Raw genomic sequence first — 70,046 nt, 5'->3', positions numbered from 1 at the left:
ATCTTCCAGTATCCTTCAAACAAAGGTGTCTTGCACCCTTCATGCTCATGTGTTTCTATGAGGCAAATTATGTCTCTATTTTCCGCAATAGGCCGTAACCCAAGTCCTCGTCTCCATGGGTAACCTACGCAGTTCCAACAAACTAATCTTAAGGAAACCTAGGTATGACTTGATTGCTATTTATTTTCACATGCAAGACTCACATTTGAGTCTTTGTCCCTGTTTTCCCATACCGACCTTGCTTTCTAATTTCCTGTTGAAGAGTTTGTTGCCTCTTCTTTGTTACCATCTTGCTGCTATGTTATGGAAGGAGGTCCAAATCACGTTATCATAGCTTTTCCTTTATAAATCCATGCTCTCTTTCCTTCATCTCTTACTGCCCTAACCTTTAAAATTTCCTCCCTTCTTTCCTCTTGTTGTTTTACAGATAAATCTTCTTTTAGGAAAAAACGAGAACCCCTCAAGAGATGTTTCTTGCTTAGAATGATATATTTATCACGCAAACTAGGCATAATGACTTTTATGGGCCTGACTCTCTCCCCGTTAAACTTACCCACCCTCCATGCTTGGCATATTTGTCCTTGCCATAGCACCTTGTCTTTCAAGAAGTCTCTAGCAAGGTTAAGAATACATTCATTTTTCCCATAGTCTTTCACCCCTTTAATAATTATGTTTGCTGCCCTATTTTGTCTTTCCTTGCCTTCACTATCTTGCATGTTGTCAACCTGAATATTTGTTTCTCCTTCCTTATTAGCAAAAATGCTAATAACTTGAGCCCAAGTTTTGGAAACTTTGCTAGAATCTCCTTTCGTTTCTTCTCTTGCGTTCTCTTCATGGTTGTTTATTTGGACAATCATTTTCCCTTTATCCTGGGATGATTTCACATTCACCACCTCTGTACTTTCCACTACATATTTCTTTATGTTTTGCACATCTGCCTTCATGCATTGTCATTTTGTCTTCCTTATCAGGAGAGCTTCTTGTAGCAATGCCACTTGTTCTTTTAAAATTTTATTGCTTTTTCTAACGCCTTGTTCTTAGTCGTTATTATATAAGTTTTATGATCTCTTTCCTGCCCTTTAGTTTCTAAAACCTCCAACCTTTGTTTTGCATTTAACAATTCTTTCACATAAAGATCAAATGACCAGGTGAGAGGTGTGGATGTGGGACTATATAAGGCAGAATCATCAATGACTTTTCCTTTGGAGTTGCCACGTGCTTGTGGAGGAGACTTGTTTGAGTGCTTTTTGCGAAGGGATCGATTACTTTTCTTTTTAGACCGTTTCTTCCTTGTTTGCTCCCATTTTAGACGGGCTATGAATCAAAAGTGAGTTCTTGTGTAAGATCAATGATTTTCATTTTCTTCTTAACTGTGTCTCGAACTCAGGATATCTAGTCCTATTTATAGTATTGTTTATAATAACTATTTCTCGGAGGTCGCACATTGTGCCTAGATTGTATTTATTTATTTTTTACTTGTGTAGGAGTGCAGAGCTCCGCACTTCCACACAAGATGAATTTCTTGGTGAATTAGTTCGTTCTGCACAATGTTTTAATTGGCAGATGCTGGTAGACGGGAAATTTAATATATTAGAGCTGATATATACGACGATATCCTTTATCACTGGAGACTTTATCATTTTAACATCACACATCACATATTATCCTTAGTTAGGTTGGTAAAACACTTCTTTCAATGCAAATGACTAATACTTCGATTTTGTGTCATACTGGGAACCCACCACTTGATTCCATAGTGGATGACTAATGCTTAGTTAGAGTTAATAATCAGAGTAATCATGAGTTAGGATAAGTTAGACACTCACTCTTTATTAGTCTTTAGTGTGGCAGAAGTTGATTGTGCGGAAGTTCATTGTGCAAAGGAACTTCCACACAAATACTTTTGCACGTTGTTTTTAATATCAACTTCCGCACAACTCATAACTCTTTGCTTTTCGAACCAAAAAATACCACTAATTAATAAATTCAATTAATTTAAGGGACCTCTGCCATTAATTTATGTCTTTACCGTAATGACATATCCACATACATGTATTTGTTAACATGGCTAAAAAATGGCGAGAACTTGTGCCATTAATTTATGCCTCTACCACGACCTCAAAATTCTTCATATATGTATTTGTTAACAAGGCTCAAATATGGAAAGGCTTGGTGTTTTTGGTATCTCGTTCGTTGTTACTATCGTTGCTTTGTATGTTTTGGTTTTTAGTGGATATTGTGTTGAAGGTGAAGCACGAACAATGAATAATATGCTTAAAACGAAGAACAACATTTGGAGAGTTCATCTAATACGAAGAGACTCCTCTATATCACCACTACTCGATGCCCAAAATCTTTCAAAAATTGAACAACTACACTGAACTATTCAATGAAGCTACAACAAAGGGTGTAGGTTGCAACATTATACATCACAGAGTCTTAGCCTCTAGTCCAAGAGCTACTATAGTCCTATAAGCCCTTCAGGAGACAATGAATATTTGATGCAGATGGAGATAAGATCTCTAGTTTCATTAAAGTTGCATTTCATCCTTGACACGAGAAGCGACCTAATTTGGACAAGGTGTAAACATTGTGGTGATGGTGGATGCAGATGGAGATAAGATCTCTAGTTTCATTAAAGTTGCATTTCATCCTTGACACGAGATGGTTTTTTATGTCCATTATAGAAGGATCTAATGTATAATCCCTTGCAATCTTTGTCTTACACCAATGTTTCTTATGGTAACATTTTTTGTTCATACTTAGACATTGTAGGTTTTAACCCTATAAAGAAATTACCTGCAGACAAATTATAAAAAGAGAAAATAAACAATGACGAGAATATAAAAGAAATACACAGATATTTCTCCTCCTCGATCCCAAAACCGGGACTACCATATTGATTTTTCATTATATTCCTTTCAATGTTGCAATACATATATATACATGCTGAAGCATTCATAAACCCCAGTCCATTAACCTTGGATTAGAACATAACTGTAGTTCCTTTGATCGGATCTACAAAATACCATGGGCAGAAAACCATCCTGCCCAAAACCATGTGCAAAACCCACCCAAAAAACCATAGGTAGGCTCGCCCACCTGATATAGGGTCCAATTTCTTTTTCCCAGGGCACTGCCCCGGACCCCATGCCCTTGTGACCCCCTTTGTGACCCCCTTGTTGCGCACGACACAACAAAAAGGGGGAGCTATAACACCCCATGCTTGCAGCGAATAATGGAAAGAGTATAACACACACCCAACAAACAATCCACTAACTTTTTGTAATTTATACTTAGACAATCCAATATTTTTTTGTTCATATTTAGACTCTTTTAGTTAGTAATTTCCACGATGTAGTATTATCCCAACACCTTTTCAGTTCATTCTCAGTGCTTTCGACGTGGCCTGTAAAATGCCAATTAACAAATGAAGAAACCCTAATAGCTAATGAAAAAATTATCCTCAAATTATTTACATATAAATAAAGAAACCCTAACCGCTAATGAAAAAATTATCCTCAAATTATTTATATATATACATATATAGTTGTGGAGGAGATAAAGCGTTATCCACGACATGAGAAATGAGCCCTGAAATGTTTATATTTGGTCACAGGGAATGGTGGCAAAGAACTATCTGGGATGTTATGTAAACAATGATTCGAGTGCGAGCATCTCCTGAAAATTCAACCTTCACATCAAACTTCAAATATATTGATAATATTTTATGGCCTTCTTTTACCTGGTTTAAAAGTATGACTAGATTGATAATTCTAGGAATATTTCATTGTGTATGTGAGATAACTTTAAAGGGGCTCTGTCCACCCATTTCTCTGTAGTCTTTAAATCTCTCTATCATGCGTCCTTCATTTAAGAGAAATGTAGGAGGGGAAGAACAATATCCGATTCATAACATATATGGAGTCGTAGCATATAAAGCGTTTTGTTGTTATCATCTTGGTTGCAGTTGCTGTAATGCTTTGTTGCCAAGTGTTTTGGCCTGTAAATTTATAATTGCCCCATCGGTTCTTTCAGTGTTTCAGACACGCTCTTCATGTTCTTCTTATGCAATATTATCATAATTGCAGTTACTCTCATCACTGGTGTGCCAAGAAATTCTAACATATGTCCTAGAAGGATAGAAAGCCAACGGTAAGTAACATTCGACGAATCTCACCAAATATTAATACACATAACAAGAGTTGAATCTAATATTTAAATCACATAATGATGGATCTAGTCATTACACGCTATGACTGCTTTCCAAGAAACAAACAAGCAAACAATTTGCTTTTATTACAACCCCGCGATCCCATTGAAAGCAGAATTAGGGTCGTGCAAGTATTCTATGACATTGTAGCTTGCTATCCATTAATATAATGGAGTTTGAATCAGATTAGCTTACGCCAATTTCCCAACGATGCTCCAGAAATGTCTCATGAAACCAGGAAGTCAACGAAGCAAACAAAGGCTTCCAGAAATGTCTCATGAAACCAGGAAGTCAACGAAGCAAACAAAGGCTTCCAGAAATGTCTCATGAAACCAGGAAGTCAACGAAGCAAACAAAGGCTTACTTTACTAATAGGGGAACATGATCTTTGCTACCTCTAACAACATATTCGATGCAACCATCCTACATACCAGGATAAATTCTTTTTTTTTAACCACACGGGAAAGGGGAATCCGCCTTTTTAGCTGCCACCACAGCATGTCATTGTACTCAATGAGATTTGAACTTCGGTCTGCCTAGGCTTCACCCATGTGACTTACCGTCAAACCACACATCACTGTACATACCAATGTAAATTTTTATCAGTTAAAAACGAGTGGTGACAATGCCAAAAGCCACCAACTACCCAATAAATCGACCTTTCAATCCGAATGAAACACTACAAATTGTGAGTTTCGAACTTAACGTGCTCGAGAATCGTAAGCTCTGATTCCATGCTTGGTAGACACCCCACCCCATCAAGGGTTCCCCATCTCATGTCCACAACCCCAGATGCAACAAACATATGCATTCAAGTTTCATCAATCATAATAAATAGCTACACTCCCAGTGCCACTACTAATTTGTCTCGCCAAGGATTAATCTTGGAAAATCCCAACGGTAATGAAATACGAAGGTGTGAGAAAACTATTGCTTCATTACATTACAGAATCAACGCTTTTGCAGTATGGTTTTGTGTAACGTTTTTCTGGATGGGCCTACATTTTAGGAGTGAAAATATGGCATCCCTCTTATATTTTCAAGAACTTGGATGAAGCAATAGTTGCAGGAATTAACAAGACGACACACAACATTGCTCGCAATAGATGGAGAGATAGTAGTTCTTCACGATGATTATGATAGTTCAAACTGACAGCTAATATGATAGTACATAACTCACACATTGAACAAGTCGTTGGTGGCAATGTGGTTGGTTGTGCAGAGGAAACGTGTGCAAAAGTGAATGATGTGTGGAAGAACAAACTGGGACTATATTTTGGAAAAAAAGTAAATCAACAATACATAATAAAAAAAAATTACATTCATATAAATATATATAAATTAAAAAATAATAAATATATGGTTTAAAAAAATATTAATTAAATTAAAAAATAATAAATATATTTTTCATATATGTATAAATATTTATTAAATTAATAAATAAAATAAATTAGAAATAAAAGATCCAATAACTTAATAGTAATTATTAACCAATAATTAAGTATTTGTTGGATTGTTAATATGTTTATGGTTTGTTTAAGACTAACTTATGGTTTAAGAAACAATTACTGAGAGATATCTAAGTCATTAAAATTATTTCACACCAAATCTTAAACATTGTTACATTTAGTGTCTCTTCTTAACTGCCACTAATTTTTTGTTAGCTTGATTCACCATTCCCTTTAAAAGATATGGGGTGGGCTTTGATCCAATTATGTTTGTAGTTATGAGATCATTAATATAATATTTTTGGGTGCAACCATACACTTATCCATGGAAAACTACTTACTGTTCAACATGAAATCTAATTATTTTGAATAACAAATAATTAACAGGTAGGTTAACAAATAGACGAAATAATCCTTTCAGGTCAAAATTTCCCAAAATTTGATATTGAATTTGGAAAATCATAAGTTTAAGTTGTTTAATATGTAAAGATAAAGTGCTTCAAGAGTTTTTCAGGGTGCTAAATCTATCTATGCATTCAAAATTGCATTTTAAATAACAATAAAACACAATCTCATTAGAAATTGTATTACCCAATTTCCGTAAAAAAGAAAACCATTTATTATATGACTTAGACTATGCTAATAATAAACAACTATAAAAATATTATTATATTATTATTAACAAATAAATAAATATATTTTTCAAGATATTATTTTTAACATTTAATTTAAATTTTTTATTTACTTGATTTTTTTTGTTGTTTTAAAGACATTTTAAAAGCATGAATGAATTCAAGCCCTTAAATTTTTTGGAACACTCAATTAACAAATTATACAACTTAAACTCCAAGTTTTAAAAATCTCAATTAAATTTTAATTATAATTAACCAAAAAATATAATACCAAATTATATCTTAAAAATATATTTATTTAAATTTTTATAAAAGTAATTCACAATGCTATTTTCCAACTAGATCTTTGATTAATCCAGAATAAACAAAATTCTGACCAGAAAACTAAAGTGACTCCACCAAATCTTCAGCATAAATCAAAACACTCTTTACCCATTTATAAAAATAATTCACAATATTTTCCATCCAAATTTTTCAAAACTTTGATTGTTCGAGAGTAAACAAAATTCCCCATTCCAAATAAAGAAATAAATACTGGGCACAATAAACATTAGAGTTGGCCCGAAAACTAAAGTGACTCCACCGAATCTTCAACAAACCAAGACACCCCTTACCAATCGGGATTCATATTGTTATTCTAAATTTACGAAAAAACTTGGAATTTCAAAAATATTTCGTCACTTTCAGTGTATTGAAAAATGCATTTAACGATTTTTATTATCTTTATCGATGAAGACTTAAATATTCAATATTCTTATGATATTTAACGGTCAATATAACGACCAGCATTTTCCTCATTAAATTAGTCGTAAATCCCAATCATTGGTTATAGTAAGCGAGTAACGTAAAGAGTTTTGAATATCAGTAAGATTATTATATTATTAGGAAATGAAAAAAATTGATGAGATTATTAGTTTTTTGTTTTATTTTTATTGGTTTATTTATTTTTTTCCCATTGATGATGAGTTAGTCTAATTTTTTCAAAAAATTTTAGCTAAAAGAACAATGCCAAGACATTGATGTTAACATGTTCTCATAATTTTCACTGATGTTTTTGAATGCATCACATTCCAAAATGAAATGCTTTTCCATTCACAGTCCCACATGTACAAAATGTACACACCCAATCTTCCCAAACTTCTTTAGGCTTTTTCCACCTTCTCTCTTTCTAAAATTAAAATAATATTAATAATGAATTAATATATCATTTTATTTTGTTAAGTCTTGAAATGTAATGGGTAGTGAAGAATATTGTTTATTTTGAATTTGGAGTTGTTTTTAAATGAGATTTTTTGGAGTTTAATTATTAATTCGTTATTATGCAATTTAATTGTTTAATATTTTATATATTTGACTATATTTTTTTTATAGATTTTGTATAATATCTTGTAAAGATTTTTTGGAATGGTAAATTTGAGCTATGCAATTGGCACAATCAAAGTTTTGAATTCATTTAAGTGAGACTTTTTGGAGTTTAAGTATTATTTCGTTATCATGCAATTTAATTGTTTAATGTTTTTTATTTTTATTTTTTATTTTTATATTTTCTCATAGATTTTGTCTAATATTTTGTAGGGATTTTTTGGAATGATGAATTTGAGCTATATAATTGGTACAATTAAGGTTTTGAATCCATTTATGCATGCAAAAATACATTTTAAATAATTGAAATTCACCATCTCATTAAATTTTTTATTATCAAAACAATAAAATAAAAATAAAAACATCAAATAATTACACTATGCCATTCATCATTATTATTGAAAAAAAAACTATATCACCAAAAATAACTAGCTAGTGTTATAAAAGGGAGTGTATTTTCATTTATATTAAATACCTTTGAATCTTAAATTAAATTATTATAGAGTTTAAAAAGGAGTTGTCTTTAGTTTGACTTTTTGGACTTTTCGGTATTGAATCATGCCAAAAATTTGAGGTGAAATCTTGATTTGCGTTATTTAAACTGTATTTTGGTCAGTCCCAGAAAAAAACCCAGGGCACTTCAATTGTGCATGGGTTACTCATCAAGCTTATGATTTCAATAAATTCCTACCAGATTTTTAGAGAAATTAAATAGGAAACACTGCCAAAAAAATCTCACTAAAAATAACTAAGTTTAAAATCTATCATATTACTATTCAATTTAACAATAAAAACAACTAACTATATCAATATCATTTATTTTAATTATTATATAAATATATATATATTTTTTGTAAACTTGGTAGGACCTTCTCATTTTTGAGTTTTTACATGTCCGTCATTCACCCTATTTCCGAGGAGGGTAGCACAAGAATCGAACACAAGATCGCGGTTCCGTGAGACTTCATTTCCACAGCCTTGCCACTTGAACTACCCCCATGCAGAGATAAACATTTTTTATTTTAAAAATAAATAAAAAATACTAAAATTAACCTTGAAAATACATCAAGTCCCCTTTTCCATACTCACCATTAATTTTAAAAATAAATAAAAAATACTAAATTCAACCTTGAAAATACATCCAATTAGTGTGCCCCTTTTCAATACTCACCATTATGCTGCTCACTTTAACATAACACATGATGCTTGCTAGATGATTAGCTTTAAGATAATAATTACTGATATGTATTAAAACATATTTAATCAATAATTAATATTTTCTAACCATTACTAATATTAAAATGGACGTGTTAATTATTTTAATTAATAAATAAAATATATTAATTACTTTATTAATAAAAAAAACGCTGCTCACTTTAACATAACACATGATGGTTGCTAGTTGATTAGCCTTAAGATAATAATTACTAATATGTATTAAAACATATTTAATCACTAATTAATATTTTCTAACCATTACTAATATTAATATGGACGTGTTAATTATTTTAATTAATAAATAAACTATAATTAATTACTTTAATAATAAAAAAAACAATTAATGTAAATTCAACTCAATTCCGCGTAGTTTAACACCTAATTTTATTTATATACATACATGGATAATTAATAGATCCACCCCCCACTATTAATAACCCCAAAAAAAATTAATGGAGGAAAGTTCAACAGGCAAGTGATCAGTTGCGTACATCGGAGTACCGATGAGAAAGCGAAAGACATGGAAGGACTGAAAAAGACATCGAAAGACACTGAATCTAGGGAAGCCTGGGAGCCTACGCTCGAGTCCCTGTTCTACAGCTATTGCTTCCCCATATATTTAGATTCTGTACCACTCATTAACTGGTTCCATTCACTGCCAACGGATCCCAAAGTTCAAAGTAAACAGCACTAGTGTGCGTTGCTGATTCAGCTAACAGTGAATAAGAATGAATTTGATGAGGCGAAGAGCTGTTGATTTCAGACGCCCAGTGCACAGGGGAATTTCCAGGGGAATTCTGGTTCTTCTGGGCATTTTTCTTGTGATCCTGATGCTCATGCTCTTCACCCATCAGCAACATCCAACTCCTCAACTTGAAGAATCCCAGGTATGAGCAACATTAGCCTTGCTGTTTTATGCACAGTGTTATACACAGTTTATTTTTGAGATCTTTTCTTATGAGTACAGCTAATAAGTAGCCTTCTGGGAATGATTGTTTTTGAGATGAGTACAGCTTAATAAGTAGCCTTCTGGAATGCTAGTTTTTGAGATCTTTTCTTACGAGTACATCTTAATAAGTAGCCTTCTGGGTTCTATCGTATGGGATCTCAGTTAACCACTAGACTTCAATGAATTTCCTCTCAACAGAGAACCATGCTTCTTCTATGATTGTGGAACTAAAGCCTACACGAGGACAGCATCTTAGGCTAAAGAAAAGAGGCCATTTGCTATTTTTTGGATATTCTTGAAAAGTCCACAGTTTTGAGGCCCAATAGACAACCAGATTGGGCCGAGTTCATCTAGATAAATAGGATGCAACAGTGATCAGTCAAGAATGCGATGCAATGTATTGCAACTCCTTTTGCAGCAAATCGTGCTAAAAGTTGCGGCAGGTTTAAGACATGGCTCCATTGCTAACAAGTTTTTGAAATGTCCAGCCAAGTTTCTGCTTGTATTAGCTACTCACAGTCCGTCGTTTGTCATCTTCACGAACTATTTTAATCTGGGTGATCCAAATTAATAAGTCCCCAGGGAAAGGGATAGGTTTCTGCAAAGCTTAGTTTAGTACATACAGGCCTAATATTTTAACTCTTATTTATGCTGTACTGGGAAGAGAGCAGTGAGTAAGTAGGCTAATATCTGTCTTAAAAGTCTAAACTTCAAGGCTTCAGCTATTTTTGTATGGTTTTTACTGGTTAATACAATTCAACTTCGCAAAAGAAAAAAGAACAAAAGGACTTCTCTTGGTTACCGAAACAAACCCACTCTATTGGAGAGTTTATGGAGCCTCGTGGTTGGGCATATACTAACGTTTTAATTTAAAATCAACAACTGGGGTCAAAATCAATTTGATCTAGCATTTTGGTTGCAGGCTTTGGCCGTTCATACTTAATTCTCAAAGTTTCCCTACGTTAAGATTTGTTTGATCGGATTTCATTTTGGCAAGCAAAGTTGCATTGCCAATACGATGAAAATGTCACTATTTGAACTTCAGCCATGCAATAATGGATGAAGATGTTTGGGCTTCATTGTCGTAAGACAAGTTGGATTACCAATAATTCTTCTATCTCATATAAAAAACTGAAATAGTTCCTGGAGAAGATTTTTGGACTTTTATGGGCAAGAAAAGTTGCGTTGCCATTGAGATACAAATTTCACAGAAACTGACAACAATGGGGAATGGCTTTTATATATCTAGCAACATAATCAGTTATTCGGACTGGCCTTTCTAATAATGATTTTACACGAGGATAATGGAGATGACCTGAATAATGTTCGACCGTCTGCTCTTTTTAACCAAGATTTTGAACATGAACCTACAAATTCCACCTTTGCAATAAAGGATAAGGCATTTTGTGTATGGTTTAAACTTTAAACTTTAATGTCTTAAATGCTGTAATTTGGATCCGATTCTCAGAATTTTTCTCCATCTTTGTTAAGGACCTAGGTCTGGTCCACTGTTTTAATGATTATAGCCATTTTCATCTAGTGCTAGATGCAAATGCATCTCAGATCTTAAAAAAATTAACTTTATAACACAGTGCTCATTGCCAAATACTACTATACAACAAACCAAACTTGTCTGTAGGCCTCCTTGTAGAACTACTAGGGCCACACATCTTAGAGTTTCTGCTAGATGCTGCATCACTCTCTTTTTACTCCCCTGGGCATATTATATAGTATAAACATGGGGTGATAGGAGAGGCATCTACATTTTTTTTTTGGGGAAATGCATCAGATATTTTAGCATCATTTATGTATTTTTCAATATTTGTGAGTCACTTTTACCTGTGTTGATCATAGTAAATATTGTAAAGACTGTGTGTTGAATAAGGCTGTCATGATAATTCCTATATGCTGTGAATAATGTCGCGGCTGTTCCCTTTTTCTTATTTATTGTAGTTGTATGCACACATAATGTATCTTGATTAATCCTATCTCATGGTCATTCCAAACATGCAACTTTGAATTGTACTCTCAACACTAATCCCCAAAAGGGACACGTTATGTGAAATACTTACATTTATCTCTTTAAACTCACATGAAATCCTCCCAAATGAGATGGATGTTTCTCAAGCATAAACGTTGGGATCTATCCTTGCAGGGAAGAAACCTTATGGCATCCTCTCCAACAAAAGAGCAAGCACTTCAACACTAGCAACATCCTCATGCTGAGGAAACTATCCAACATATTTATCACCAACCTCTATAGTTCTTGAATCCCCTATTTAAAATTCGAGAGAATTTCCCTCTTCATAAGTGATAAGCAACCTGTATTGTTTCCCTCCTCCTTTTCAAACATTATATGCATCGAACCTTCATACTTCCTCTTTCGGAGGACAAGGAGTTATGAAGACTCTACATCTCCATATGGGTTGACCCTTCCAGAAGATCAAAAACAATTGGGTTACAAACCATCCACAAAACACAATCCATGTGGTTCTCACCATCCAATTCAGGACAACAGTTTCCTCATATACCAATCATATTAAAGATATTTTCTCATGAGTAAGGGGGAGTGATAAGCGCTTTAGTCTAAGACTTGGAATTTATTTGTGCTCATCATATGTCATAAATATTAATTCTTTGTGTGTGGTTTGACATTGTAATGCCATCTCTTCGTTTGTAGCATGCTTAACCTTTGTGTCATGTTTGTTCTTTAGTATTTGACTAAATACCACTTAGGAGTTTGAATGGATTTGTAACTCCAATCGACAAATTAAAATAACATCTTTCTAGAGAATGTGTAGTTAAGGTTTCCAGTACATGCGAGGGCCTTTGATTTATTTAAAATTCATCACTCATCATGTTTTGTAGGCTAGTTTTTTGTATTTGAGTTGAGTTTCTAATAGAGTCCTATGTTGCTTGAGAAAGTCTTTCATTTACCTATTTTGTGGTTGTACACTTTGATCATTATTCCCATCTCACTCTATTTCGACACATATCAATTCTCTCTTGTAGCCAGTTTCACTCTCCAACAAATGAAGTGATATAGCTTCTCTTCTAGCTCTCAAAACTCATATTAGATTTGCATTCTCTAAAAAGGTCTTGTTTTTCCATTGTTGAAGTGATTTAGATTGCATCTTCTTACTATTGATATTAGCACAATTAAGGGTGTGGGCTTGATTATTCAATTTTCTGAACTCTGTAGGCCAAACAGAGAGTTCTACAACTTACAAATTAGAATAGCAATGCAATTTACAGATTAAATGCTCAAGAAACTCATGAACATAATATGTAACTAGATTTATGGTCATAGAAGAATAGGTCTCCTCATTCTCACTAGCAAAATTTGGAATACATTTGCAGAGATACAATCACACTTCAATGCTCTATTTTGGCTCTCGAGTGATTCTCTACAACTTTGAACTTCTATCTCTTGGGAATAGCTACTAATCCAACTCAAATGACCATAATTCTATTTATTCATTTTGCTCCTTCACTACCCCATTTATTCCGACTCTTCATCTTCCTTTGGCAACTATTTGTGTCTAGTTTGCCTCTTTAGCTTTCCTTTGAAACTTGTTAGATTTGTTCTCACTGCTTTAACTTTCTCTATGACCTTTTAGCTTCCTTTGAACTCTTCCTTTGTCATGCATGCTCATTGGTTTGTGTGCTCATTTTCATGCACTTTCCATGCATGCTCATTGTCATTCGCTTGCCATGCATGCTTTCCTCACTTGCACTTGAAGTTTAAACCACACTTGGTACGCCTCAATATTGCCGCATGCTTTTCATTGGTGTGCATTCCTTCTATGCATAGTCACCATGCACGCTTCCCATCTTGTTGTTATTCATGTTTCATTGATATATGATCCCAATGATGTTAACATCTCATGCTTCTTTTGTTCACCTATCATGGCCTTCCCTTTCTTATCATACTCATCTTCATTGTGATTATTTTTGTCACACTTGCTTGGTGATTGTAGACTCTGCTATTTCAAGGATGTCCTTGCATCAACTTCCCCTTGTGAATAAAATGAAGTGCATTGTCACATTGCTCCTTCATCTTGTACCTCGTCTACAACTACCCCTTGTGAAATTTCTAGTGCTTTGCTTTAGAAATCAAAGTATTGTCTACATCTAGTTATTCTTCCAATTGATCAAATATTGCTAATACTTTGCACTTTGTGGCTTTGTTACTTTTTCGTTTATCACTCACTCAATCTTACTACTTTGTCCTTGGTAATTGTTTGTGCCAATTTGCTTTCCAACATCCTTCTTCAATTTATTCATACTCTTTTGTGACAATGACACCTTCTCCATTACTCGTTCAAATATGCAACAAACTGGGTGATATGTCACACTCTACTGGCAACTCCACCTCATATGCATTGTTGTCAAACTTCCTCTTGATCCTACATGATTCAATTTTTTCACATTCAATTCATTGTAAGTACCCTTTGCATAAAGCTTTTTCCTAAAATGTATTATGACCAAATTACCATCTATAAATGAATTATATCTTCTATGCACATCCTTGTATTCCACACTCTTCTCCTTTAATTGTTCTCAAACGTGAGCGTATTTATTCTCCATATGTTCCACAAATTCCTTCACGTCAGCACTCCTATGCGTTTTGATTGGCATGCGAATGAAGACTACTACTCCTCTCACTGTTGTACTTGCACCTTATTTTATATCTTCTATCAGCTAGACACTTAGATTTAAACTAGCCTCTTAGTTCTTTATTGTTAATTTTAGGCAACAATGGTATGTTCTATGCTTTAGAGCAATTTTACTTCAATTTCTTTATTAGCCCAACATCAATATCCAGATTAGCAATCACATCAACATGATAGTAAAATGCAGATAGAACATAAACATAAACAGTAGAAGACAAGCCAAGACAAGAGGACACAAGATGTGGCACTAGCCAGAAACCCCAATGTTGATCAATTCTTCTTATCATCTTCAATAGTTCAATAGAGAGAGAGAGAGATAGTACAATTTACAAATCTGATAATTTATAACAGTAGAAAAAGAGCCCTAACCAGAAAAGTCAACATTGGTCAACGTGGCAAATTTGACCCTCAGCAAATCGGTCAACTTTAGTCAACTTCAACCTCCAAACAGCAAGATAAAACAACCCTCAAAACAGTCAAATTCAGCCTAGTCAAAGTCTAGTCAAACAGCCCACCTGCGGTCAGCCCTAGCTGTAGTCAATGTTGGTCAACAATCAACGTTTAGCCTTGATTTCTGTGCCCAGAAATGTGGCCTGCCCAAACAGAGATAGCCCTCACAAAAGCGCAGTCAAAGGAGGTCAACGCATGCTAGTCAATGCTTGGTCAAACTGTTCAGAAATTCGGTCTCTTGAAATTTCGCTCCTGAAATTTCGGTCTCTTGAAATTTCGAACGTGTGGAGAGAGAGAGGCCCAGAAATTTGTACCCAATCAATGAAGAGAGAGAGAACTGTGAAGATGAGTGTGTCCAAATGAGGCTAAGTCACCTTCTATTTATATGCAACGTTGAGGATGAATAGACGTGATTGTTGGGCTTTTGAGCCTACATAAGTTTGCTGGCCGACCTTGACAATTTGTCCATAATCAAAATAAATTCATAACTTCATTTGTACATGTTGGAATCGGATGATCTTTAGATCAATCCTACACCTCTCGGAGAGAGGAATTCAAGAAAAATATTAGTGGTCATAAATAAGATGATCCATGTGGAGTTTGGCCCTAGTTGCCAATTTTAACATTTATCTTTCCTACTTTTGGTATTTTCTAGGCATTGCTTTTGGAATCCCACTTTGTACCTACACTAGATGTAGTCTTCTCGCCAATTTTTGGCATTGACAAAATTAACTCATCTTCTCTTACTCCATACACAATATTGAAAGTACAAATATTGTCGACCTATTTACATAATTGTTAAATGTGAATTGAGCTTGCACCAAAACTTGATTCCATCGTTTTGGCTAATCTCTAGCTAAGTGTGTTAGAATATTTCCAAGACTTCGGATTGTCCATCTATATGAGCGCGTCAAGACGAATTGTATTGTAGCTTTATTACTATATTCTTTCACAACATCTTCCAAAAGTGACTAAGAAACCTTGCATCTTTGGATGTGGTCATCTTTGACAATCCATGCAATTACACCACCTCCTTGAACAATATCTCCACTCGATATATTGCATCATTGATCTTCTTGTATGGTAAGAAATGTGCTATCCTAGAGAACCTATCAGCCATAACAAATATTGCATCAAATTTGTGTTATGTTCTCAATACTCCAAGAATGAACTCCGTTGATATGTCCTCTCAAGACACATTTGGAATTGACAATGGTGTATACAATCTTGTATTTTGACTAACTCCCTTCACCATTTGAGAGATTTTGCACCATACCACTAATTTTCCAACCGCCTTCATATTAGATCAATAATATATTTCTTCTAGTCAAATTTGTGTTTTATCGTGCTCAAGGTGTTCTAGTTTATAAAATTATCTATCATTGTGCAACTCTCTCATTAGATTTTCACATATCAAACTTTTTGGTATGCATAGTTTCTTCTTCTTGAGCAAACACCTCCCTTGGATGAGCCAATCCAAATGCACATGTTTGCAACCTCTCCAAAGTCTTTGTCACACTTGAACAAGTCCTTATTTTCTTGAAGCCAATTGTCTCATTCTTCATTGTTGCCAACATCAACACTATCTTACGAAACACATCTATGGCTTTGTTCTTCTCGGATTTGTGCTTCATCACAAATATGTAATTTCAAAAATTTGATCTATTTCCAATATCTTTACAACACATGTTGTTTGATAAGCTTCAATTCCTAATGGTCTATGTATAGTACGAACTCTCACAGCAATAAATATTGCCTATAATTCTTTAGTTCTTGCAAATTAGGGTAAAATTCAATATCATAAGTTGAATAGTTGTGTTGCATTTCATTCAGGTTCATTCAACAATGCTATTGGTTGCCCTTCTTGCCTTAATACCGTGCCAACAACTATTGTGCTTGCATCATAATCCTCCTACCAAAATCTTGCTGAAATGGGGTAATGCTTACACAAATTCCTTGTAATATTTTGCTTAACCTATCAAAGCTTTGTTGTGCCTATGAGCTCGATTGGAATCCTTGCGCCTTCATACATTTTGTCATTGTCATTGAACTTCCTATAAACATTTGCTATAATGTAAACTCTTAGCCTCTATAATGCTGCCAGGTGTAGGTCATTCTGATATTGCCTTCACTTTCTTTGGATCCATGCACAATCGATCCTTGGGCACCATGAAACCAAGGTAAACTAACTCCTTAAAGCACTGACACTTCAAGTTGATGCACAACTTATCCTTTCTTTGCTCTTCATACACCAATGTCAAATGCTGTTCCACTGTGTAGTTGTTGAAAATCAAATTATCATCTAAATAAAGAACTACAAACTTACTAGTGCCTAATCACATGACAGTGTGGTGTTGGTCAATTCAAACGACAAAACTAGTCACTTGTACAAATTGCCTTTGGTCTAGAATGCATAGTTCCACTCGTTGCCCTCGTTGATCTTGATTTGGTGATATTCACTCTTCAAGTCTCTTTGCAAAGTATCTCATACCACTCAAATTATCCATTAGATTGTCCATTCTCGTTGGAAACTTATACTTGATTATTGTTTTATTCAATGCTTTAGAGTTTGTACACATCTTACATTGCCCATCTTTCTTCGATGTCATCAGACCTGATAACGTGCTCAGGCTCACAATCTCTCCATTAAAGCCCTTTGACAACAACTCACCAACTTGCTGATATAATTCCATGCTTTTCAATGTACTTATCTTGTGCAGTGCTTGATTTGGCAATGTCACACCTAGAATCCAGTCCATCTCATGTGCAGTCTTCCTCTTTGGTGGCAATCCATTTGGAAAGTCATTGCATGCTGTCTCTATACTCGTCGAACAACCTTTCACTTTTGCAGGGATATTCTCCTTGGCCCACTCTATATCTCATAGAGCTCTACAACTTTCTTTGGTACAACAAGTAGCATTCTTTGGTCTCCTCATGCATAAAACTTCTTCACTAACAATAGTGAGACCTCTTCGGGTTCTTCTTCCTTCATCAACAACAATTGGAATCTTCCTCCTCATGCATAAAACTTCTTCACTAACAATAGTAAGACCTCTTTGGGTTCTTCTTCCTTCATCAACAACAATTGGAATCTTCGCCCATCCATGGTGAGGATGTAGGTATTCTTCCCACCTTACGGCCATGGTCTTCCCAATAACAAACGATGAGCATCCATGGAGATGACATCACATAAGATCTCATCTTTATACTTTCCATGGTTGAAGTACACCTTACATTGGTCAATCACCAACACTTCATATCTGCGTTGAAAACAAAATACTTTGAAGTTTGTATGGATGTGGGTGCTTTTTCCATGCTAACTTTAATTGTTGTACCATCTTTACTGAGACTATATTTTTGTGCTACAAGAATCAATCATGGCTTTTCAACATTTGCCTTCAAATTTGCATTTGGTTACAAGATGCTCTTTTTCATTGATCTATCATTTTCTGGTGCTTGTCACTGCTTCTGTGCTGTGATCATTCCTCTGCATCATTAGGTTTTCTACTTGTTTTGTTGCTGTGACTATTTTTCTTTCTTCATACACCTCTTTTGGCACTAATTGTGTTCTTTGTTCACGTCTGCTCCTCTTTATTGGCACTCAAATGACTTTTGCTCTTCATCTCCACCTTTATAACATATATCATAGTTGAAAATTTTGGTATTGGCAAAATATCAGGAAGGGTCCTGAAAATATCTTATCGGCAATATCAGCGAAAATATCGGCAAATATCAACGAACATAAAAAATCAAAATTTTCAGTTTTTTAAACATTAGCCGATATTTTCAAAATATGACGATATTTAGCCGAGATTTTCAAAATATCACGATATTTCCTGCTGAAATATCGTTTGCCTGAAAATATCGCGATATTTGCGATATTTTGCGAAATATCACCGATATTATCAACACTGCAATATATCACGTGCTTAACCTTCTCTTTATTGGCACTCAAATGACTTTTGCTCTTCATTATAACAATATATCATGTGCCTGTAACCACCAAAGACTCTTCCTCACCCTTTAAATCCTTCATGACCTACTTGATGCCTTGTTTCTTCTCTGACTCACTGTTGAGTGCATTTTCCAACATTCATGTGGTATTACAACCTTTGCCACTTCTTCCTTTATCAGAATTTGTCCTTGTGTGCTAACTTTTCTTGCCACTGTCAGTGATAGTTGTAGTTTCTTCAACATAATGCATATGATGTAGATTACTTCCATCATGAATAACAAGCTTACACACTTTAATGAGATTTTTTGGCATTGTCTATTGAGGCGACAATTTTGCCAAGACAGCCATTTTTCATTGGAATTCAGTATTTTTTTATTAAAAAAATCTGACTGCGGGAGTGTTTGAATCAATTTTTTGATAGTAGAAACAGATCAGCACCCAAAAAAAAACCAGGGGCACCCAAAATCCTGAAGCTTGATGGCTGTCACTTGGATTTCCAAAAAATTCTGTTGGATTTTGTTACAACCTTATCAGAATTTCCATGATTTTCTGGGCAAAACATCGCCTCTTTAGATATTTGGATCTTGATAGTATAAGATATTTGTCAAATATTTTATAGTAGGTCCTTGGAACTTGTTTTAAACCATAAAGAGATGTAATCAACCTAAATACCAAATGCTCTTTAACTTGTAACCTGGAACCCCTGTGTGTAGCGTACCAAGTGCCCTTTCTACCTAATTGGGGTTACGGGTATAATCTTTGGTTTTGTCGATTCAGCCGGCTTGCCAAAGGGTACAATTTCGGCAAATGCCCAAGAATTACTTGACAAGGTGCCGAGGGGTTTAACCTCAGGCCAAAGGACCAATGGGTCATGGACTCTCGGCTGAATCGTCGATGGCAAGTCGTTTACTCAAAATTTCGAGGGGTTGTCTTTTGGGCAGAACTTCGGTGCCAATAGGTTGCCTCTTGAACCAAATGCCGACATCGATAGGTCAACTCTCGGTTGAAATGCTGAAGTGATGAGGTATTCTCTAAGTCGAAATGCTGACATGGGGGAAACTACTCTCAGCCAGATCGCCGAATGCTAACATGGGGGAAACTACTCTCAGCCAGATCGCCGAATGCTGACATGGGGGAAACTACTCTCAGCCAGATCGCCGAATGCTGACATGGGGGAAACTACTCAGCCAGATCGCCTATCAGCTCAGAATCTTGGCTCCAAACTACCGACGAAAGGAGAGCGCTTGTTTATAAGGTCGATGGACGTTTGGAAAATCATCGTTGGGGAGAATTAATGCACAACTTCGGTGCGGGGATGAGATAACGAGTCTCCGTTGGATATGGAATCGGGCAAAATTCATTGAGGAAGAATTTGTTAGGCGTTGTGGCTTGGCTCTCACCCGATCGTTGATGAGATAAATATTGCGGCCCTAAACACCGATGTACATTCTGGTAAAGCGCCGATGAACATGGGTCAACAATTCGCTGATAAGGGATCTCTTTGAGCGCCGATTTGTGAAGGGCAACCTTAGGATTGAGCTGTGAACCCAAAGCCCGATCGCACTGATTATTTGACACCTCAGTTAACCTATGGCGATGATAGGCCGTGCCTAAAAGCTCTCGATTTGGATTTCCTCTTATCCTTTGACGTGGGCACCCGTCTTAATCAAATAGTGGCTACAACGATCCACAATTCTATGTATTGGGACACTTCTATCACTAGTTACTGTCGCTTAGCGAGCTTGCTTTACAAGGATATCGTGAGAGCTCACTGCAAGTGTGGAGTTATGAACATATATTTATATATTGGAGTGGAAAGATCAAGTAGCCGATAAACCTATGATGATTACAATGCCATCTGCTTACATCGTGCCCTGCCCTCCCCTCGGGCCTCACTTCACCATTCATCTGATACATCTTATCATTCTTACTCATTTACTAAGTCTGTAACCTTGATGGTTCAAGGAGCAGGTTTCATTTGTCATTACACACACACCTTTATATACCATATGAGGAATATACATGTTTTAGTCCTCGAGGGGTTCTCAAACAACAAGGCTTGAAGTCATTACAAAGATATACTCATTATGATCTCAAACATGTCACAAGCTGGAATTGATCTGGGTGGGGAGGATAACAACATTTCTCCCAACCACCCGAGCTACATCCAATTGACACACACAGTCTCCTTTTTATGAAGAGTAAGGGATGCATCTAAGCTCATGTCATTGCTTTTACATCAATACCTAGAGCAGTCATGAAAACAAATTGAAGAGATATAATTCCATTCTCCATTATACCTGGTAGACTTCCCTGGTCAGACAGAGCTGTTCAGAATGGCTACAGTCCAAAATGAAGCCTGAGGTTTCAACTTATTGGAATGATAGCCCATAGCTATCACTCCAGTGCAAATACTCAGAGTGGATTTGTATTTCATAAGTGGCTTAATATGAATTCTGTTTCAGGTGCTCTGTGAAGACTAAAATGCCTCAGTCGTCTTTACAGACCAGGGGATCTTTCTTCAGTTCTCTTGCTTTTCCAGAAGGAAAGATGGAACTCCATTGGCCTGTATGCAGTCCTATAAATGGCTTCATTATTCACCATGGAACACATCCAACATCTCATGAGTTTGTCCCATAGAATTGGGGACATCAATTCTAATATGTTCATTAGTCACTAAAGTTGTTCCCATGGACTTCAGTTGATTCAAATGGTAAATAAACCAGGCTTGTTGGCCACTGAAACTGAGATCGTTGTTCCTACTTAAGCCCCTCAGCACAAACAATACAATGAACTAATCATTCAGTCATACACATACAGCTCTTCAAGCTGTCACAACTCAACCTACAGATGGAAGATTACATTTGCCAAGCCAAATGACCAAGGCAAGGCATACAACTCTACAGAAGTGCATTCCTCAAGGTCCCTTGTAACCATCTCCATGCTCGGAGTTCTGCTCCCTCTAGGAGCCATTAAAGCTAGCTAGTTATTCTTATAGAACACAAACAATACTCATTCTATTTTACCATATATCTCAACATGCCATTACTTATACTTGCATATAAATGCCACTTATACAATATATGTAGACAGGCTTCGCTATCCATGGATTAACATTTGGAAAGCATGCCAACTTATCACAGTTAGGATGTGCTCATTTATGATATTTATGTACAACAAAGGCATTCTCATGCAATCTAATCCGAAACAATACTCAATTACATATCCAGTTTATACTAACATATCTTTTAACAAGGAGAGACTTATTTAGGTATTGAGCTGCTGAATTGATTGGGAATGAGCCATTTTCCACCCAACCATAGACTTAGTTGCACATCAGACTCTCTATAGCTAGCCACCCCCTAGCTAGGCCATGATACCACAAGGGGGACTTTTCAATCCTGAGGAATTGGCTAGGACCTAGGTGAAGGCAACACTTCTTCAGAGACATAACATGATCAAAGAACTCTACTTTTCTACTAAACCTAGAGCCTCTACCACCTCCAGCTGCATCTCCAGTGGCTTGCAAAGAAAATGAGGAAACCCCTTCATTGCTCCAAAGTCCCTTGACAATTTCCTTACCTCTTGCTCTTCATGCTTGCCCAACGTGCATCAAATCACAACTGCCTCAACTCAATTAAGTTTCATAGTCCCTTTGCATGGATTTAGCAAGAAGAATTTGGGCACAACCAACCCTCATTAAATTCACTCAAACACTGATCTACTTACTTGGTAGGTTGATATCACTTTGCTATAGCCTTCAACTAGTCCTTTGGCACACTTAGCAACTTTTTTGACTATGGCAGCCTCTACAACAGGTCTCGGTCTGCCTAACTAGGCTTCCCTTTTCCCTATCAAGCTTGCGACCTCTTCCCGCGACCCTTCCTGCATCCCTTCTGTGGCTTGTGGCCCCTTCCTGCGACCCTTCTTGCAGCCTACGACCCTTCTTGCAACCCTCCTGCGGTTTGCGACCCATTCCCGCAGCCTATGACCCTTCTTGCAACCCTCCTGTAGTTTGCGACCCTCCAAACAATCCCTACTCGGTCATAATAGAGCCTCAAACAACTTCTTTCTTGGTTGTGGGTTGGCTCCCTTCAAGTTGCGGCCTCCTTCCTCCTTGACTGTGGCTCCTTTGCTACCTTTCCTCACATTTACAAGAAGAATTGTCTCTTCACTCTTTCTTGTCCATAAGCCTCTCCATTGACTTGCTTATATACTTACTTGTCCTTAGGTCAGCTTAGGAAGTCCTTATGTCCATTGAGGAATCTCCAACTCAACCTTTACATTAGATTAGGATATTAAATTCACTTACCTAGTAATATTGATTGTCAAAAAAGATTTAATTATCTTTTAATCTCCTTTGTCGAAATTATTTTATTTTTTGAAGAAATTTCGAAATTTTCATTTAATTGAATTCTAATCAATTTAAAATTAATTATTTTGAGTTGATTTTCTAAAAAAATTGACTTTGACTTAACTACCAAGGCCCAAGGGTCCAAAATCTCTTGGAATTCTCAATATTCCCTTTGCTGGGGACCTCCAAAAATTATTTTTTCTGGGACTCACGAATTTTTTTAATTTGGAGAATTAATTTCTCCTAGGACACAAATAATTAAATTTATGGCTTAGAATTTTAATTTATTTTTGCCAGAAAACTTAAGTAATTAACTTAAATTTGACTCTAATTTATTAAATTTCTCGCTTAGGATTTTTTTAATTTATTTTTGCCAGAAGATTTAATTAATTGACACATGAGGGGATTAATAAATTTTCCAACTCTCTAATATTTAACCATAGTGTCTAATTATGAGGAACCATGCACTATATATTTTTTACATGAAGATTTTACATTTTAATACATGAAGGGGCAAAACCCATTTATTATAGACCCTCGACACAAAATATAATCTAATAGACCAAGTGACTCGTAATAAAATAATTTAGCCAATTAGCTAAAAATATTCCCAAGTCACTTTTACAAAAACTCAATTTAAAACATTAGGACTCGCCCAAGATCTTGACGACAAAATCCACCCTAGCTTTGGGGTGAGGGTGGAGGGAAAAACTTTGCCGATTATTTGTGTCTAGAGACATAGATGAATCAGTGAGACAAAAAACCTCCTAGAATGGAAATCGTTACCAAAACAATAGGTTTACCTAGGCTGTTACATATAGACGTGGTCATACTAGGATTATTTACATTATACATATGTAGAATGGGTTGACATCTTTACAAAACTGTTGACTAATGATGAAATCTAAAAGGCACGAACACTTGAACACTATAGATCCCTTTTGCAAAAAAAAGGGTGTATTGCTATGGGGTCGTTGACATAGAGTGGTCAACATCTGGCTCTACTTGGGGACACATTGCTTCATCGGAGGAATGTGAGAATCCAGAATCTGCATCCAAGCAACACACAAGATTACATAAGTAGCATCCATCCAAAAATCATCATATAACATTAAGCACATGAAAATAGAAGCTCTTCTACCATTAACTATTCTGCTAACATGAAATGTAAATCTAATCTAACTAGAAAATGAAATGCTGAAATAACAAGGTGTAGGGTTAGAGATACAATACAAAGGATGCCCTGTGGCATCAGATGTGTTCAATATAGTGCTTCTTGAGCATCTGCCTACTCTTTGGCAGATCCATAGGTTGTTTGTCAGATGTGCCATGTGCAATCTTAATCATTTTAGGACTCTGACTTATCCCCATGTTATGATGTATAGGGATATCATCTTTATCAAGCTTCTTTCTTTTTTTCTTCCGCTTCATCCTTTTCTTTATGGTAGAATGTGATGTTGTTGATGTAGAACATTTTTGCATCTCGTGACACGCCTCTCTTCATTCTGCATCTGTTCTGTTAAGGGTGTTTGATTTCTTTCAGTTTCCTTTTTGTGTCTCAAGCCATCTGATGTTTGGCTAATGTAATTCTGCAGAAAAGCTGATGTAATGCTATTCTCCCGCTGGGAACGTTTTTTGAATAATCGTAATAAAAACTTTAGGGTGTAGTTCATGGTGGCTATGTTCTACTGATTTGTGGTATGTGTTGGGTATGGGCATTCCTATATTGTGTTTAAATTTTTAAATTAAATCTTTACTTTTAGGCTTATCTTAGATGATCTAATTCATTGTTGCTCTAACAGTTTATGCTTGAAGAATTATATAGTGTTTGTAGGTTCCCCAACCCTTGGGCTCCAAGTTCACAATCCGTGGGCACAAGCTTACCTTCTTTGGACTTCAAATATTTGTATTGTTTTTCTAACTTTGCTAAGGCTGTAGCTTGCATTTATCTTTTGAAAATACATTTAGCCATTATCAAAGATTTACAAAAAATTAATTTCTCAAAATTTTCTCAAGCATTGTACACGTATATTTTTTAAATATGTTTGTAAAATAGATTTTTTTTTTTGTAAATAAATTATTTTCTAACCCTTGTTTTGCAACTGGGGTTTTGAAATTAATTTGAATTTTTTGTATATATTGGGGTTTTGGGTATTTGTAAATTCATTTGTGCAAGTGAGATCAAAGGCAAATAGCTGGATTAGAGCTAGATCTAGGCCCTTGAGGGTAAAAGATCTAACCTCTAGAATTTGCTGCAGGGCTAACTACGAAAGAATTTTTAGTAAATTGAAGAGCTGAAGCAAAAATATTTTTTTTTGGAGCAAGGGTTTCATAATGTTTGGGGCCCTAAGGCCTAGTGTCCTCCTCCAAGCCCAACGTTAGCCTTCAGGGCCCTGTGTCACCCCTTTAGGGCCCTGCGTCATCTTTTTGGGCCTCTTAGAGGCTGGATGCAAACTCTAGAGGGCCTTGACTTCCACCTTTAGCTCCTGCGCTAAGTGTTTTAAGCCATTTTTGGCCTGGCCATAAGCCTAGGAGGCTTTGGCCCTCCTTCCCAACCCTAGACGACAACCCCTTAGGGCTTGCTGTGGGCCGTTAAGGCCTCTAAGGCCTGGCTGTAGGCGATTTCAGCCTCCTCCCTCCTCCGTCCCCCTCTTTTGCCCTCTGCGTCAACCCTCTTGGCCTCCTTCCCTTAGTCGCTAGCCCTTTTTGGCTTCCCTTGTGTGCCTTTGCCTCTTCCTTGGTCTTCCAACGCTCTTCCTAGCGCTCTTTCACCCTTTTTCCACCTTTGAAATTTTTGGACTGAATATTGATGAGTTTTGCAAGAAGAAATTGGCTCAAGATTGGTGTTTTTAGGTGCCAAGTGCATTAAAAAATTTTGGCAACTTGGGCAAGTAGTCTACAAGGCCTCTGGCCTAGGGTTTGATCTCTAAACCCTCATTTTCTCTCACTGTTTATTACAGCGCTCTGAATCATTCATAACAGTGGTAAAATTTAAGTTTAAATGCTCTCTAAAATTCATTCATAAGTTGCCTAAACACATTAATACTTTCATGGTAAAATTTTGCTAATGTTTTGGTAAGTTAAACATTGATTGTTGGGCATAGATCTAGCTTGTTTAGTGACCAGATATCTCTGCATAATTGGTAGATCAGATCTGATATAAATCTGAAATAACATCTTAAGAGGGATAAAATCTCATAATTTCATATTGGCAAACTTGTCTTTGGCATTCAGAAATTTTTGGGCACCTTTTGGCACACACCCTCGCATTGATAGTTCACTGTTTTCATGATTTTCTTACTGCTGTTATATGTGTTTCCAGATCTGATATATCTCCGAATAATTCATCATAAGAAGGTTGATTGGCTAAAATTTTAATTAGACAAGTCATTAGGTGTCTCACTGATCATACTGGGTACTTACATGCTTGTCAATTGTTGCTGTCCTAAAAGTTTAATTGCTCATTTAAGTGTGTAACATAAGATCTATCTTTCCTCATGCTCTATAGATCATAATTTGTTTCATGGTTTTATAGCAATTTGATTTCTAATTGTTTCAAGTGCATTAACACATTGGTTGTTGTGAGTTGATTAAGAATTCATAAGTTCACATCTAATAATAACACTCACTAAAGCACTCTAATCTCAAATCATTTTGTGTTGAATATCTTGAGTCTCTTTGGGCATATTGATATCTTGTGGTTTAAGATTTTAAGTCACAAATTGGCATCTTGTTCTAATTGTGATCTAAAGCATTGAAGAATCTATTTGGCTGTTTTGGCATTTAAATCTAATCAAGTATCTCTCAAAAAAGTGGCATTGTCTAAAGAACATAATTTGTGGCATTATCTTTGGCATAAGATTGTCGATAATCATCATTGGAATACCTTGAGCAACTGTGATTGGTAATCATTGGCTAATTGTTAATTAATTGCTTTAAATTCCTTTAATTGCTATCATTGGTTAAGCATCTTGTGGATTGGTATATTGTTTACATTGGCACTAGGAAAATCGACACATTCTTGGTTGTAAGGTTGTTTTATAATCTTGGTTGTAAGTACTCTTGTCATAAGAAGTAATCATAACTTAAGTACTTAAACAATCAATCTCAACTCAAGGTTCACTCACATCCTTTGCATAAGCATTCTAGGCCTAGTTGCACTAATAATTTACCTCCAAGCATAAGCTTGGTTGTAGGCTTCTAGGGTCACCCTTATCATCTAGCTTGAGGGTGACCTTGCAGTCGTCAAAGCCATGGTCTTTGCAGTGGCGGAGGCATCGGGTGATAGGAGCCTAACAAAGGTATCGTTAATCAACCCTTTGCTTGCTTCATGTTGGCTTCCTTCCCACAACCTTCCTTGGAGCCTAGCTTCAAAACAGTTAAGGGAAGGTCATACTTAGATTAGGCATATAACTAAAAGTAACCAAGATCCTTGCATCACACCTTGGTCTTAAGATTTGCATTGCATATAGGTTAGTGAAGTATCTAAGCAGCAGTTGTCCATCCGGTTACTTGGTCTTAATAATAAGCAAGAGTTTTGACTTCATAAAGCACCAATCTCATATTTGAATTTAATCTAATCCTTAAGATCTTGCTAAATTTAACCAAGTAGCTAGGCCACTCAACTGTGTCTCCCAGACTTGTTGGATATCAACTTGTCCTTCGCCTTCACATTTCCATAGAGACTACCCCCATAGCCCGTTATTGGGAGACAACTAGAACAAAGAGGTTAGGGATCAGGGTGATAACCCTCGACCTGAGTCGTTGTCGCAGTGCCTGTACAATCTGAGCGACAACACTTCCCACATGTGCTATGCAATATTTTTCTGGTGAGATGAGGTATCAAGTGATCCTTGACTCCATCAAAAATGATCAAATTGGCCTTTGCGTCTGCTAAGGTATATATGTCCCAATCTGTTGCATTAGTTAATGTCGTGGTCTCGGTGTTAGCATAATCCCATAGACCATTCACCAACAATACTAGTTTGATTCTTTCCTTCCACGAACGATAGTTGGAAATTCCTTCCAACCGGTCCTCAAGTCTCAAGCTAGAAACCATCTTGACCAACTGTCCTTCCTTAAACAACAAGACAACTCAACGCCCTGTTAGAGTTGATCCCTGTGCACACTTTTTGACCCAATTGCTCTTCAAAGTAGCTTTGATACCATGTTAGTAATCCATGCACCCTAGGTGTGTTCTATGCCTTAGCTAGGAAACATAAACACACTAGCAGTGCCTAACTTCAAACAATTTTGCACAATGGAAATATACACCAGCAATTAGATCAATGATAGTACACAATATTTTTATGCCCAAACTTGTTTATTAGTAATCCAATAATATAAAAATCAAAGAGCTCTAGTACCAGGGATAGTGGCCCTTTATATCCCTGTCCAAATGCCAAATACAAAATCCTTTGACCAAAACCTTAGGGCTGAGGCTTTGTCCTCTAGGCCCTCACTACCCAAATAAATACCCCTAAAACATCCCAATCACACAACTATAACAACTAGGGCACAATCAACCTTGATTAATTCACTCAAACATTGATATGCTTATTCGCCAAGCTGATATCACTTTGCTGTAGCCTTCAGCTAGTCCTTTAGCACACTCAACAACTTTTCTGATTGTGGTAACCTCCACAATAGGGCTCAGTCTTCCTAACAAGGCCTCCCTCTTCCCTATGAGGCTTGTGGCCTATCTTATTGGGCCTGCGGCCTCCTCCCTAGGCTTGTGGCCCCTTCTTGTGGTCTGCGACCCTTCCTGCAGCTCTTCTGTGGCCCTCCAAACAGGGCCTACTCACAGTGTTGCGAAAATCACGATTTTTTCGAGATGGCGATTTAATCGACAATTTTCTCATTTTGAAAAAATAGCCAAAAAATCATAAAAATCGTGGATGCTTTAGATACTTAAAAAATTGAAAAAAAAAGATTTTTTAAATATTTTTTTAATGTTGTCGATGTTTTACTGATTTTTTCCCGATTTTTACAAAATTTTCCAGATTTTTTCCCCTCCCTGATTTAATCCCGATCACAATGTTCCCAACATTGTACTCACCTCAACAAATCATTAGACAACTTCTTTCTTGGCTCCCTTCAAGCTGCGACCTCCTTCCTCCTTGACTAAGACTCCTTTGCTTCCTTTTCTCACGCTTACAGGAAGAATTCTCTCTTTAATCTTTCTTGTCCATAAGCCTCACCATTGGCTTGCTATATATACTTGTACTTAGGTCACCTTCGGAAGTCCTTATGTCCATAGAGGAATCTCCAACTCAACCTTTACATTAAATTAGGATATTAAATTCACTTTCTTGGGTTCCAAGCCCACACACTTAGGGTCCAAAACCCCCAACTTGGGTGCAAAGCCCACATAGTCACTTTGTGGGTGTTTCTCTCTCACAAGCCTAGCACCAAGGGAATGCGAGAGTACCTTCTGATGCTACCCAATTTCAACATATTATTCTATGGTTTAAGGAAATTTTGGTGTAACAAAACTCTTAACATACTCTGGGATTTACATGATTTGACATTCAATTTTCTTTCATAAAAATGATTGGGCAAAAGGTGAAATTAATTTAAGTTACGATCCACACTTAACGATTTAGCTTTCCCTAGTGTGAAGAGTGGGGCAAGGCCACCGAGGTGATAGTGGGTGGTGGCTTGCCTGATAGTTCCTCTAAGTTTTCTCATTGAGGTTAGGAAGTTTCCTCCTACGTGAGAGTTTGAGTGGTAACAACAAATAACAAGATTTGACCAAATTATTCAATGGGACATTAGTATTTTGGACACCCTCCTAGCTGTCGTCATGTGTCTGTACGAGTCCTTGGTTATCTTCACATTGTGCATAGGGTATTGGACTTTATCAAAAGCAATATGGGGGTCAAATAGTGTTATGTAACTAGATCACAAAATAGAAGAACAAATAGATAAACAACTTCAAAATAAGTTTCTTCGAGGAGACAACCTTCTTTTACATCACATAAATGAACAATTCTTGGATGCTTCAAATGACAAGACCTCCTTGGTATACATAAGAGTCTAAGGGGTCACAATGTAATTAGAGCCTACAAAACAATAATAATGTAAGGGCATAACAATAACAATAGTGGGCTTCTAGGAGGCACAACAATAACAATATGGGGGCTACATAGACACAACAATAACAATAAGGGGGTTACACGAACAATAACAATAAGGGGGTTGCACTAATATTATAGCGACCTAACATGACCCTCTCCTTCAAAAAAAGTGTTGTTCTCAACACTTGAGTAGTTTTAGATACTTCTGTATAAAATTCTCATCCTCCCATGTGCAATCTTCAACAAGTAAGTTTTTCCACTTAATGAAATACTTTGAAATTGATCGTTTCAATAGCTTCCAAGTTCTTGTTTCCATGACTGCTTTAGGCTCCAATATGATTTTTCCTTCCTTGTCAAGTTTTGGCAATATTGTTTGAACTGGAAGCTTGTCACTAATAACCTTCTTTAACATGAAACATGGAAAACTAGGTGTACTTGGGAAGGTGCAGACAATGCCAATTTGTATGCCATAGTACCAATCTTTTGCAACACCTTGTAAGGACCATAGTACTTGGGTGATTATTTAGCTTGTTTGTGGGACATTTGTTTGTATGGTTGTAGCCTTAAAAATACCTAGTTGCATACGTCAAAACTTCTTTCTCTATGATGCCGATCTACCTGTTGTTTCATTCGATTCTACACCAGAGTGAGGTTATCCTTTAAGAGTTGGAGAACTTGTTGTTGATGCTCGATGTGATCTTCCATTGCTCGAACGTTAGAATTTTCTCTTAAAAATGATGTGATGGATGGTGGATGATATCCATAAAGTGCCATAAATGGGGTCATTTTTGCTACAGTATGGAAGGAAGTGCTATACCACCATTCAACCAGAGGTAACCACTTGACCCATTGTGTTTGTTTATTAAATACAAAGCAACGAAGATATCCTTCCAAACATTTGTTCACTATCTCAGTTTGTCTGCCAGATTGAGGATGGTAAGATGAACTATGAGCTAATTGAGTACCAAGACAAGAAAATAATTTTGTCCAAAAATTTACAGTGAAAATGGAATCTCTGTCACTTACAATAAACTTTGGGTTTCCATGTAACTTTTGAATTGTTTCCATAAATGTAGTAGCAAGTGTATTGGCTTTAAAATGATGGGATAATGCACAAAAGTGTGCATACTTGGTAAGTCTTTCAACTACCACCATGATGACACTCTTTCCTTCAGACTTGGGTAATCTTGTGATAAAATCCATTGAGACCTCCTCCCAACACTGACTTGGAATGACTAAAGGTTGCAACAAACCTGAGGTTGTTGGAAATAATACTGAGAGGGAGGGGTGAATCAGTATTATCAGGTTCAAGATTTTTTTTTTTCATAATCAGATTTATATACGCTACTTCAAAGAGGGGAACTAGCGTGTACACGCAACTGTCTTTAAGGCAACCAACGTTTATGCAGTAAACTTATGATTCAGTTAATTCATCATATGTTGATCTTTAATCAGTGCATCAGTACTTCATCAATCATTAAACAGTAACCATGTGCAGTATAAACATAATAAACCATTACACATAAGCAACACACATGAACACCAAGATTTAAGGTGGAAACCCAATGTGGGTGAAAACCACCTGTTGCTGTCGTCTCTGTCTTCTTTTAATAATAAGAAAATCTATTTACAATCTTGTACTGGTGCAGACTCATACCAGTACGCAGGCTTCTACCTGCAGAAGGTTACAACCTTCTCTCATTCTCCAGCTTCTACTAGAAGGGAGCTACAACCCCCTAGCTCTTGTACTAGCCAATATGTTTACTAGTACGTAGGTGCCAGCCTACAAAAAACTCCACTCTTCCACCAGGGACCACGTTTCATGAATTTTCAGACTGGATGCTCCTGGCACATATCAAGACATATGAAGACCTTGACTCATCAATAACCCATTAGAAATTTAGAAACTCAAACTTCATCAACCAACATGCAGTTAATCTGAAACAATCAGATCACTGTCATCAGAACACTGTGCTGAACCTAGAAACCTATATCAACATTCAGAACCAACTGAAACCTCAAAAATTCATGTGTCAGACTGTATACGCTACTTCAATGAAGAAAACCTGCGTGTATACGCTACTTCCTTTAGCCCAACCTGCGTATACCTCTAAAGATTCTGAATCACGAATTGTACCAACCAGCAGTGTACTGAACATCTACTGTCAACTTACAGAACTTTACATAGACAGGCAACATAAAACACTTCTTCTCACCTATGCAATCAATCAAATATCAACCTCCTTATGCATTCAGATCTAAGAAGACTTCATTGACAGACAACAATAAAATAGCAGCAACAATAAATCAGCAATATTGATTTGATAGATCAATCATCTCTGAACATCAAGCCTTTCTTTTGTATACGCTACTTGAAAGAACAGAACCTACGTGTATACGCTCTTTTGCCGAGACGAACCTGCATACAGATCTGCAAATATTGACTTAGAACTTTGCTGCAATTCCAGACTTCAGACAAACCCAGATCATGATAGATAACGAATAAAACAGACGCAAAACATCAGATCTAGCCTCAACCAATATCAGATCATTCAAGAATAAGTCATTTCAGGTCTCATGATCCTGATCCAATATTGAACTTGATGTGAACATAAATATTTCAAATCTAGTTCCAAACATAACCCTGCAACATAAAATATACTTCAGATAGAAGTATTCCTTAGAATCTTATTCACTTGCACATCTGGCCTTATGATCCTCTCTTCTTGACAGGCAACATAAAACACTTCTTCTCACTTATACAATCAATCAAATATTAACCTCCTTATGCATTTAGATCTAAGAAGACTTCATTGACAGACAACAATAAAATAGCAGCAGCAATAAATCAACAATACTGATCTGATAGATCAGTCATCTCTGAACATCAAGCCTTTCTTTTGCATACACTACTTGAAAGAACAGAACTTGCGTGTATACACTCTTTTGCCGAGACGAACTTGCATACAAATCTGCAAATATTGACTCAGAACTTTGCTGTAATTCCAGACTTCAGACAAACCTAGATCATGATAGATGAAGAATAAAATAGATGCAAAACATCAGATCTAGCCTCAACCAATATCAAATCATTCAACAATAAATCATTTCAGGTCTCATGATCCTAATCCAATACTGAACTCAATGTGCACATAAATATTTCAGATCTAGTCCCAAACATAACTCTGCAACATAAAATATACTTCAGATAGAAGTATTCCTTAGAATCTTATTCACTTGCACATGTGGCCTTATGATTCTCTCTTCTTGATATAGTTTTTTGCCTTTTTCAATACCATGGACCAAATCCACTTAGGACCAATACCTTGGATCAAATACCACGGACCGAATACCTCGGACTAAATACCTAGGGTTAGTATCATGGTCCAAAGATACCTTGGACCAAATACCTCAGACCAAAACCATGGTTTTCAACATGTACACGCTTTGCCTTCTGTGGGAGTGCGTGTGTATGTTATACGCTATTTCTGTTTTGAGTACCTGCGTGTATATGCTATTTGGACTAAGTGAACCTGCGTATATCTCTTAAACTGCTCTTACATCATCTTCTTCCTTCAACTTGTTTATTCTGATCAATAGACCTTAGTTCCATCTTCCCGATCCTTTGTACCACTGCCCTATTGCCTCTGAATTCCCTGTTAACCTCTTATCAAAACTGAGTTGACCTGTAGAGTTTCCATCAAGGACAATACTTGTATTATAATGCCAACAATCTACCCCTTTAGACTTGATGGCAACCATGATGGTGTTGACTATTGCAAGCTGTAAAGACTATTAGAGATACCATACAACACCAAAATACCAAAATACTCTCCCCCTTTGACATCAAGGGCAAAGGGCGGACCACTCTACTCTCCTCCTTTGCATGATGCTATCCATACTCCCCTTGAGTACATGCCGAGTCTGCAGAGTGATGATTCAATATACTAACATGATAGTGTAACTCAACAAAGTGAGTATGACCTCCCTATGACCACGAACTCATACATACATCAATCACCCAACCAAGTGGGGATACACCATATTTGACTCATCTGCCCAACCAAGTGGGGATATACCAAAGTTTATACATGACAAAAATACAACAATTATTACATCATCCATCCCAAGGATATTGGGGAAATAAATTACATCATATGACCAATAGAACTCATTGAAATATAGACCATGACATAAGAAGTTATATCACACTAATGACTGATGCAACTAAGAAATAGTTGAGTTCAACAACCATAATACCAACAATGTGGAATGTGAATGCTCCCCCTGAACCTGTGCTACCACTGTTTTTTTTTGTTAGAAAAACATATATGCGCTTTTATCCAAGGCAACCCGCGTGTACCCGCGCATATACTTCATGAAACCAGCATGTAGTAAACTTCCTCTGAAAAACTGGATTTAACAGTAGGATGATGCAACAACTCCCAGCTTTTGTCTAAGATATTCAAATGTTTTTCTAGGCAGTGGTTTAGTGAATATATCAGCAACCTATTCTTTGGAGGGGATATACTCCAATTTGACCTTTTGTTCAAGCACTTTTTCTCATAGAAAATGGTACTTGATGGGTATGTGCTTGGTCTTGGAGTGCATGATTGGATTCTTTGAAATACTGATGGTACTTGTATTATCACATAGAATGGAGATGGGTGGAGTACATGTGATCTGAATGTTTTGCAAAGTTTGCATCATCCAAAGTAGTTGTGTGCAGCGAGATGCAACAACCACATATTCTGTTTCAGCTGTAGATAAAGCAATTGAACTTCGTTTTTTGCTGAACCAAGACACTAACCTGGAACCCATATAGAATGCACCACCACTGGTGCTTTTTCTATCATTAACACTTCCTTCCCAATCTGCATCTGTATATGCATGAAGAGTAAAATTTGCATCTCTAGGATACTATAGTCCAAAGTCCTGAGTTCCTTGAAGATATTTGAAAATTCTTTTGATTGCCTGAAGGTGTGATTCCTTTGGATTTGCTTGGAATCTTCCAACTATTCCTACTGCATGCATGATGTCAGGTCGGGTACTTGTTAGATAAAGCAGTTTGCCAATCATGGATCTGTAAGTTGGTTGATGTATTGCTGTTGATTCATCATTTGAGCTGAGACTATGTCTTGTTACCATTGGAGTACATACAGGTTTAGAATCTTCCATTCCGTACTTTTTCAAGATCTGCTTGAGATATTTGGTTTGTGAAAGAAAAATACCATCTTTAGTTTGTTGAACTTGTAGACCAAGAAAATAGGTAAGTTCACCAAGCAAGGACATTTCAAATTCTTGCTGCATTACTGAAGCAAAATTCTGACTCATGGATTCTTCATTGCTACCAAAAATGATATCATCAACATAAACAATAATAATTAACAATTTATCATTTTCAATCTTTGTATATAAATTGTTATCTGCAGAACCTTTTGTAAAACCTTGTTGGTGTAGATATTTGTCAAGGCGGTAATACCAAGCCCTTGGACTTTGTTTTAGACCATAAAGAGCCTTTTTGAGTCTGCATACAAGTTTTGCATCATTTCCAAGAACGAATCCTTGTTGTTGTTCAATCTAAATTTATTCTTCTAAATCTCCATTAAGGAAGGTTGATTTTACATCCATTTGGTATACTTTGAATTTCCGAAAACCGGAAAGAGCAAGAAACATTCTTATGGCTTCAAGTCTGGCAACAGGTGCAAAAGTTTCTTCAAAATCTATACTTTCTTGTTGAGCATACCCTTTACAAAGAAGTCTAGCCTTGTTTCTAATGACTTCTCCAGTTCATTCAGCTTGTTTTTGAATATCCATTTATTTCCTATAATATTTTTATGATGAGGTCTAGGAACTAATTCCCAAGTGTCATTCTTTTCAATTTGCTCAAGTTCTTCATCCATGGCCTTGACCCAACATTTATCTTTGCATGCTTCATTTACATTTTGAGGTTCGGTGGAGGATAATAATGCTAGATAGCTTGAGGTCCCTGTAATAATTCTTCTTGTTTGTACACCAACCTCCCTTTCTCCTAGAATTTGAGTTTCTGGATGATTTTTCTGAACATACCTGGACGAAGTCTTTTCTTCTACCATTATATATTCTTTTGGTGCTTCATTGGTTTCTTCTTCAATATAATTTTGATTTGATGTGGTAAAGTAATCCCCATCTTCTTCATTGTCATAATCTTTTGTTGATTTTATCTGTTTTGGATTTTTGCATGCTTCATCAACTACAACATCAATTCTTTCAACAATTTTCCCAAGTCTTTTATTATAACATTTATATCCTTTACTCCTAGAAGAATAACCAAGAAGAATCCCTTCATTTGCTTTAGGTTCAAACTTACCAAGTTTTTCATCAGTCCTTTTGATAAAACATTTGCTTCCAAAAACTTTAAAGTATTTTACAGTAGGAGTCTTACCATACCAAAGTTCATGTGGAGTTTGAGTGCTATTTACCCGAACATTTGCTTTGTTGAGAATAGTCACGACAATGAATGCAGCTTCATTCTAGAAGGTTGCAGGAGTTCCAGATTCATCTAGCATGGCTCGAGCCATTTGTTGTACTGTTCCATTCATCCTTTCTACTACACCATTTTGCTGAGGTGTTCTTGCAGTGGAGAATTCCCTTTTTATTCCATGTTGTTCACAAAAGTCAAAGAATTCATCCGATATAAATTCCCCTCCTCGATAAGATTTGAGGCATCTGATTTTTCGATCTGATTCATTTTCAACCAAAGCTTTGAAGGTTTGGAACTTTTTAAATGCTTCATCTTTATGCTTTAGAAGACCTATCCAACACATTTTGGAAAAATCATCAATGAACAAAATAAAGTATTCTTCTCCACGAGGTGACTTTTTCTTTGTTGGTCCACATAAATAAGTATGGATGAGTTCAAGAGGCTTACTAGCTGACCCTTCTTTTTCCATGAAGTGAACTCTGGTTTGCTTACCGATTTAACATGGTTTGCATATTGTATTTTCTGAGATGCTGATATTTGGAAGATCACGAATAACCTTGAGTCTGCATGCTTTTCTTATTTGAGAAAAGCTTGGATGTCCCAATCTTCTATGCCATAGCAAATTTTCATCATTTTTGCTTAGGTAGCACTGTTGTTGTCTTCCTTTGAGTATGTATAAGTTGTTTGGAGTTCTTGTACCTTTGATCACAGTCTCTCCTGTATCAAGCTCACGAAAAACACATCCGTTTGATCGAAACACCACTTCATTTCCTTGATCACACATTTGACTGACACTCAACAGGTTATTCTTTAAACCATCTACATACATAACATTTCCAGCTTTGACCTTTTCTTTCAAGAAAATAGAACCTTTACCTTTTATGACAGCTGGAGTGTCATTTCCAAATGAGACATTCTTTTCCTTTTCTAAGGCATTATATGAGTGAAGTTTCTCTTTGTCACCTGTCATATGTTTGGAGCATCCATTGTTGATGTACCATTGATTTTCTTGTCCTTCTGCATACAAGGCTATACCACATCTTTTTGTTTGAGATTTTTTCCTTCTCCATATCTTGGGATTTAATGGCGTTAGCTCCTTTTGAGGTGTTTGCCGAAATTTGCTCCTGCATTCAGATTCTTCATGACCAAAGTTGTTACAAATTGAGCATTCTATTTCATTTTGAAGAGGAGAAAAGTTATTATAGAAATTTCTCTTGATCCCTGTTACATTCCTTTGATTTCGTGCTTCTCTAGTCATGATGGTTTTGTAAGCAACGCATTGAGCAGCGTTGCACCCAAAATTATGAAATGAAAAACATTGCCCATTAAAGAAGTTTATGCGACTATCGAATCTATTTATCTGTTGATTGTAGTTTTATTGATATTCATCTTTGGAGCAAATTGAGTATGATTTGCCTGAGGTTGGTTGTGGCTTCTATTGATATTCATCCTTGGAGCAAATTGAGTATGATTTACTTGGTGATCAGCTTTATGCCTTTGTTGATGATTGTCATACTGTTCATTGGTCTTTGTTGCATCAAGATAGCTTTTGGTGGAGGTTGACGGCTTCTGTGATTGAGATGCTTCTTCAATATATCCAAGACCTGTCTTTATTAGAGGAGAACATTGAATTTTGATAATTTCATTTAAAGTTTTTGATCCTTTAGCAAATCTAAGATTGAGAGATTTTGTTTTCTCAAGATCTTTTCTTAGACCCACAATTTCACATTCTAGTTTTTCATTGTGTTTTTCTTTTTCAGCAAGTTGGTATGTCAAGGTATCTATGATCATATTCTTTTCTTCTAAACAGATTTTGAGTTTAGAGATTTCTTCATGAAAGTTTTCCTCTTCTAAAGCATCCCAAAAATCATCATTGTCATAAGCCATGAGAAGTCTATAATCATCACTATTAGATAAACCATCACTATCCTCTTCTAAACTATCCCAAAAATCATCGCTATCATAAGCCATGAGAAGTCTGTAATCTTGACCAGTTTCATCTTCATCACTATTAGATAAACCATCGCTATCTTCATGAGTATAGTAACTCCTTCTATTCACAACTTGTTTCCTATACCCTTTTGCATATTCCTTTCCTTTTTCATATTTATCTTTATGAGGACATCTGGCAACAAAATGACCAATTCTACCACAAGTAAAGCATTTGAAAGGTAGCTTACCTCTGAACCTTCCAGAACCCTGTTGAAGCTTCTTGACAAAATTTCCTCATCTTCTTCTTCTGAAATGTGCCTCATTCATTGTGTTCTTCTTTTTCTTTTCCTTTTGCTGAAGCTTTAAATGCAGCTTCTTTCATATTTGATGGACCTCCTTTTCTCATCTCAAAAGCAGTTAGGATTCCGTGAAGCCGTGTCATAGTGATATTCTGCAGATCCTGTTTTTCTTCTATGGCAGAGACTTTTGATTCAAATTTAGCAGACGAGGATCTCAAAATTTTCTCAACTAAGGTAACTTCCTTTATTTCTTCACCCAAATTCTTCATACAATTAACAACTTCATCTATATATAAGAAGTAACTAGCTATACTCTCATCACTATGCATCTTAAGAGTTTCATACTGAATTCAGAGAGTTTGAAGCTTAGCACGTTTTACTTGAGAGTCTCCTTTGTAGCTTTGAACGATTTTGTCCCATATCTCTTTGGCTGATTTGAGCTGCATGAGTTTGAAAAACTCTGATTGTGACAAACTTCCTAATAAAGTATTGACAATTTTGGCATTGGTTTCATATTGCTTTTTACCAGTCGTATCTGTAGGAATTGTTGTTGGAAATTTATATCCTCCTTCCACAATTTTCCAGACATCTGTTCCAAGAGATTGTAGATAGGCCATGGTTCTTATTTTCCAATAAACAAAGTTGCTCCCATCGAAGATTGGCAGTCTGATGGATCCCATGCTTTCATGATTATTCATCTTGATGGATCTTCGTTCAAGCGATCAAGCTTCTTCTGAAGGACTTGCTCTGATACCAATTGTTGGAAATAATACTGAGAGGGGGGGGGTGAATCAGTATTATTAGATCAAGAAGTTTTCTTTTTCATAATCAGATTTATATACGCTACTTCAAAGAGGGGAACTAGTGCTGTACATGCAATTGTCTTTAAGGCAACCAACGTTTATGCAGTAAACTTCTGATTAAGTTAATTCATCATATGTTGATCTTTAATCAATACATCAGTACTTCATCAATCATTAAACAGTAACCATGTGCAGTATAAACATAATAAACCATTACACATAAGCAACACACATGAATACCAAAATTTAAGGTGGAAACCCAATGTGGGTGAAAACCACCTGCTGCTGCCGTCTCTGTTTTCTTTTAATAATAAGAAAATCTGTTACAATTTTGTACTGGTGCAGACTCATACTAGTACACAGGCTTCTACCTGCAGAAGGTTACAACCTTCTCTCATTCTCCAGCTTCCACTGGAAGGGAGCTACAATCCCCTAGCTCTTGTACTAGCCAATATGTTTACTATTACGTAGGTGCCAGCCTACAGAAAACTCCACTCTTCCACCAGGGACCACGTTTCATGAATTTTCAGACTGGATGCTCCTGGCACATATCAAGACATATGAAGAACTTGACTCATCAATAACCCACCAGAAATTTAAAAACTCAAACTTCATCAACCAACATGCAGTTAATCTGAAACAATCAGATCATTGTCATCAGAACACTGTGCTAAACCCAAAAACTTGTATCAACATTCAGAACCAACTGAAACCTCAAAAATTCATGTGTCAGACTGTATACACTACTTCAATGAAGAAAACTTGCATGTATACACTACTTCCTTCACCCAACCTGTATATACCTCTAAAGATTCTGAATCATAAAATCTCTGAATCACAAACTGTACCAACCAGCAGTGTACTGAACATCTACTATCAACTTACAGAACTTTACACATACAGGCAACAGAAAACACTTCTTCTCACTTATACAATCAATCAAATATAAACCTCCTTATGCATTTAGATCTAAGAAGACTTCATTGATAGACAACAATAAAATAGCAGTAGCAACAAATCAGCAATATTGATCTGATAGATCAGTCATCTCTGAACATCAAGCCTTTCTTTTGTATACGCTACTTGAAAGAACAGAACCTGCATGTATACGCTCTTTTGCCAAGACGAACCTGTGTACAGATCTGCAAATATTGACTCAGAACTTTGCTGCAATTCCAGACTTCAGACAAACCCAGATCATGATAGATAACAAATAAAACAGACGCAAAACATCAGATCTAGCCTCAACCAATATCAAATCATTCAAGAATAAGTCATTTCAGGTCTCATGATCCTGATCCAATATTGAACTCAAGGTGCACATAAATATTTCAAATCTAGTCCCAAACATAACCTTGCAACATAAAATATACTTCAGATAGAAGTATTCCTTAGAATCTTATTCACTTGCACATTTGGCCTTATGATCCTCTCTTCTTTATATAGTTTTTGGCCTTTCTCAATACCATGGACCGAATCCACTTAGGACCAATACCTTGGATCAAATACCATGGACCGAATACCTCGGACTAAATACCTAGGGTCAATATCATGGTCCAAAGATACCTTGGACCAAATACCTCAGACCAAAACCATGGTTTTCAACATGTATGCGCTTTGCCTTCTGTGGGAGTGCATGTGTATGTTATACGCTATTTTTGTTCTGAGTACCTGCGTGTATACGTTGCTTGGACTAAGTGAACCTGCGTGTATCTCTTAAACTGCTCTTACATCATCTTCTTCCTTCAAATTCTTTATTCTGATCAATAGATCTTAGTTCCATCTTCCTGATCTTCTGTACCACTGCCCTATTGCCTCTGAATATTCTTGTTAGCCTCTTATCAAAATTGAGTTGCCATCAAGGACAATACTTGTATCATAATGCCAACATGGGTCTTAAATGTCTCATCTTTATTTTGGTGGCCAACCAAACATTCTGCCACAAACTTCTGAATATCAAATTTAAGGCCATCCCAAAAAATTCCTTCTTGACCTTGTGGTAAGTTTTTAAAAATTTTTGAGTGCCCTTATAAAGGAGAGGTGTGCAATTCCAAAAGAATCTTTTATTTGAGTTGGGAATTCTTACATATATATAGCTAATCTTTGTACCATAATGTGTCATTTTTCTAGATAAATGTATCATATGTACTAGGATCTTGCTGCGACTTTTGAATGAGTATCCACACCTCTTCGCCATTCTTCCATTCCTCCCTTGCTTCAGTTATCTAGTTAGGTTGGATAATAGAGATGACATAGACAATGCATCCACATCCTCATCCCTTCTTGAGAGTGCATCTACAACAACATTTTGCTTCCCTTTTTTGGAGATGATTTCAAAGTCATAACCCAACATCTTAGTGACCCATTTTTGCTGCTCTTTTGAAGACTATTATGATCTGTTTTTACCTTGAAGTGTCTTCCCATTAGGTAAGGGCACCATTGCTTCAGGGCATGTAGTATTGCCAACATTTCCTTCTCATAAATAGGTTTGTGTAAATATTTTCTCTTGATTGGATGACTTTCAAAAGCAATGGATCTTCCTTCTTGCATTAAAACAACACCAATTCCATTTCATGAGACATCACATTCCACTATAAAGGTTTTTGTGAAGTCTAGAGTAGCTAAAACCGGAGCTTGGCACATTGCCTCTTTAAGATGTTCAAAGGACTTAATTTCTTATGGGGTCCAAAAAAATGCTTCTTTGTTTAGTAATGTTGTTAGAAGTGCTACTATTTTCCCATAATTCTTAACAAACTTACAATCAAACCCTGTCAACCCGAGAAATCCTTGAAGATGCTTTAGGGTTGTGGGGATTTTCCATTCCTTGACAGCTTTGATATTTTTAGGATCTACGTTATCACCCTCATGAGATACAATATGACCCAAATATTCCACCTCCTGTACTCCAAAGAAACATTTGGAGCTTTTTGCATACAATTGTTTCTCATCCAATAGTTTGAGCACCCTGTCAACATGTTGAACATGATCCTTCTAAGACTTGATGTAGAATAGTATATCATCAAAAAATACTAACACAAATTTTCTAAGGAAGGTTTGAAAATGGAATTCATCAAACCTTGAAATGTGGAAGGTGCATTAGTAAGGCCAAAAGGCATGACCAAAAATTCATAATGACCTTCATGAGTTTTGAATGTTGTTTTTGGAATGTCTTCATTCTTCATTCTAATTTGATGATATCCTGAACGAAGATCTAGCTTGGTGAAGTAAATTTCTCCATGTAATTCATCCAACAATTCATCAATGACAAGAATGGGAAATTTATCTTTAATAGTTAGCTTGTTGAACTCCTTATAATACAGACACATACGCCATGATCCATCCTTCTTGTGTACCAATACTACTGTAACAGAGAAAGAACTTTGGCTAGGTTGAATTATACCTGTCTCTAGCATTTCTGCAACCATATGTTCAATTTCACTCTTTTGGGCATAGGGATATCTGTAAGGCCTGATGCGTGGAGGAACTCTTTCTGGAATCAAGTGAATAGTATGATCATGATCATGAATAGGTGGGAGGCCTTTGAGAGTCTCAAATACCTTGGAATGATTGTCCAAGATTCTTTGGAGATCTGGAGAAACAAATGATTTCGATGTTTGGACATCTAGTGAGAATAATTGTGCAATTATGCTTCATTGTTCATCCTTCAAAAGCTTTGTCATGCCATTAGAGTTGATTATCTTCCCGGTTTCCCTACGATGCCCCTTAATTCAATTTCAAGAAAAGTTTTTGAAAATTAAAAGCTATCGTCCCCAAATATTATAACCATTGGAATTCTAATACAATATCAACACCACCCATTGAAATGAAAAGCATTGGACTATTCAATACATATTTCCCCATGTTAGATTGATATTATGGCACTTCCTTGAACAATTTATAGTTCTTCCATTTGCAATCATCATTTGACACTCTGGTGCTGGATATAGAAAGCAATTCAATTCCTTGGCTATCTAATAGTGAATAAAATTATGGGTACTACTAGAATCGATCAACACTATTATTTTTTTTTCTTGATATATCTTTCTATCTTGAGAGTTTGAGGAGTGGTAATTCCTGCCAATGCATTACAAGATATGGTCAGATTCATTTCTTCTTTCTTTGGGGTTGGTTCCTGGTGTATATCTTCTTTTGATGTTTCTTGTTCCTTTTCTTCCTCTTCACAATCTATGTAAAATAATTTCTTCTCAGCACACTTATGACCCTTGGCATATTTGCTATCACAATTGTAACAAAGCTCTTTCGCTCTTTTTCCTCCAGTTATTGTGGTGTCAACTTTCTAGGTTGTGGGAGGCTAGGAGCAACAACACTTCCATCTTTATAGTTGTGAGTGATAGACTTTCTTGTTGCAATAATTTTGTTTTCAACTTTTCTTGCCACCTTGAATGTGTTCTCCAATGAATTAAATTCCTAAAGGCGAACCTCATGCTGGATGTTATCCTTTAAAGTTCCTATGAAGTCTTCAATCCTATGCTCCTCTGGAATATCATTTACCTTGATATTCAATCTTTGGAAGTCCTCAATGTGCTCCGCCATTGAATCCTTTTGTTTGAGATTTATCAATTTGGTAAAGAAGGTATTGCTCTTTGTATCCTCATAATGTTCTACCAATTCTTTCGTAAAAATTGTCCAAATGACAATTGATTTATAAGAACAAAGCCATCGGTACCAAACAAACTGATTTTGTTCTAAATATAAAGATGCAATGTGTACCTTTTGTTTGTGCGACACATCATGTAGATCAAAGAATTGTTCCATGTTACCAAATCCTTACCATCAAACTTCTTCATATCAATCTTTGGAATATGGTTAGTCTTCAACCCACTATTTGAGTCTGTAAAATCATAATTCTTATTCCTTTTGTCCTCATCATGATTTTCGTGGGGTACCTTGTCACCACTAGGAAGCCTGTAGTAACTTTGTCAAACCTTAAATGACCCCTTTTAAACCATCCATGTCCTCTTATATTTTCTTTTCTAAACCATCCATCTTAGCATTCAATTCATTTTTGGTTGCTCTTTGTGAGAGTGAAATTTGTTGCACTTGGTCCTGTAACTTTGATATATCATGTTGCATTTCTTCTTCTTTTTCAAAAGTCATAGTAGAGCTTTCTGGTTGCTTACTAGGTGTATCCATTTTAAAGCTGCGAGACATGTTGGAAGTAAAAGATGATATCTATGCTTCACTATGCCCTTTGAATCACTTCAAACTGATTTTTCAAACAATAGTTATGCAAATTTAAAATATATACACCTTTTTTTCTTTTTTTTTTTGAGCTTGATCTTGAAATTGTTGTATCATTGTAATTGAAGGTCTCCAAGGTTTGAAATTTCGTCATGTGGTAGCCCTTTGAGTCTTCTTTCCAAAGCCACAAGTCAAAACGAGATTGGATTCTTCAAGATAAAGTTATGCCCAATATCCCATGATGACTTGATTATGGACTGGTTCAGTAGAGAGAAATTGTATAGAATGCCACGTGTCACTGTTTCAGCCTTCAACCTTAAAAATGATACACGACAAACTAAAGTTTGTGCACTTTTAGTCACTTTTTACGAAATTCAAATCCAAGTCTCGTACAGAAAGTTATAACGATTTTCCCTATGTCACCTGTTTGAGACAGAATTTTGGAGCATGCAAAAACCCTAATTTCTTTGGACCATATCTAAGAAAATGTAGTGAACCAAGATCGAATATTTTTACATGAAGTTCACCAAGATTTAGGCTCTACGTGGTCAGAATTTCAACTTTTGAAGCTTCGTAGAAAAGCTCTGATTAGCTCTAGTTGATAGTACTGATTAGCTCTTTTGAAACAACGAAATCCTAGAATCCAAAGCTCTGAGACCAAATGCTATGTAACCATATCACAAAATAGAAGAAAAAATAGACCAACTACTTCAAAATAAGCCTCGTCAAGGGGGCAACCTCCTTTTATATCACATAAATGAAGAATTCTTGGATGTTTCAAATGACAAGACCTCTTTGGTATATATAGGAGTCTAAGGGGTCACAGTATAATTAGAGCCTATATAATAATAATAATGTAAGGGCACAATAATAACAATAGTGGGCTTTTATGGGGCACAACAATAACAATATGAGGGCTACATGAGCACAACAATAACAATAAGGGGCTACATGAGCACAACAATAACAATAAGGGGGCTACAGTAACAATAACAATAAGGGGGCTACATTTGTATTATAGGGACCTAACCAATGTTGCACTAATCGCGAAAATATCGCGATAAAATCGTTTTTATCCCGATTTTTTTAAACAAAAGATATTATTGCATGATAATTACCCATATTTTTTTTTGGCCGATTTTTATTGAAAAATCGTGAACCCGTCGCGCAACGCGTATTTTAAGTGAAAAACACAATATTTCTTTTTCATTTGGACAGCAGACAGGCGCGCGATGGGGGTTTGGAGTCTTGGAGTGAGCACTTGGTAATTTTGGAGTTGAATCCGCTATCTGGAGGAGAAAAACAAAGTGTGAGCTAAGGAGGAGATGAATTTTCTCCATAAAACTGGTATGGGCACCAACGTTTTGTGTTTTCACTGTTTTGTAACTTTGTTTTGGTTTTTTTCATTGTTTTTGGTTGGGTTTGGAATCTGGATAACCCATTGTTTTTTTCTATGTTTTTTGTTGGGTTTGGAATGGGGTTTTTGACATTTGTCCAATGTAATTTTTTTTTAGTTTTTTTGGTTGGGTTTGGAATGGGGTTTCTTAAATTGTATGTAATTTTTTTTAGTTTTTGTAAAATGTAAACTGTAAGTTTGTAACTTGTAAACTGTAATCTTTATTTTGCCATAGGTTCACCGAAACACCATTCAAGTTTTCAACTTCAAAGTTCAAAGTCAAACATGCCAAGGAAATTGGACCCTTTGTGGAAATTTGGTGAACCTGATGGAGGGAATGATAGAATAAACTTGTCTTGCAAGTTGTGTGGGCACCATATGTCTGGGGGGGTGTATAGATTGAAGTATCACCTTGCACAAATCCCTGGATTTGATGTAGGGCCTTGCACAGAGACAAATCCTGAAATCATCCGAAGAGCCATGAAATCATTGGAAAATTTAGACCACACTAGAGAGGCCAAAGCAGAAATGAAGAGGCAACTAAAAAAGTCAGTTGAACAAGGAAGTGGCAGTGGTTCTACTGCAGCATCAACCAACCCGGTAGCTGCCTCATCATTTTTTGTTCCTCGAACCACACCTGGTTCACAACCATCTATCACTTCAATGCTTAAAAAAACTGAGAAAGAACAAGCTGACAAGTTGTTGACCAAATTTCTCCTTTGGAGTGATATTCCTTTCAACATTGTAAGGAATAATCCATTTTTCCAACTTGCTGTTGATGCTATTGCCACTGTTGGCCCAGGGTACAAAATCCCTTCTTATCATGACATTAGAGGCCAGATTCTTCAAAATGAAAAGCTTGATTGCACCAAAAGATTGGAGGAGTTTAGGGAATCACGGGCACAAATAGGATGCACTGTGATGTCAAATGGTTGGACTGCCCAAAAGGGGAGAACCCCTTATAAACTTCTTGGTTAGTTGTTCGAAGGGGACTATGTTTATCAAATCTATTGATGCATCTGCACAAATCAAAGATGCAAGAACTTTATTTGATTTGCTGGATGTGTTTATTTTGGGGGTGGGTGCAGAAAATGTTGTCCAAGTCATAACGGACAATGTTGCAAATTATGTTGTTGCTGGCAAGATGCTTATGGATAGGCATCCTACTTTATTTTGGACACCTTGTGCTGCACATTGTATTTATTTTATGTTGGAGGACATAGGGAAATTTTTTTTGTCAAAGATATTGTTGAGTCATCCAAAAGCATTACAAAATTTATATATAATCATACATCTGTGCTTAGCTTGATGAGAAAATTCACCAACAACAAAGAGTTGGTGCACCTTGCCATTACACAGTTTGCCACCAGTTTCATATCTCTTTAATCCCTCTTGAATGCTATGTGGGATGTGAAGAGAATGTTTCTTTCAGAGGAGTGGTGTGCTTTGACAATGAGTCGCAAACCAGAGGGAGAGGCCATATGCAGACTAGTTTCATACTAGGATGACTTCTGGACGGGAGTGCAGGAGGTGTGCGTCGTTACTGAACCTTTGGTAAAGGTTCTTCGATTAGTTGATGGTGAGAAGCCCGCAATGGGCTATTTGTATGAGGCCATGGACAGGGCGCAAGAATCCATTCGGGCCTACTATGATGATAAGGGAGATGAGGGGTTTCAGAGACAACTCCTACAGGGAGTGATTGATGAACGATGGAACAACACACTCCATCGTCCCATTCATGCTGCAGGGATCTACCTGAACCCCGCATTTTCTTACGCATGTGGGTTTGTATTTGATGCTGAGATCATGGATGGATTCTTAACCTGTGTCCAGAGGATGGTGCGATCTCCAGCAGAATGTACAAAAATCTCTAAAGAAATTGAGACATATAGGATGGCAGGTGGCACATTTGGCTTTGACATGGTTGTGACTGATAGGATGATTAAAATGCCAGATATATTTTAGTTCGTTTCAAATTTCATTGTCTCTTCAAATTCCATTTTTTTCTTATGTTTATTTAAAATTTTATTTGTAATTTTGTTGTAGATGCATGGTGGAGAATGTATGGTGCCAGGGTACCCCTTCTACAAAATCTTGCCATTTGAATCCTCAGCCAAACATGTAGCTCCTCAGGATGTGAGCGCAACTAGAGTGTATTTGAAAAAATACACAACAAGAAGCGCAACAGGTTAACACTTAAAAATTTAAAATATTGCAAATTTCCAAATAATTTTTTGAATTCATTAAACAATATTTTTTTATAATTATTATTTCATGATCTTTATACAGGTTGGAGTCCTAGCGACTTAATGACATGGTCTACGTCTACTACAATCTTCGATTGTGGGTGAGGCAACTTGAGAGGACACCTGATATGGAGGCCATCTCATTGGATGGGATTGACACCACTGCTGCATGGAGGGTTGAGGCCGAGAGGCCTCTCATGGAGTCTGCTGATGATTGGTTAGTGTAGGATGTAGTGGAGGGGGAGGAGGAGGAGGAGGAGTTGGAGCAACAGGAGGAGGAGGTGACACCACCTGCCCGGGCTACCTTTGCCACCAGTAGAGGACATGGTCTATCCCCTATAGCTCCTACTCTTAGTTCTTTAGCTTCTAGAGCACAGCGAGTCCACTGCCAACTCTACCCGCACCAACATCTACATCTAGAGGGAAAGGGAAAGCTATGGCATTTTCTCGCAAGAGGGGCAAAAGAAATCAATAGTATTAGACTTTAGTTATTTTGTTCATTTCGTTGTATATGACATTGACTCATGATATGACTCATAAGATACATTATTATATTTTTTGTTGATACTTTGAGGCTAAGTTGGGACTCAGGAGTCACGATTTACCATTCAGGACATGATTCACTGTTATGTGTGATGTAGCACTAGAAATGATATTAAACATCTTATATATTAGTTCTTTTTTCATATTTATGTGTCAATGTATTTATTTTATGTTGTAGATGGTTTAGATATTAAAAAAATTGAAAAAAATGAATATTTTTGTATGTTACGATTTTTTCCGATTTTTTCCCTGCACCGAAATTATCCCGATAACGATTAGTGCAACATTGGACCTAACAAATAGGGATGACTCTATAACCCACCTTGTTGAGACTTACATTGATGAGTTGGAATCCCTCCTTCATGAGCATATCTAGGGCTATAATGATTGCCTTCTTCATAAAGTTTTCATCTCCATTCTATTTTTTGTTGATGATGTGATCCTCTTGGGCTCATCCCATGAGGACGTGTAGAGGATGCATTGGCCTTTTTCTGTGACCTTTGGTAGTTGATAGCTAGCTTAGATAAAACCAAGGTTACGATCTTCAATGCATCAAAGAAGGTCCTCTTAGACCATCATTTCTTCTTTAGAGGGTGTTGACGGTGCTGGATACCGCTAACATATAAGGGATCTCCCCGATATAAGGTCCCAACTAAGCCTTACACCATTTGGTGTAGGAGTCCCATCTAGAATACGACCCAACTGTCGTTTACTTAAAGATATGCCTTGGCTTTAGTTCTCAGCACAAGAGAGAAGCGCAACTGTCCTTTTGAATGAGCAAGCTAGTATGCCTTGTGTATGTTCGATTGCTGATGTATCTAGGTTCTACTGCGGGAGGGAAATGAAGTGAGCCTCTCAAGAGAGAAGTAATAGTACTACCCTAATGGAGACGCACGTGAGAGAGAAAGGATCATCTAACATTAAGCCAAATAGTTTGTCCTTTTGAATGAGCAAGCTAGTATGCCTTGTGTATGTTTGATTGCCGATGTATCTAGGTTCTACTGCGGGAGGGAAATGAAGTGAGAGAGAAAGGTTCGTCTAACATCAAGCGAAATAGTTCACAAGGATGCGACAATCATTATAAGCATAACAACACATTTCCAACAAGGAGCATTGAAGTAACCGAAATAGTTCAACTAATCCAGTACTTAATGAAAACAAACATGAACCATAAACATTCAAAGAATAGTCTTAGAAACATTCATAATCCATGCGTGAAAATGTGTTGGCCTGAAAAGGCTTCAATATTAAGAAAAAGTCCCAAGATACATAAATGCAATGAACACCACTAGCTCCAATAGTGGAGCATTAGAGCCACTACTTGCTCCCCAAAAGTACCAACTTTGTCTCTCTAATGCCTTATGGGAGAAGCCAAGGTTAAAAGTCCTTTACATGAGGAATGAGGATCTATTTATAACTTGAGGAATGACCTTTCACATCCTCATGACTCTTGACTTTCCAACTTCTAGTGACCTTTGGACTTCTACAACCTTTGGAATTCCAAATGACTTTTGGAATTACATATGACTTTTGGTATTACATGTCCTTTGGACTTCCATGACTCTTTAGTTCATACATGACTCTTGGTCTTCCACTTATTTGTCTTTACAATGATTACAATAATACATCATGACTTCCACATCATCGTGTGATGAGAACGTGACATGTCACTATCTTTGATGACTAGGACTAATAGTGACTGATGACATGGACTTTTTCCAGTGGTGACATGGCTGCCACTTGTATCTTCATTCTTAAAGCAACTTCGATTGTTGATGTCTCTACCCTCCAAAGGGTCTTTGATCAAATGGAGTCTTCGGGGTGCTTTGATCATCAAGATTAAAGTGTGTTCTTTGTTCTTTCCATGCTTCCTTTGTTAGTTCTCTTTGTCCGATCTTCTTTGTGCGTGCTTGCCATGCTGTTTCTGGTATACCTGCATCTGCATTCACTCATGGAAAACAACCATCGTCTTGAAAATCTCCTATTCTACCACATTTTATGCATATTTTTGTTCATGCCTTTCAATGTGCTTGAGAGGGACAAAAGGGGCTTTTGGGCGCATGGGCGCACTTTGAAAGGTTGAAGGGGAAAGTCGTCGTGGCTTCAACGTACGCTCAAGAGAGGGAGACAATCAAGGCAAGGTGCATGACGCATGTCTGAAGGATTAAGGGGAAGGCTTTGGGCTTCCCAAGTGCGCTGTGCGCTTAAGGGAGAGAAAGAGGGCACAAGGCGCACTCGTGAAGGCTGAGGCTTTGTGCCTTCGGAGGGGACATCCCTTTGGGTCGAAGGAGTTCTCTCAAGGAGGGCGCATTCCTTTGGGTCGAAGGAGTGCTCTCAAGTAGGGCGCATTCCTTTAGGTCGAAGGAGTGCACTCAATGGAAACCAATGACGGTGCATGGCGCAAGTCCGAAGGTTGAAAGGTGAGGCTTCGTGCCTTCGGAGTGCACTCATACGCTCAAGAGACCAAAGAGGGTGCATGGCGCAAGTGCGAAGGCTGAAGGATGAAGCTTCGTGCCTTTGAAGTGCGCTCATGTGCTCAAAGGGTCAAGAGGGCGCATTGCGCATTGTGGAAGAATGAAGGGTGGAGCTTAAGGCCTTCGGGGTGCGCTCAAGGAGGACGCATTCCTTCGGGTCGAAGGAGTGCTGTTAAAATTGGCAACTAGGGCCTAACTTCATACGGGTCACCTTATTCATGGCTGATTATATTTTTCTTGGATTCCTCTCGTCGAGAGGTGTAGGATTGATCTAAAGATAATCCGATTCCGATAAGTATTTATGGAGATATGAATTTATTTATATTATGGATTACTTGTCAAGTCGGCCAGCAACTTATGTAGGCTTAGAAGCCCAACAGTTGCATCTATTCAACCCCAACGTTTTGCATATAAATACAAGGAGTATTTTCCTCATTTGCACACTTCACTCTCATCACATCTCTCTCTCTCCTGCACAGAAAAGAGTCTCTTCTCTCTCCTGCGCAGAGAGGACTCTTCTCTCACACGTGTGAAAGGAAGGACGCAGAATTTAGGGCTGCAATTGCAGATTGGAAGTTTGATCGGCGTTGACCATCATTCTCTCTCTGGATTGTGCAGTAGGTGAACTTGACTCTCCTTTGAATGCCGCATTTTTTGGTGAAGGAATCAAGGCAATTCGACGGTTGGTTTGCAAGATATTGACTGCCCTAGTTTAGGGCTGATCTAGGGTTTGCTGCTACTGATGTAAATCAGATTTTTGTACTATTTATCTCTGCTGAATTATTAAAGATAAAAGAAGATTTGATCAAAGGGTTTCCCCATATTGGGGTTTGTCCCTGGCTAGCCGCCACATCTTGTGTCTCTTGTCTTGGCTTGTTTTCTGTCGATCGTTTAATGTTCTATTTGCACTTTACTTTATGTACATGTGATTGCTAATCTATGGATAATAATAAGAAAGAAAAGTAAACTGCTCTAAGCATAGAACATATGATAACTTAACAAGTGCACTCAAGGAGGGCACATTCCTTCAGGTTAAAGGAGTGCGCTTAAGGAGGGCACATTCCTTCGGGTCGAAGGAGTGCACTCAAAGGAAGGCTTGGTTTTTGAAGGGTGCAGTTCGGAACAAGGAAGGGAAAGATGGATTAAGGAGTGCGTTTTGTGCTCTTGGAGGGCTGATGGTGCACTTCTGAACAATGAAGGATCTCCCATCAAGGCTTCGGCGTGTGCTTGTGTGCCTTTGGCCTTAATGGGCTCTCTTTGCAACCAAAATTTGTCTAAGTCTGGGTGATAAGGCAAAAGGTGAATAGGGTGAGTTTAGACATAGAACCAAGCACGACACACACTAATTCATCGAGAAAACTTAGTCAAGGATTAAAACACCACTTTTTACACGTTCCCCAAGTACCACGAGTCAAATGTGTGCGGTTGCGACCCAAAAGTGTCATTTTACAACAACAAAGATGATATGACCATGAAATGCACCTAAAGATGTTCTAATCAATGCAACAACATTTGAGACCACTCAATAACACCTGAAACACATAGAATAACATGAGAGGGCATTTGATGATCAAGGCGACACATTAGATATGACAGTGATAGTAGGCTCCAAAATTCGAATATAGTGCAATTTTTGGAGGGTGTTGTAGCAACGACAACAGAGGGGTAGATATTGAGATCCTTGAGCATATATGTACTTGGGGGTATAGTTTTCAAGACTTGATTTTAGTTTTAGATATGCTCTTCAACCCTAGGTCAACAAAGGCTACAAGTCCTTAGCTTTGTTTGAGAGCGTGTTTTTGGCACCACTTCAAGGACATATTGTCCAAGATGTTTATTATGGACACCATTATTGAACCCATAGTTCTATATAGTTAAGAGGTTAGGGGCCATTGTTTACTAAAGTTTCACAAGGCCATTATTGAAAGCAGTCAGACCAGTGTTGTAGGAATTGTCCCCTTGCATAATGAACCTTGGAACCACACACTATGCGAAATCATGGTTGAAGCATCCCCAGATTTGCACTTCCAAAAAATGGAACTGTGCTTTGGGCTCTATTTGCATGGTTCTTGCAAATTCAGATCCACCATGTGTCAAACCATTCTCCCATGTGCCGATCTATGCTCTTGTCATGCTTCTTGGGCTTTCCCAGGTGCTCCTTGAATGCTCCCTATACGCTTCCTAGATGCTTCTTAATGGTAATGTTAAATTCTTAAAGTAGAAGGATGAAAATGAAAGATAAAGGAGAATTTTATTTTACTTTAAGAAATGTCACTTTTATTTAAATTTTTAACATTAGCGTTAATTGACTCAGGATGCTTGAGAGTGGTTCTGATCTCATTGAATTTCATATGGAGAAAGTAGAATTTTAGATCCCACTCAAATGTCAACAGACTTAACAGTTTTTAGGATTTCAAGATGAATGGAGTTGCAACATTTCATTAGATTCTATCACGTATGAGGGTATGTGATTGACATTTAATCAGAAGCACCAAGCCATATATGTACCCCAGTGTTGGTGGTGTTGATTGTTGAACTCCTTTGTCATGGCCTTAGCAAAATTGTACCTTTCACTCAAACCAAAATCATTGCTTGAGCAAGTTAAGCTTTTTCTACCATATTTTAAGGCTTGTATTATGTAGTTTGATCAAAATTGGGCAGTGTTGATTGATGTCCCTAGAGAATAGAGGTGGAAGCAAAGGCTAGAAAAGTGGAGAAGAATGAAGGGTGATACTAGTGATGAGGATCTCGATATAAGTCATGGTGGAACATGCATGGTGGTGCTACCACACAACTACAACATTTGGCAACATGGGTGCTTTCACAATTGGTGGCTACTTTTTCTACAGAGAGGTGTTTAACAACTAGCTCAATTTATTGTTTTGGACTTGTTGCCTCAAAAACTAGTAGGCTTGTGAGAGGATTCAGAAGGAAAAGTCCAAACCCTATTGCAATAGTGAGGTAGATTGCCACTGTCACCTTAGCAATCTCCCTCCTGCTCTTTAGTGGAATTGCACCACAAGGGAGGTTTCTTAGTGATCACCTAAGAGGATACTCTATGTTATAAGTCTTAAGGTGATAAAAGCATACACTAGGTTGAGATACTCAATGATCGACAATGGCTTAAGACTCTAATAAAGGATAACATATCATACACCTAGACTAGCAAAGGCACATATGGCCTAGGGTTTATTGATATGTAGCAATAAAGGAGTTCCTAGGCATATATGAGTCAAAGAAAGGGTTTACTAAAGTAGGATCAACAAAGGAATAAAGTAAATGCTCAAATTAAGCCTCAAGTTGAAGCCCTAGTTAGGGTTAGGGTTTCTAGGGCACAAAAATACTTAGAGAGGGATGATGTTAGCCCTCCTAGGGGAAGTTTCACCATGCAAAAGGCTAGACTTTGAGTTAAAGGGACCACCAAGGAAAAACTCAGGTTTTATTACATCCATGTCCATCCACAAAAGTCTTAAATGAATTCGGCCCTACCTAAATGCCCTAGTGTGTTGCTTTAAAAGGCTTAGAAAATAGAAGAAAGGAAAAATATTAAGGTTTTCAAAGTTTTTGATCAACACAAAGGTTACCAATGCCTAATCCTACTTGGGTGGTGGAGTCTTTAGGGAAACTTCAAGAGATAATGGACAAATGCTTGGAGTATATAAATCCGTGAGGGGAGAAATTAAATAGGGGAAGGTCACTAGGAGGTCTCCTATGGATTTCAAGGAAGAAACATTCAACATGCAAAAATTATCCAAGATTTTCCATAAACAATTTGCATTTAGACATGGAACATAGAAAAACCCTAGCAATAATTAATTACATGTAAAACAATGAAAAATCTGCAATAAACTTACAATTATTTCATGAAAAAGCCTTCTTTCAATTCCAAAAAGACATCTCCAAGACATAAGCCAATCTCTAATAGCAAGAGCATCATAAAAATTACATCTCAACAAGTAGTGAGTTTAACAAAGTCTAAGTTGAGCTCTAGAGAAGAGGCGAAAAAGTTAATTCTTTTATACCAGATTTGATTTATTTTATTGAAACAACTATATTGAAAGCCCGAAAAATATTTATCTCAATTAAATTCTTAAATTATCAATAAAACAAACACATTGGTATATTAACTTAGAAAAGTAAATTGCACTGGAAAATATCATGAGAAATTAGACATATATGATATAACAATAGAAAATTCACCCAATAACAATCTTCCTTCACTTTATTAAACTCTAGAAAATTTTGGGTTAGATCCACAAAGAAAATACACAGAGATTTTCGGTTGTATGAGAACTTGTAACTCGACCCCCAAGGAAATTGGTCTCCTAAAATGCAACTTGTCAACTAGAAATCAGTCCCAAGAAATTCTTCGCTTCCTCTGGAGCTGCTCAACCTCCTCACCCTACTCATGGCCTTCTCAAATTTGTTGTACGACTTGCACATCTGTGCAACTTAACCTCTCTAGATAATTTGACCTCCTCCAAAATTGACCTCTTGATTGTTGTACTTAGCCTCTCCTTTTTCCAACTCAACTTCCTCGAATTTCTTCTTGAAATGCTCTCAACAATACCTTCTTATTCTCCTTAGTCAAATCGAGCCTCACTCTTGAGAAAAGCACTTCCTCAACAAAATGTGTCTTCACCTCTCCTTTAGACTTATTTATAATTTCATTAAGCCAAAATCGCTAACCCTAATCTTCTTAGTGATTAATGGCTAGGATTAAATCCTAAGCCTCACTTGAGATCGATGGTTGAGATTATATCTAAGTCTTAAATAATTTAATTATTTATCTTTAGAACTTTGGCCTAATAGTCCACAATAATTAATTCAATTAATTATTGTACTTTTCCTAAGTTAACTTTAAGAAAAAAATCATAAAATCATTTACTCCACCAAGCAAACACCTAAAGAGGCGATCAAGTATCTTCTAGATGCTAAGACACCAAGCCAATATAGAATACGTTCGAAGGCTAAAAACTTAACACAAAATCCAAATGTGATGATGATAAATAACAAAAGAGTGGTCCTCAATATACATGAGGTCTATTTCTCACAATTATTAGCCTAAAATCCCTATGACAAGTTCAATTTTGAGTATGCATCAAGAAAGTGGGTTACGATCCAATTTCAATAGGTCATAATAACAAAAACATGCCACAAAAGCCCACATGTGTTGGTCAAAACTCTCCTCTAGCATGGCAATCATGCCCTTTCTGGGAAATAAGTGTTATGAATGCATGAAATGGGCAAGATGCATGTCCAATCATCATAATCAACTCCATCCTTGAGGGGAAGCCTTTATGACATGCCTCAAAATGCCTCAAAATACCAAGCAAGAGGAGCTCAACATTTCAACTTTTGGGGGTGCTTTGAAGTGTCAATCATCTCTAGGATCCGTCAAAGTGCCCAATGCTTTGTTCTAGAGGGGTAATCCTGCATTTGCAGGATCATCACTACTCTCCTGAAGTGTGGTACGACCTAGGCATCATGTGTAGTGGAGGCATGGAGTGTGCCCTCAAGGCCTTTACTGCTTTATGAAAGACCATTTGGCTAAACCATCTCAAACTCAAGTGAAGGTTATTAGTCATTAGAGACAATGAACATAGATGCATCATAGTGGGCCATAATTAATTGTTAAGGGCAGAATATGACTTCAAATTGGGATCACCTTCAAATATCTAACTAGACTAAATTGCATAAAAGTGTTCCCTACATTGTTAGGGATGGCTAGATGGTCAACCCTATTAGGTACTTCGAGCCTCTAAGGAGAGGTGACATGTCCCAGGTAAACCCTTCAATTCATAGGTGTTTGTGATAATGTGGCAACAAAGGGGAAATGTTTCACGACAAGGTGCCATGGTCATGGGACTAGTTGATGGAGGTCTATCATCTTGAGTGTATATATGTATGGAGGGAGAAATTGTGGAGGCATGTGTTACCCTTTTCCTTGGCCTGCTTTTTCCATCTCTCTGGTGCACTTTTACTTATTTTTGATAATGCTTTCATAGGGAGCATAACTCAAGTGTCCAAGATTTCCTTTCATGATATAGGATTGATTCATCCCTTAATGATGAGTCAACTTCTCGCTCATTAGTTTTGGGACATGCAAGGGTTCCTTATTATATGATGGAGCATCAAGTGCTCAAGAATCGAGTGATGGCTAATGAGGGGGGTAGAGCTCATGCTAGGCTTTTTCCCACACACTAATTAATGTTTTGACCATCTTTTGCATTTTGAGTTTTCCTTTTCTTTCACTGTGGCCATCTTATGCTTTTACCTTTCTTTTAGCTACATCAACCTCCAGGGAGAAGTTTATGACCCTGATTCAAAGATGAGGATATGAGGGTGGCAATCCAAATGAACCAATGACAACAAACTTGGAGGATGGACATGAAATAAAGGGAATGCTGAAAAGTGTCAAGTATTGAAAAGTTATGGACACGCTACGTCAATCCAAGTTTCCTAGGTAGTGTCTCTCCTGTAACCCTAAGGCCTTAGAGGAGGTCCCACTAGACTAGGGTAAAAAACTAACCCCATTGGTAAAGTGAGAGAACAAGTTTACAATCAAGATCAATGAATAATTCTTATCACCCCTTAATCCATATTAGAATGCCCAAAACATTATGCAAAAGCAATTGATTGCAAAATGGTTAAAATACCTGCAATCCATCTTTGAGAGATTGATATGGAGGAACACTTATATTCTGATGCACCATTTATTATGAGATCAGAGGGAAGTTTCATTGTCTATACTGGGTCTCATAGGCCCTCTCTAGTTTCTCCTGGTATCGGTATCCTGACCAAATTTGCTTGGCTTTATACAAGAGGGAGATACTCAGACTGTATTCCCAAATTTTCTAGCCACCCTCTAGGCTAGTCTCCACAAGGACAATCACTTCCTTTTTTACTATGCTCCTATCTGCTAGGGGTACCAAGAGACCGATTACTAGCTGCTGTGTTTCCAATTTCAGGTCAGTGGGGCCTTGAGGAGCCATCTCTACTTCCGGATAACCCCAATGACATCACCATTCTAGATCAGATACTAGCAGTTAGATGATTTCATCAAGGCCTTAGTGTTGTTTTGCCTCTTCCAGGCAGCAGCGCTATGCACAGTTTTGATCTTCTTCTAGCTCATCCTTTATGTAGTCAAATTTTTGGAGTTTCTTCCATTTGATCTCAGATGTTAGGGGAGCTAGTTCTAATGGATCTTGATACACTGGCACTTTTTGTATTTTGGGTTTAGAATCCATTTTCTTCCAGTGCTATCAGTTTTCTTAGTTCTATCTTCAGGTCATTGCTTAGATCAGTATTTTCCATTTTGAATCTTGCTTTATATAGAAGCTGCTTTTGTTCTCTCACATTTTAAATTTGACACTATCATACTCAATAGTCCAATTGACCTACTTTTGTGTTCATTTGTTGGACATTGATAAATTTATCTAATCTTATTTTAGCATCTTTCAATTACAAAATATCAAAATTAGGAACGATCTCATGTACTCTTCAAAGTATTGGTTTGTGATAGGGGTCAACAAGGTCCCTAGCATTCCATGATATTATCTTCATTGTAAACTTTCAACATGAAATTCCATTGTCTCTCTAAATCTCTTACACTCTCAAGGGAGCCAAAAGCATTTGGAGAGGTCACAATCTACAACTGGGGTAGGAACCAATCATATGGGGTCCCATTCTTTGGTTTCTTGTGAGAATCTTCCACATTAGGATCTGATCAAGAGTTGGAGCATTGGGGTGGAGATACATTAGGATCTGGTCGAGAGTTAGAGCATTGGGGTGGAGATGAAGTCCTATGACCCCACCCCTGCAAGAGTAGGTAGGTTGGGAGGCCCTAATAGGTTATTTGCTCATGACTGGGCTAGCAATTTTCTTAGGAGATAGGTGCCAAGATCGACTCAGCATTTTGGACTTTGGGAACTTTTCCCTTCTTTACAACTTTCACCCAACCTTCATTCTCTACTAGGGGTGATGTTGTGGAGGCCTAACCTTGAACATTCCCGATGGCTTGAGCCTCAACACTTTCAGCCTTGGTCACTAGAGGACCGTCCTTTATTTTTTGGTTTAGGCTTTGGTATGTGCTTAGGAGATTGATGCACTGGACTGGTCGGTGAACAACTTTGCTGGCCCCTCCATATGTAAACAAATTCCTTAAGGCCTTTAGACCAGATGACCGTGAAGGAAACCCTATTCAAATGTTGTGGGTTGAAGAACTCCATAGGCTCATGGCATATGGAATGACCCAAATTGACCAACATAATTGAGTGGCTTTCACTGCTAAGAATGTTTTGTGCCTTTTACAACTAGGGTACTCCAACATGTCCATGGACAGCGAGATGCCACTTCACAACAATGAATTTCTTCCTTGAAAGATATCTAAAAAAAGCCTTTGGTCAGGCTGTGCATGACTGTACAAATCCAGTCATGGGTTTCCCAAGCCTCTTTAAACTAGGGCTTAATCACTGAAGAGGGCAGGATACATGAATGAAATGCACTAACAGGGTTTGCTGTTTCAACTTATCAAAGACAATAACATATTCAAAATCTGCTACTATCAATGGGAAATTCATTGGTTGGAACTTGATTACCTCATGGAGAACCTTTGGGGTGAACTCCTGCGGAACCTTTGGTGTCACCATCGTTGCCTGCATTTCCTCCTTGCTTAGTGGCTTCTTGAGAAATTGTCGAAATGGTGAGGTCAGGTGGTGGGGTAGCCATTATAATTCTCCCCTGCTCACCCTATAACTAATTCCAAAAGCATGATGGCCACACTGCCCCAGACAAGTAAACATGAAGATAGAGCCATTAAATTTGGCCGTAATAACAGTGGGGCACACTCAAAGTTGATGGCGCTGCTAATATATTTTGGGTTATCAATACATTCAACTTTTTATTCTTCTATGCTCATCTCATATAGTGATATTGAAAAAAGAGATTCTGGCATGTATGGTGATGTTTATTAAGCAGTTGTGATAATCAGGGCTGCTTTCAGCATTACCCAAATTTTAATTTGTTTTAGTTTCCGAAGATTCTTATTGCTGACTTTGATCAGATATTTTGTGCTTGCTCAAATTTAGTTTTGATTTCAACTTTTCTCAATATCCAATGAGGGTTTAGAGAAGAGCGAAATAGGAAAATCTAACATTTGAAAAGCTAAAATGAACATAATTATCAGAAATTGAGGAAAATTCCCACTTTAGTAGGGTGCCAACAATGAATACTTTTCAATGTCAGTCATGTTGGTATTGTATTTACTACCACTGGCGTTTTATAAGTCATGCTAATAACATAGTTGTCAACCTGTTAAATATTTTCATTTGAGGGAAAAACATATGATAGCTAAAAACTTACATTGCTCTTTATTGTTTCTATGAATCTTAGTACATGAAAACAGAAAGAAAAGAAATTTAATAGGAAATAATGTACATTTTCCCTCTGAAGTTAGAAAATATGAATTCCATGCTAGAGAATAAATATCTTGGATTAAATAGGAACTACAATTGTCCATAATTCTATGATAGAAACAGATATGGAATATTGCAGATTTTGCAAACATTCACATTGGCTGGAATATATGTAACCAATATCTGCACAGTGCAATGAGTCTGCATTACATAGCTCAAACACGAAACTGAAGTTTATTCTAATCCATCAGATATTTTGGTAGATATGGCAATCCCAGTAGTGAACAAATTAATGTCTCCACAAGAATCGTCACAACAGTGACGAAAAACAATGCTTGACCTCTTTGAGATGACCCTTCTCAAGGTAATATTCTTGCAGGTAATGCATTTATAAGCCAAAGCCAGAGGAGTTTCTATTTGCTGAAGTGTAGCAGTATTGTGAACAATACCAACTAATATAGTTGGCCCTTTGGATGAACAATATTGTGCTACCTCTTTTTTGACACTTTATAGAAATCCTTGGCATATAATAAACGTTATCTGCTGAGAAAACTGAAGACATTTCCTAGTTGATCATGCAATTAGCTACAAGTAACAAACTCGGCTACTGTGACCCACAACACCATATGTCTCAGTCCCCTTAGGTGCACTTTATTATTGAACAAGAAATTCTAAGCAACATTTCTAATTTTCTTAGGAAAAGAGCAATATTGGATGAGAGTTTTGAGAAAAGAAGCAATAGACAGTATCTTAGAAATTTGAGAATGGAAGGAAGTTTTGGGGCCAAGAACATTTTAAAGGGGACCTCCAAACAGCCAAAGATATGTCATCTCAATATGAACTGGCCAATGGCTGCTTCAGAGACAGGAAAACAAGGCTGAGAGTGAAGCACTGGCTAAAAATGCCAAGACTTGTGTCATTTCAAAGGCCTTCTATCCTCAAATGAGGTTGTATATTTTAACACTCTTGGAAAATCCCATTATAGAGTCTCCTTCAGACATGTAATGGGTGTTAATGTTTGATGCAAGAACGAAAACTCGTGACGAGTCAAAACTTAATACACGAGCATTATGTTTTTGATGTTCACTCCACTAAATGTGAAAAAGAACTCCTGAAAATATTAAATGCAGCCATTACTGTGAGGATTTTGTAAAATTTATGATTGAGTTCTGATTACAATATTTAGAATGAAAGGGTCAGAAAGTCCAAATGCTATAAACAGAATTGTGTTTCAAACCATTTTCTTTGTATACCAGAGGAGAAAAATGGAGCAGTGAGGGATAGGTAGATACCTTCTCAAAATAAACTGCTCAATTGTCACTGGATGGATGTTTGCATTTTTAATTATTTTCTAATCAAATTTTAATATGACCTCACAAAAGTTTCTGCAGATGGATGTATTGACAACACAAGGGAAGACAGAAAGCAATATTTTGACAGCAGAAATGGTTAGTGAAGATTCTTTGACAAGACAGTTGGGAGATCAGATCACTTTAGCTAAAGCATATGTTGTAATTGCAAAGGAAAATAACAATTTACAACTTGCATGGGAGTTAAGTTCCCAGATAAGAAGTTGTCTACTATTGCTTTCCAAAGCAGCTAGTAGAGGACATCCAGTCACAAAAGAGGAAGCAGAGCCTATTATTCGAGGGATGTCATCACTGATATATCAGGCCAAAGAGCTCCATTATGACAGTGCAATAATGATCATGAAACTGAAGGCTCATATACAAGCATTGGAGGAACGTGGAAGTGCAGCTACAGTACAGAGCACAACTTTTGGACAACTCGCTGCAGAATCAGTTCCAAAGAGTCTTTACTGTTTAGGAGTAAAGTTGACCAGGGAGTATTCCAAGGATTCTAACATCCAAAAGCTCATAAATGATCAGAAAAATTCTCCAAGATTCACTGATAATAATTTATACCATTTTTGCTTGTTCTCTGATAATATTCTTGCAACATCTGTGGTAGTGAACTCTACCATATGCAATGCTGATCATACAAAGCAGTTTGTGTTCCATATTGTCACGGACGATGTCAATTATAGGGCTATGCAGGCTTGGTTTGCAATGAATGACTATAAAGGGGCAGCTATAGAAGTGCAGCGTGTGGATGACTTTACTTGGTTGAATGCATCATATGTTCCTGTTTTGAAGCAACTGCAAGATGCTGAAACACAAGGCTACTACTTCAAAGGATCACAAGATACAAGCAGTGCACTGAAATTCCATAACCCAAAATACCTCTCAATGTTAAACCATTTAAGGTTCTACATTCCTGAAATATATCCTGCACTGGACAAAGTGGTGTTTCTGGATGATGATGTGGTTGTTCAAAAAGACTTGACACCACTTTTCTCAATAGACTTGCACGGAAATGTGAATGGGGCTGTTGAAACTTGTCTTGAGACATTCCACCGATACCATAAATATCTCAACTTCTCTCACCCTAAGATCCATTCTCACTTTGATCCTGAAGCTTGTGGATGGGCCTTTGGGATGAATGTGTTTGATCTTGTAGCATGGAAGAATGCCAATGTAACTAGCCGATATCATTACTGGCAGGAGCAAAATGTGGATCGAACACTCTGGAAGCTAGGTACATTGCCTCCAGGATTGCTTTCATTCTATGGCCTCACTGAACCACTGGATCGTCGATGGCATGTATTAGGCTTAGGTTATGATCGAAACATTGATGAACAGCTTATTGAGAGTGGGGCAGTTGTACATTTTAATGGTAATATGAAGCCCTGGTTGAAGCTAGCAATGAAAAGGTACAAGGCTATATGGGAAATGTACGTGAATTACTCACACCCATTGCTGCAGCAATGCATAACATATTGATTTTGCTTTGGTTCTTAATTTATTATTTTGCACTTGCTATCTAATTAATTAGAGCTTTGCTTTCAAAGTTCGTCCAGGTCAACCAGTAATACCAGGTTCTTTGGAATTGAAAAAAGAAAATTAGATTTCCAATTAAGAGTCTCTTATAATTAATGTTAGATTTTTACAGGGATGACATATTATAAGGACAACTCTCAAATCTAGGTCATGCAAATTGTTTCTGAGTTTTCTTACATTCTGTGGCCTCATCGAGCAATTGGATTGTGTCGATGGCATGAATTAGGCATAGGTTATAATCCAAACATCGATGATTAGCTTATTGAGAGCTAGGTACATTGCCTCCATATTTGCTTACATTCTATGGATTCTTTGAGCCACTGGATCATGGACGGCATGTATTAGGCTTAGGTAATGATCCAAACATTGATGGCCAGCTTACTGAGAGTGGGCAGGTGTACCTTTTAATGGTAATATGAACCCCTGGTTGAAGTTAACAATATAAAGCTACAAGGCTATGTGGGAAAGGTATGCGGATTATTCACACCGATTGTCATTGCAATGCATAAGTTGTAACACATTGATTTTGTGGTGGTTCTATAGTTAGTATTTTTCTCTTGCTATCGAGTTATTTAGAGATTTCCCTTGAGTTTTAGTTGTAATGTTTTCAACACCAGTACTATTTTCACTATGACCGCAGAGCTCTTGTTCCTTTAATTTTGTGTCCTCTTCTGAATGGAAACTATTGATTATATCCTTGTACAATGAATCCTGGGGGCATCTTCTCGCTACCCAGCAAGCCATACAGACCGCAAACAAACAAATTGGAGGGAGGTCATTGGGTTAAGATCATGTGGGATAGGAAGCATATAAAGTCATCTTTTTTCAAATTTGGCCCTGACCAACCAATGATACCAGTTTTTTGGGAATTGGAAAAGAAAATGAGATTCTCAATTCATCTGTCTACATACTCTACAGACATCTGTCAATTAGTCCATTCAAAAATACAATTCAGAACAAAAATACCTCGTCTGATTGTATGTTTGGGGATGTATTTTCCATCTCTTGAATGCTTTTGTGCTTGAATTGTTTAATTGTATCTTAGCTATCTTAAATTACTGTGTTATTTTCTGCAATTCATGCCTAAGTTTTGTGATTGGAACAGTATAATATACATTTACCTTCTCAATGCAAAGCTTGACCGATTAGTTGAAGGATAGTGCTGTCAAACAGAGAAAGAATTAGAGTCTGAAGTTAGAGAAGCCTTGTGGTGTCATTTCATGCTTTGTATGGCTTCAGCGGGACATTGTGCATTTAAATACCAACCTATCAAGAAGCTAGCAATCGATCTTTCATAAGAAGGATAAGATAAAGCAGTCCAAACATCTTAAAATCAGTTCGTTATATATAACATTCATGACGAGTGGAAAATATTTGATACCTATGCAAGGGCTGAAAATTCTAGTTAAAGTTATTTGATTACTCAAGCAGCATGAAGGACACATGAAATAAAATGTCAGGTGGCTGCAAGTAATCTCATGGTTTTAGATGTCACTGATAGAGGTAAAAACTCTTGACTTTGTTCTATGGAATTGCGACAAGTTGAAATCAGCTCAGAATTCATTCCATGCTGGAAAATCTTTTGGAACAGCTCCCAAAAATCTATAAAAGGTGCTGCTACTGATCAGAATTTAAGTTTTTCCTAGAGGCCTTCTATGCAAAAGTAAGGCAAGTTGAAATTCAGTAATGGAAGCAAAACGATATAGCCTGCTTAGGGTGAACTGTAATAAATGCAAGAAAATCCTTGGATGGTTAGTCTCCAGGTGGGGATGGGATTTCTGTTGAGTTTAGCAAAAGTGTGTTGGGTAGAGTGGGTTTGGATCTTTCGAAAATCTGCAAGGGAGTTCTTATTTTCAGGTCTTTGGGGTAGCCGACTAATTCAGGCACTAATAAAGTGTTGGGATTTTTAAGGCTTAACAGAGGAGTTGATGGAACCAAATATCCACCAAATTTTGAGATAGCCTCCTCACAAGTTTTCTAGAAAGAGAGACTCTACTGTGCTAGAGAAAGAGTGCAAAACCCAAGCACACATGCTGAAAACAGAAATGCACAAGTGCACACAAGAGAAAAATGTCAATAACAAGAGATACACACCAAAATCAAGTACTCTTAGGCTTAAAGCACTTGGTGTTTCAGATCAAGAAGATAAGAAGATGAGATGATACAAATGAAAGCCTGAGTTGTGTATTTATACACAATTCAAGTGAGGCATCCCTTTAAGGGAAGAACTGTCTCTTCAAGAGGGGGTTATTGGCACACACCCCAAAAGGGTTATTGAGCCTACATATCAAGTTTGACTAGGTCGTCCTTGACCATACATAGTTATACAATAAAGAATAAGATATGGTCTTAGCCATAATTACAAGTATATAATAATACATATGAATAGGTCATGGTCACATGTATAGATTACACCAATATTTCCCAAATCCTCCCTTGGGCTGAATAACTGGCCATGGAGAGAAGTCATTACAAAACAAGTTTACAAAATTTCCTTCCCTCAATGCTAAAGTAAAGGGCCAAATTGTCCCCTCCAAACTCCACATTACTATAAAACCCATCAAGATAATCAATGATCAAGATTGAATTCCAAAGAGATCTAGGTGGGAGAGAAGTCATTACAAAACGAGACTACAAAATTTCCTTCCCTCAATGCTAAAGTAAAGGTCTAAATTGCCGCCTCCAAACTCCACATTACTATAAAACCCATCATGATAATGAACGATCAAGATTGAGTTCCAAATGGATCTAGGTGGGAGTTATTGTAGGTCAGCAAGGACATCAGAAAATTGAGTAATTTCCCATGGTGGAGAACATTCCTCTTGATAGTGCTCAAATGGGCTAACAAGAAATTCAACCACGAGTTTCATGTAAAACTGCAACAATCTGAGGAAGAAGGGCATGGAGTGGAAACGATTCCTCTTTATAGAACTTAGATGGAGCAACAAGAAACTTTGCTGCATTAGATCGTCCACTTAGGTATAGGTTTTGGCCTATCTGAAGGTGAATTGGTGTAGGTGGATCATGTGAACTAGAGTGTAGTAAGATTGTGTTTCCCCTTTCATTAGGAGCATAAGCCCATGTGCTAGATCAAAAGTTTTTGAAATGCGAAATGGAAGGTTTGCTACCATACCATTTCTCATAAGGAGTAGGTGCTCTATTGATGATATGGCATGTGCAAATGACTGCCTCTCTCCAAAATGAACAATACACTTTTGGAGTGTAGGATGTGTTGTTTTTCCATGATATTGGTGTCTAGGATAGAATCCTAAATCACTAACGCTACCAAACCAAGTATCACAACAAGTCTACTTTGCAACAACAGAAGATAAACAACAATAAATCTACTAGTGCACAAAATATACACAACTTTTTACACATATATACAACAACCTAACTGATATAATACAACAGTCTAGGGCTCATGCACTAGGTATAAGGGCCCTCAAATATCCACTAGTACAAGAATACAAAATACGAGATAATTGACTGTCTAGTCGATGTAGTAGACGATCACAACTTCTTTGTTATATCATGTACACTTGCAGGTCCTTCACTTTTGTTCTGCAACACCTGCCTCTATTAATGCTCCAGGTCGATATGGCCACTGAATCTCGGCTATCCAATTTTCTCTCTCGTTAATCGTTCGTCCATCAACGCATCAACACATTGAAACTCCTATCGAGTTGTTCACAACTCCGTTTGTGAACAACTCTCAATCTGCTCACTGCTGCTCCTTAGCTACTCAAGGACTTTTTCCCACTATAGTCTTCTTGCATTGCTCCAATGAAGATTAATATAGGGCAAGAGGGCTGCCACCTATCACCATCAAATGTCGCTTCTCTAATGATGAACACAGGTTACAACAATCTTCTCCTTTGGCTGACCAAAACTTGAGCTCCAATTTGGCTCCTCTAGTAGTCACCTTAGTCTAATCAAGGTGCCACTTAGGCTTCCAATCTTCACCCTCCTTTAGTTGTCAAATTCCTTTATGGCAGTTTGATCTAGGGCTACTCTTGGACATGTACTTGTTTCCCTCCACCAACCATAAGATGCCCAATCCAATACCATACAAACAACTATCCTACCTAGGGCCTCGTTCTCTTAGGATCCAAACAACTCAAATATACCAATACATACCTTGGGTTGATGTGTCACTGCAACAACTTCTGTGATCTGGTTAGGACACGTCATAGGTCCACGTCAACCCTTATAAACATCCACACATACCTCCCCATGGCTGCGACCACCTTTCTTCATCCTCCTCTAATACGTTGCCATCCTAGCGCTAGTCAAGGCCTTCTAGCCCTCTCCAAATGTCTTGTATAGATCGGTTGCTCCAACAAACTGTTATGGGCACAAACTACATGCCTTATGACCCTCCTAGGCAACTCTAACTGGGCTCGGGTTAGTTTGATCACTCCACACAGGGATCTTGCCTAATAAAAGAGGAAGTTGCCACCTCAAACATACACAAAACAACCCAGAAATGTCACCAACTCATGCGGCCTGCTTTGCTTCAAATTCAGACTTGTAAGAGAGACAATTTACCCACAAACAATCCTCAAACCAACTCGTCCTATCCTCCTGTAGCTTTGCTGCCTCAGATTGGTATATTCCTTATGTTTGAATGCTCTTGGGATGTGAGAAATGCCTCCTAACTCACCTTATATTTATACAAAACATAAGGGCTCCATGTGGTGTCATCCAACTGCCACGTGACACAAAATCTCCAAGATGACCTGACTTTTGTCTCACAAAACCCACTAGCTATCTTCGAAAATTAATATCTCATGTTAGACAACTCGAATTTGAGTGATTTTTCGTTTCTCTTGGTTGCTCTCGGGGTCCTCTATAAAATCAAATCATCACATGCCAAAATATCCTCATGGATTCACTCCCACAAGCTTGGGTGAAAAGCCCACACCTTGGGTTCCAAGCCCACAAAGCCCTTTTATGGTGCTCCAACCTCCAAACCTTGAACCTTAGGACTTGGAGTACCTCCCAAGCCACCAAAAGCCAACACTCCCTCTTAGCGAGGGAGGTACTTCCAAGACTAGAAGTTGCTCATCATCATCATCATTATCATCACTGCTCGCAACACTCGCCCAATTCCTAGCGCCCACAACTGCAACAATCCATGTTGCATGGACTACGCCTCTCTTGGAAGTGTCACTATCACTGAAAACCTCCCACTTCTTCTTCTCTTGAAATGTCTTCCAATCCCTCCATGATTCCTTCTTGCCATATGTAGAAGCATCTTGCTCCCCACTGACCACGTGCTCTTCTTGGGCTACAAAGTCTCCCTCTGAACCTGCAAGCTCCCTCCAGAACTCGACTTCCTCCGGCCTCTGGAACATGGACCATCCTCTTTGCAACTTGTACCTGCCCCTTTGAATCCTGCACCTACACCTAGTCCTCCTTCTTCTTCCCATGATCTATAGGCTTGCCTGTCAGCCTGTATAGACCATGCTCTCTAACTCTAATCACAACACCTGCGGAGCTAGAGCCTCTGGGCCTGAGTCTTTCCTTCCCATCCTAGAACAAGACCTCAAACCCCTTTTGCTCGATCGTTGAGACAAACATCACACTATATCTGAGTCTTGGTACAAACAGTATGTCCTGAACTCGCATCACCTGTCTAGACTCCATCTTGAATGGCACAACTCCTGATCCTCTGATCTCTTTCTGACTCTTGTAACCCAACACCATATGCAATTTCAAGTCTCACTTAGTTAGAGTCTCAAACACCTCTGGTGACCCTATCATATGCTCCGACGCTCCACTGTCCACGTACCATGCAACCTCATCGATGGTACCCTGTGAGAAATTGGAGATCAAAGCAAATTCCTCCTCCAACCTCTTGGAGAGATCATCTATCTCGAAAAAAGTGGCGACACCTGCGACTTGCTTCCCTTCTTCTCGTCATCTCCCTTCTTCTTCATTGGACATATCGTTGAAAATTTACCCATCTCACCACAATTGAAACCCTTGATTTTACTCAAGTCCTTCTTTTGCCTACCCTTCATTTGCGTT

The 70,046-nt window shown here is 37.3% G+C and overlaps 1 protein-coding gene across 1 annotated transcript; it reads left to right on the top strand.

The window, feature by feature from the left end:
- Window positions 1–9,346: 9,346 nt before the first annotated feature.
- Window positions 9,347–64,023, top strand: LOC149203633 (hexosyltransferase GAUT11-like). The gene is made up of 2 exons (XM_089403513.1): window positions 9,347–9,760; window positions 62,502–64,023. Exons 1-2 carry the CDS (start codon window positions 9,602–9,604, stop codon window positions 63,951–63,953), a joined length of 1,611 nt encoding a protein of 536 aa, XP_089259639.1. The 5' UTR covers window positions 9,347–9,601; the 3' UTR covers window positions 63,954–64,023.
- The last annotated feature ends 6,023 nt before the right edge of the window (window positions 64,024–70,046 follow it).

The sequence above is a fragment of the Pinus tabuliformis genome, chromosome 2_1 (assembly GCF_031772625.1).
Source record: "Pinus tabuliformis cultivar Carrire ecotype Pingquan chromosome 2_1, CPIR1, whole genome shotgun sequence".
Taxonomy (NCBI): Eukaryota; Viridiplantae; Streptophyta; class Pinopsida; order Pinales; family Pinaceae; genus Pinus; species Pinus tabuliformis.
The sequence above is the reverse complement of the archived record's forward strand: the minus strand, read 5'-3'. Positions and strand labels throughout refer to the sequence as shown.

Bases quoted from the DNA above. Each gene is read 5' to 3' on its own strand.
- LOC149203633 (XM_089403513.1), top strand. From the start codon at position 9,602: ATGAATTTGATGAGGCGAAGAGCTGTTGATTTCAGACGCCCAGTGCAC. The intron at 9,761-62,501 runs GTATGAGCAACA...AAGTTTCTGCAG, and splicing joins CTCAACTTGAAGAATCCCAG to ATGGATGTATTGACAACACA.